Source organism: Epinephelus lanceolatus, chromosome 6, assembly GCF_041903045.1.
Source record: "Epinephelus lanceolatus isolate andai-2023 chromosome 6, ASM4190304v1, whole genome shotgun sequence".
Lineage (NCBI taxonomy): Eukaryota > Metazoa > Chordata > Actinopteri > Perciformes > Serranidae > Epinephelus > Epinephelus lanceolatus.
Genome location: NC_135739.1, coordinates 5,820,251 through 5,877,277, shown reverse-complemented (window position 1 = coordinate 5,877,277; position 57,027 = coordinate 5,820,251). Strand labels below are relative to the sequence as shown.

At 40.6% G+C, this 57,027-nt stretch overlaps 4 protein-coding genes across 8 annotated transcripts; 2 read left to right on the top strand and 2 right to left on the bottom strand.

The window, feature by feature from the left end:
- Window positions 1–1,054: 1,054 nt before the first annotated feature.
- dcun1d4 (DCN1, defective in cullin neddylation 1, domain containing 4 (S. cerevisiae)) lies at window positions 1,055–9,608 on the top strand. 4 transcript variants are annotated; one of them, XM_033622470.2, is made up of 11 exons: window positions 1,055–1,137; window positions 2,453–2,523; window positions 2,639–2,678; window positions 2,891–2,978; window positions 3,212–3,300; window positions 3,780–3,850; window positions 4,227–4,318; window positions 4,489–4,597; window positions 5,070–5,174; window positions 7,276–7,378; window positions 7,475–9,608. In XM_033622470.2, exons 1-11 carry the CDS (start codon window positions 1,119–1,121, stop codon window positions 7,528–7,530), a joined length of 843 nt encoding a protein of 280 aa, XP_033478361.1. In that variant the 5' UTR covers window positions 1,055–1,118; the 3' UTR covers window positions 7,531–9,608. The 4 variants fall into 4 exon arrangements, with proteins under 4 accessions (XP_033478361.1, XP_033478362.1, XP_078024651.1 ...); XM_033622469.2 differs by lacking the exon at window positions 1,055–1,137 and adding an exon at window positions 1,944–2,129; XM_033622471.2 differs by lacking the exon at window positions 2,453–2,523 and having other exon boundaries at window positions 1,091–1,137.
- Window positions 7,680–23,221, bottom strand: lrrc66 (leucine rich repeat containing 66). The gene is made up of 5 exons (XM_033622282.2): window positions 23,095–23,221; window positions 22,438–22,866; window positions 18,362–18,531; window positions 17,854–18,187; window positions 7,680–17,760 (listed from the first exon to the last, which is right to left on the bottom strand). Exons 2-5 carry the CDS (start codon window positions 22,853–22,855, stop codon window positions 10,067–10,069), a joined length of 8,616 nt encoding a protein of 2,871 aa, XP_033478173.2. The 5' UTR covers window positions 22,856–22,866; window positions 23,095–23,221; the 3' UTR covers window positions 7,680–10,066.
- A 253-nt stretch (window positions 23,222–23,474) lies between these two features.
- Window positions 23,475–31,864, bottom strand: sgcb (sarcoglycan, beta (dystrophin-associated glycoprotein)). Its single transcript, XM_033620853.2, has 6 exons — window positions 31,813–31,864; window positions 29,033–29,242; window positions 28,697–28,882; window positions 28,389–28,580; window positions 26,817–26,948; window positions 23,475–24,774 (listed from the first exon to the last, which is right to left on the bottom strand). Exons 1-6 carry the CDS (start codon window positions 31,825–31,827, stop codon window positions 24,574–24,576), a joined length of 936 nt encoding a protein of 311 aa, XP_033476744.1. The 5' UTR covers window positions 31,828–31,864; the 3' UTR covers window positions 23,475–24,573.
- A 1,871-nt stretch (window positions 31,865–33,735) lies between these two features.
- spata18 (spermatogenesis associated 18) lies at window positions 33,736–42,394 on the top strand. 2 transcript variants are annotated; one of them, XM_078168524.1, is made up of 12 exons: window positions 33,736–33,896; window positions 36,364–36,469; window positions 36,570–36,685; window positions 37,424–37,542; window positions 37,761–37,856; window positions 37,957–38,094; window positions 38,875–39,106; window positions 39,218–39,370; window positions 39,481–39,656; window positions 40,064–40,187; window positions 40,966–41,034; window positions 41,298–42,394. In XM_078168524.1, exons 1-12 carry the CDS (start codon window positions 33,810–33,812, stop codon window positions 41,352–41,354), a joined length of 1,473 nt encoding a protein of 490 aa, XP_078024650.1. In that variant the 5' UTR covers window positions 33,736–33,809; the 3' UTR covers window positions 41,355–42,394. The 2 variants fall into 2 exon arrangements, with proteins under 2 accessions (XP_078024650.1, XP_033478357.2); XM_033622466.2 differs by having other exon boundaries at window positions 39,218–39,376.
- Window positions 42,395–57,027: the final 14,633 nt, after the last annotated feature.

Sequence of the window (57,027 nt, the reverse complement as noted above, 5' to 3'; positions counted from 1 at the left end):
TGCTTTGTTTTTTAATGTTTATTTGTAAGTGTTAAGGTCACAGTGTTGCATGAATAACAAGTCATGGTAGCTTTACACACATACAAACAATTTGTATAAAGGGTAAATCCAAAATAGTGATGTCACTGTCAAAGCAGAGTGATATGGCGCAACCTTGTGGAATATTTACAATGAATCCAGATCAGACTTTAAAATCTAGTCCACACATGTCAAATGAGGTTATAATCAATATTTCAGAATAATTCAAACTCAGATATTGGTGGGATATCTAATTTTGTATTATTTTGTTCCAAATCTCACCCCATCATACCTCCTAGTGATTATTTCCAAGATAAAATGAGTTACCACCAGGCTGGCTTCTTAAAACTTAATAAATATAAAAATCAGTCAAAGGAGCCAGTTTTTTGAACGGCTCTTTGAAAGGAACGGCTCACCAAGATCCAGCTCCCCTGAAAGAGCCATAAATCCCATCTCTAACATTAATGTTATTGATATTAACAAGAGCACAAGGTAGCTGCAGTTCAATGTATCAGCTCGTTTTAACTAATAACTCGGATTCTCAGTCACCTGACAAACAGTGCTCTCGGCTGCTAAACTTTACACACTAACTGGAGAATCGTCCGGGATTTCAACCGACTTGTGACAGCACGAGGACAGAGAAATGAGCCCGTATCGTCGTGAAATGAGACGTAAACGCACCATTACCAACGTCCGCTCGGCTGAGTTGACATTAAACGAACCCAAACAGCAGCTACACCGAGGGGAGGTCAACTTATGACCGGATCAACCAATCAGATTCCATCGTGGGCTGGCTTCAGGCTTGCACGAGGAAATTCTGATGATTGACGTGCTCATAAAAAACCTCTCAACCAATCAGTTACAGCGGTAGCGGAGCCTGTTTGGGAACTGTGTCCAATCACATTTGTGCGTGGGCGGGATCTATTTCGTGTCCCGCCCCCTTGTGACACGACACCTCGATTGGCCAATGAGCAGCGGCCCAAGGCGGAGACCGAACAGCCCCACTTTCAATCACGGTCCGCGGGCGTGGTTTACGTTGACAAGGCCCGCCTATTGGCCGGTCTCCGGACTTCCCACAGACAGTTGTATGTTTCATAAAAATGCACTCTGATGCGGCAAGTAAGTAGTAACGTTATAGAGGCTTTTCTGCATCAAATGACGAATCTTCACGGATGCTGCAGAGTTTATCGGAGAGACGCAAACAGACGCTTTGTGTTTCTACATCTACTTTTAGCCCGTGTTTCTGTAGGATTAGATGGGAACGTATGAATTCCGTGCTATTTGGTGGTCCCTTTGTATTTGCCTGTGCTGTCTTGGGCGACAACAAAGGAAAGATAGCTAGTGTAATTTCAGTTGTTTGGACCTGCAGGAGGTTTGATCCGACTCGACAGCCTCTGTGGAGTTCATTTTTTGTGTAGCGTTAGCAGTGCTCAGCTGAATGCAGCCGACGTTAGTTAAATCCAGAAGGTTTTCGATGGTAATCGGTGCGTTGTGATGTTTATATCCATCATTACTGAGGATGCACAATGGGTTTCAACTCAAACTTAGGGTGAACGTAATGCCAGTGTAAATAGGTCAATTTTCTGGTCAACTGCGGACTATTACAGAGAATGAAAATTGTGACGCAGTTGTGTAAAACATCTTTGACTGCCTGCTGCAGCAGTGCTGTTGGGCTTTGCGGCACATACATCAGCTGCTGCAAAACGTCTGCGCAATGGTTATGTGCCAGTAGGCAAACGATGTTAGATTTTTTTAAGACAATGTAAAATGCATTCAATCAGTAGGGGTAAATGTTGGGGGGTAGAGGGGTCTGAGAGAAATAGTTGTTTTGTTAAGCCTTGGGAATTGTAGTTTAGTTTCCCAACCAGCGCTGAGTTGTAAATGGCCTCTTTAAAGGAAATGGACTACAACACCCATACGCCCAACTCTCTAGATACTTTGTAAACTCTGTGCAAGTTGCGCGTCTGCACTGCTATTTTAGGTATGCAGCTAATGCTATCTGGTCGGCAGTGTGTTTTTTTGTCTGGTTTGGCCGATTGAAATCAATTAAAAGCAACGGGATTTGATGACAGCCTTTAAACGGAGATGCACAGATGACATTTGGAGACAAGGTAGCATGCATTATCAGATTTGATCGAGTTTGCATGTCTGTAGAGGAATGCAGAGAATCACTCCCTCGTCCGTGTGAGATATTATTCTGTCGTTCTCTCAAAGTTTAACCCTTAAAATAGAAATCTAACGAAAGTCAGCTGATCATTGTGGAGACTTAGTGATTACTAGCAAAAGACTACAAATCATAGCTTCCTGTTGGTGCTACGGTGATGTCACCTTCTTGTACCCTTGTACCAAGCTAATAAGTTTAATTAGGAGCAGAAGGCTGTGTGTTATGCTTTAGTTTAATTTCTGCTGTTATCTTTATTCTCTGTGGAAATAGATTTACAGCTGAATTCCCACTTGACTACACTGGCCAGCATCCATAAGATCCACCACACCTTGCACAGGCTGGTAAATACATATTGGCAGCTTGTGCATTTTGTGTATTTTAGGTTTGTTTATGTGTGTGTATGTGTGTGTGTGTGTATGTGTGCACTGTACAAGCTTGTGGTATCTGTTTTGATAGAACCTGACAGAAGACGTTGGACAGGATAGCCACCCCTCAGGTAATAACTCAGCTGGTTCTTGTGTGTTTTGTAGATGGCATAAAACACTGTCACGGCTGTCATGACAAGGATAGTTGTGCATTAAGCCAGTGCCAAAACAACGTGTCGTTCTGCTGGATCTTTGAGAGCTCATGCATGTTTAGCAAGTAAAATAATCTGTGTGTTGCTTATCTGTAGCCGTCTCTCATTCTGCCCTGCACTTGCTTCCCTAGCTTGTTGCTCGAGAGCCATGCCTCCTAGGAAAAAGAGGAGACCCTCTGCTGGAGATGACATGTCAGCCAAGAAAAGTCGGCAGGACAGGTGTGACATCCATTTCTTAAATATTCCAAAAATTGGTCACTTCAGTCTGTGTCAGTTATGCAGGAGAAATTGATTATTGTGGCTTATTAAAGAGGAATGCGGCATCAAGTTTTGAGTTTGCAGCCGTAATAAGAAAAGCCTTTTTTAAATCACATCGACCACTTTTGAAATTCTCTACTTTACAAGCAGTGCGACTGCTGAGCTTGTGACCACAACTCTCTTTTCATCGGCAGTGTTTTCAGAAAACATGAAACGTCACAAATCCGTGAGGAGGAGACATTTTCCAGTAAAAGATGCCTGGAGTGGTTCTATGAATATGCAGGTGACATTTTATGGCTTAAAGCAGTGGTTCCCAACTGGTCCAGCCATGCAGTCCAGATTTCTCCTTAGTCATTAGTTCATGGTCCACACAGCTTAATTTATTCAGTGTCATACTTACGTTTGGCCATGTCATCGAGCTGGTTTGTTGTCTCTTTTCAAGTAGCTGTCTGTTATTCGTGTCACTCATTCTACAGCAGGAAACAGCACTTAAAACTAAAATCTCTGCGCTGGAAATTCCCTGTTCTTCAAAATGAAGTGTGCTTTTTGCTAAATTGACACATTCGTGAGTCACTTGCGGTCCATTCAGGAAGGACCTGAGACCCACTTTTGGACCACAACCCACCAGTTGGGAACCGCTATTTTAAAGCATTGTGCCAGCAAATCACTCCCCTCACATCATCATGACACATTCTCAGTTTATTAGCATTTTACTACCGATCAGAACACGCAGCTTCACACTTGTCTGTCTGTCCAAAATAGGCTGTGATGACGTGGTGGGTCCGGAGGGCATGGAGAAGTTCTGTGAGGACATTGGAGTGGAGCCAGAGAACGTAAGCAGAATTCCCTAGTTACGTCTGTTTGGTCTCAGTTTGCTCGCTTGAGGCGGCTAGTCAAACTAAGCAAGCAATGTGGACACGTTTTTGGCTGTGGTAACGTGATGGGCATTTCTCATAATTCTTTAAGTGATATATAAAAATGAACAGTTTGCATAAATTAGTTAGTAACACAAAAATATGAAGACCTAGCTTCACTTCAAGGTCATTACTTATTTATGCTCATTCTTTGTTTCAGGGGTTATTGAGGTCAGTTGTTTTCTGTGTTTTGATGTAATAGACTTGTCATTTCAGTTAACAGATTGATAATATGCATTGACACACGTTTTGTTTAAGGACGTCTGTAGCTATAAAGGTTTTTGTCTGTGCCCAGGTGGTGATGCTGGTTCTTGCTTGGAAGCTGGATGCCCAGAGTATGGGATATTTCACTCTTCAGGAGTGGCTGAGAGGCATGGGCTCGCTGCAGTACGTCAGTTACCTACTTTTTGTCTTTTCCAATGCTGTTTTCAAGATTGATTGTTGCCTTGCTGTGTTTTCTCTGTCTCTAGTCATGTCTTTATCGAGTGCCCTTGGTACCCAGTTGAGCAGGTAGTGAAGTGTAGAGTATGTCTAAGGCATTTTTCTGCTGTTGTCAGGTGCGACTCCACAGAGAGGCTGAGGAACTCGCTCGACTACCTGAGATCTGTCCTAAATGACAGCACCAGTTTTAAGCTCATTTATAGATATGCCTTTGATTTTGCTCGGGTGAGTAAAGCAAAGTCTTTCTTTCTGAAACAAACTGAATTCAGTTAATTTGAATGATAAAATCCCCATCAGAAACAGTTGTTTTTTAAACACACCTGATTAAAATTCTTATGAGGTCTCACTCAAGCCAATGTTCAGAACAACCTCGATGTTTTAAGGAGGTCAAGATAATTTTCCAGTTTGACTTTGAGTGGGAAAACACTTATCAATGCCTATTTCCATAGCCTGACTTTTCTCTCACGTAGACATTAAACAATGACTTAAGCAAAGCAACCCACTCTGTTGCAGAGAATGAAAACGTGACTCAGCTACAGTGTTCTAACAGTAACAGCGACAGGTCAAAGAATTCAGCCTTTTCTGTGTTTTGGGCTAATACTGATGATAATAACATTACCAGTCTGACCCTCTGTTTAAAGTGTGGTTGACACTTTGCATTGATTTCATGAAGCTTTTGGTTGTTTTGATTGGACAGGAAAAGGATCAGAGGAGTTTGGACTTGAACACAGCCAAGTGTATGCTGGGGCTTCTTCTGGGAAAGACGTGGCCGCTGTTTCCTGTGTTTAATCAGTTTCTAGAGGTAAGCGTCATGCTCACATATGTCCTCTACAACATTTTACCAAATTGGAGTTGTCTCATACTGTAGTTAAATATATGACTGTTTGAATTCCTGTTTGACTTGACTAAAAGCCCAGACACACAATTGACATTAAGAAACTAGTGGTGACGAAGGCTGACTGTTGCACTGTGTCGCCTTTGTGACTTTTTTGTCCACAAAGTTGCACCTGAACACACCGCAAATGACTGTCCATAGCAGGTGGTGACAGTAGTCTGTATTCGTCATTAAAAAAGGGACACCAACAGGTCAGATTCAAGACGCTAGTTAGCCAGTTAGCTTTTAAGAACCACAACCTGTTGTTGAAAGAACAAATAATATATACCCAAGGAGGTCAAAAAAGGGAGAAGTCACAGCGTCATATCACACATCATATCAATGGGGTACAACGTATGGTCATTGAAATCTGGTCTGCAGTTGCTGAAAGGCTCAATAGCTGGCACACTGTCATAGAACATGGGGGCAATTGATTGGTTTCACTGAGGCGTCTGCAGTCGGACTTGAATCGTAATATTTTTGTATGAAAAATAAGGATTTGGGTGAGAATCAAGTTCTGCAGCCATTGAAAAACTCTGTGATAAAAGACCATAAACAAATGCTTTCTATGTGAAAACCTTCTATTGTACATCAGACATGTACAATAGAATGGACATTCTATTGACTGTACCCAAAAGCATGTAGCTACAAAAGACTGGGGTCAGAGACTACAGTATGTTCCATCCTTCACTGAATAGCCTTGTATTTACTGTGCACTAGCCAACAGTAACAAACAGTTCCACACCATTGCTGCTAAAGAGCTGAATGGCCGAAAATGCTAAGCTAGAGGCTTCAAAATGGGAGTCCACAAACCAAGGGGTGACGTCACGGTAGCTAAGTCCATTATTTTTACAGTCTATCGCTAAAACAGAACATCTCAGACAGAGGATGAATAGGGATGTACCAGCTCAGACAGTATGAAGAAAAGAAAATGTTTTTAAAGCATGAAAAAATGTTCTAGTAGAAACCAGAAATATAAGTATGAACCTAAAAATATGCATAATATGCCCTTTTAACTTACTGTAACTAGAGAACATACTCCTTTACTAAATATTATCATTCACGTGATGACATGTAGCTGAGGATAAAATTAATTCAGACTGTTTACAGGACTTCTTTAACATTTTGAGGAATACACTTTGCTTCCTTGCTTATAGGAGACGCAGATTGCTACCTTTCACATGTCTGTACATTAAATATGAAGCTAGAGCCAGCAACTGGTTAACGTGAAAGCTGAAACCATGTGCAGAAAATAAAACTCTACCATCTTAAAATGGGATTACTCCAGCCATGATAGAGCAATCCACAATTTAAGGCCCAGACACACCAAGCCAACACCAAACTATTGGCGACGAAGGGCAATTGTCGTGTCGCCTAATGTCGCCTATGTCTCGGCCAAAAAGGAACACATGAACACACACTAAAGTCTACAGCCAACGGCCAACCAGCATGTACGTTCTGCACCTACATGCAAGGAAATAACTCTCTATACCAGTGGATGCAGTAGTCTGTATTCATCATTAAAAAAGAGAAACCAGAACTGGTCAGGTAGGATTCAAGATGCTAGTTAGCCAGTTAGCACCTTAACAACACAACCAGATGCTGAGAGAACAGAGGAAATGTACTGTGAGCTAGCGAAAAATTAACACAATTATGAACTGTTTCTGCTGAAGATCTCAGTGGCTAAAAACATAATCGTTCCTAATATGACACAATTGTTTCGAATTGAGGCCCTTTTGATTTTAGCTGTTTGTTTACTTTCCTCACTTCCGTTTCTCTTCTCGTGCACTGAGCTAAACTGCCAATCAGAGTGATTTCATTCACCGGTGGACCACGCTGTCTCCAACACTGATTCAACATGCTGAATTGGCTGATAAAAAGCCGACTGGTGCCAGTGGTGCGGAACACACAGCAAAAACTAGGGCAACAGATGCTCACCGTTTGAGCTAAGGCTGACCGCTGGTTTGGTGTGTTACAGCCCTAAATGCAGCACTGCATTAATTGAATGTATTTGTTTACTCTTCCTCAGCAATCCAAGTACAAAGTCATCAACAAAGACCAATGGTGCAATGTTTTAGAGTTCAGCAGGACAATCAACCTGGACCTCAGTAACTATGACGAGGATGGTGCCTGTGAGTGAACACATATGAACGTGACAGTGACATTCATGTGAGTGTTACGTAAATTGTTTTTCTAATCTCTTCTACTCTGTCTTTTCTTTTTTTCAGGGCCAGTTTTGTTGGACGAGTTTGTGGAATGGTACAAGGAAAGACAGATGTCATAGGCGCAGAGCAGAAAGGAAAATGGAAAAAATACAACTGTGACAACAACGACTATGAGAATCAACAACCAATAAGTAAACAATACAAAAATGGTAAAGCAGTGACTGTGGGTGCTTCCTGGTAGAGGAGGGGTTCGGGCTGTGGGTGGGCTAGGGTGGGGGCGCTGGGTTTGCAGCCTGGGTGCATGCTGCCCAGAGCGTGGAGGCGGAGGGCTGCCATTGTGGAGTTATGTTCCCGACTGAAGTTGCATAGTGGGCAAGCTTGCAGCAATCCCCGGTGGCATTGCTCTCTCTCACTGTGACATGTCATATTGCTGTCTGTGTTAGGATAACATGGTATCATACGTGGACGATGGAAGCAAAATGGTATTGTGTGGGAGAACCACTCCTCACCCCTTGTCTTCAGCACAGAGAAACCAACAGTGACCATTCATGCATTGTGTCTGAGTCTTAAACAGGGTCACTCTGACCTGGGCACATCTAAATATTATATATCTGTGCAATGAACTTGAACTTGAGCTTTTCTGGACAGATGGCACTAACTATTGTTTGTCATATTTTGAGTTAGATAGGAGTTCCTCAAGAAGCACACTGTGTCAAAAGGTTGATCGCAGGTCTCTGGTACCTGTGCTGTTTACTATTGATTTGTGCCAGTGATTTTTTTCCCTTTCTTTTTCCCCTCCATTTTTTGTTCCCTCCTGCTGTTTTGCTCCAGCTAATGCTAACAGTTTGCTAACTCCCTGCAAAGGCTTCAGACCTCATAGCACCAAACAAATCAGCATTGCTGCTTACTAACTCTTATTACAGTACAGCGGTGAGCCACTAGTGCTCTGATCAGCATTTATTGGTCCGACGACCGATTTATGTATCTACGTTCTGTAGGTAAGAGTATTATTGTGCCTCAAAACATGGAAGTCACTTTGTGTGTCCCACACACATACCAACAAACCCAAATGTATATACACGTGTGAGAACACATACAACACATGCACACACAGACACACTGAGTGGTCAGGGATTACTTCAGGATGAATTCAGACTGTTTGGGCTGTGTTATAAGTTGACATAGAGCTTGTTGGTGTCCATTTTGTCTTGATGTGTGGCATCTGTTTTGTCCTCCTTAGTCCACTGATAGTTTCAGGTCTCCTCTTACTAGTAGCATCTCTCCCAACACTGACAGTGTTAATATAACTACAGTGGAAGACCAGTGACCCTCTCAGGACGAGGTCCTTAAGGCTTGAGTAGAAAGGTAGGTTTGCTGAAAGCATTGCTTTGTACCACCCGTAGGATCTAATCAAAACAGTGGACACTGACAGTTTGGAACTGTGTGATGATGCTATGCTGTTCTTTTCGCCTAGTATAATGTTCTTGTAACACATGTATAAATTTTTGTCTTTGGCTGTGGTGTGATGCTGAATCGTCAGATTTAATATTTGCATGCATGCTCCAACAGAGCCTTTTGTGAATGGATGAGATTTTTTGAAAACATTTTTCAAACACGTTTTTGTTTTGTACAGAAATTTGTGCAAGTGTTTTGTGCTTAATTTGATATTCACGATCATGTTATCTTAATTCTGATAAACAACATGATTGTGTCTATTAAGACCTGGAACACACCTGTAACCTCACGGTGGAGCAGGAGTTCCCTCCTGCATTAACCCCATCTTAGACATCCGTACACGTGCTGTAAGCTCCACAGAGCTGCAGCCAGTATACAGGATGGAGTTTTATTTATTTACACTGTCATGATACCCAGGAAACACACATTGAAATTTGTTGTGAAGATAAAATACATCAGCTCTCATGTCATTGAAATCCACCACAGCTGAAACTATACGAAAGCCTCTAATGTCATTACAATGCATCCACCATCAGCATAACATCTAAGATTGAGGTAGTTGTTGGATTGCTTACCAAATACTGTGTAGAGATCAATGTTTTAGTATTCTCCCATGACAATGCAGGAGGATGAACACCCTTGTCCCAACTGTATATATGTATGTAAACTATGTAAGTGTCTATATGTCTGTTTTCACTATAACCTATGTCTATATACATAAATAAAAGGGTTTATTAACTTACTGGCTTATTTTTGGGCTCTTAAGTTAACAGCTTGTCCTTAAAAAAACTGTAAAACAGTAATACTGTCACGCTGTTGTCATTATTTAGATCTATCTACAAGTGAAAGCTCAGCCTTATATTGTTCATCGATAAGATTTTATTAAGGTCTCTTTATATGTGTATTAATTATACATGACAAGATGATATGGATTGTTGTTGCAAAATTAATTACAGACAAATGTCTTTGTTATGGATGATTTACAGAAATAGGGCAAATCTGAAAGACAAATATAGTGCCCTCTATTCCTCTCTACAACAGTTACACACAATAAATTATTAGTATTTACATTTCATTTCAAGCTTAATACTTGAAAATATAATTTACAACATCTTATTCACTGGCTGCCTAAGATCAACACAGTGCCAATCATTTGCTTGTTTTGTCAGTGTTAAGGATGCGGGGACTCTTTAAAAAAAATCAGACTTCACTAATGTTCACGTTAGAGGAGTCGAAATAGACCGCCAGGTTTTGTGACGTAAGTGAAGAACTTGTTGATTCCTCTGTCTTTCTGCTCTGTTGCAGATAAGATCTGGTGCCTTCCAACCCTTGTGTCTTACTGCTCTGTGGAAACCTCCGTGACAGCCCTACTGCCTCATATGGTGGTGGTGGTGTTGCTGGAACAGGAGGTGGAGCCCTCTGTGGTGGTTCAGTATCTCCTATGTCATGCCTTCTGTAGCGAGGAATGTCGTACAGCAGATCTTTAGCTCTTCTCTCATCTACTGAAGTAGAGGAGAGACGTAATTGTGGTAGTGGCTGTTTGGCCAGGGGCTTGACGTCCTCCTCAGACCTGCGATAGTTAAAACTGGTGTCATCAAATGTAGGAGATGCTCCCTTATCTAAATTTCCGTCTACTGTGTCCCACTTTTGTCTCTCCGTTGACATGGCTTTTAGGGCACTGAGGCCTTTCCTTTTATTTGTGTCCTCAGATAAAGCCCTCAAAAGCTCACTTGTGCTGCTGGGTGGGCTGTCAAACTTGTCAAGAGCTCTGCTGGATGCAAGAGAAACACCACTGGCACTAAGAGATGAGTGTTTATGCGTCAGTGTCACATCTGCCTTCCCCTTGTCTTGTTTTATGTTATCATCACTTTCACTGCTGGAGGAGTCAGATGGGGGACATTCTGGCTTTGCAGGTGGAGGCTGCTGTGGAGATGATACGCCTACATCCAGATGTCTCCTTGGACCGGGAAGGGAATGGTCAGAAAGCTGACGGCCGACACCAGTCCACCTTATCTCAGGTGGAACGTCTAAATCTGTGGTGCTTCTGGACTGCTCAAGCCTTTTCTTTACTACATCATCAAAGCTCATACTGGGAACTCTCTTTGGGGAAAGAGATGCATCTCTGTCTCCCACACTATCAAATGGACCTCCTTGTGTAACAGTTACTATTTCAGTCCCTGTATATCTTTGTTTTGTGTGGTCTATAGTTTGATCCATGCCACTGGGGGTGAAAGAATTACCCAGCGGCAATGACGGTTTCATAATTAAACGCTTATATGTGATTAGATGGTCGTTGTCTATCATTCCTGACATGTTGGATGGATATCTGCTTTGGTTTACAGTGGTTTGTGTCACCTCATTTTCACTCTCACTGCTGGAGGAATTACTTGGCTCTGGTGATGGTGCCTTGATATCCAGACGCCTCTTTACACGTGGGACTCCGAGACTTAGGTCAGGAACACTATGGGCTACCGTCTCATCCTCACTACTGCTGCTGGAGGATGATTCCCTTTGTAACGGTGCTCTGATATCCAAAGTCCTCTTGACATGGGGGATATTAGTGAGACTCAAATGGGGGTGCACTGAAGGAGACTCCTCTGATGTTTGGCTTCTGAGCTCTGTCCCAGCCTTCCTCGGCACTTTGTTTTTGGTGGTTACAGATGATTCTGTGTGTATGATTCCTTGAATTCCAACTCCCTCTCTCTTTTGTCTTGTTTTGCTGCGTTTGCTCCCAGTCCCAGTTTCACTGCTGGAAGACGAGGGGGAGTCAGGTGGAGGTGATGAGGGCAGATTTGGTGGTTCACGTGTTTGCGATGTGATTTCAAGACGCTTTCTGAATCGGGAGATGCCAAGATCCATTGTTGCCCATCGTGACTGGAGTTCTGGGTTTATCTCTGGCGGTCTGCTGATGTTGTCACTTGTTTTTACCCCCACATCATCTGTAACAACTGTATACTTTTCTAATTTGATATTGTGGTCTGCCTTTGGGCGGTGAGAAATGTTTATCAGTGGGGTCTTTGGTGCTGTAATGAACTCCTTTTCCATGGTCTTTAATGGGGCAGATACTCCCAGTCCTGCTTTAGCTTGGTCTCTGCGCTCATCCTCACTGTTGCTTCTGGAAGAGTATGATTCAGATTGTTGAGAGCTTGGAGACACACTACTAAGAACCGGATCTGGTTGTGCTGATGGTGCTTTGATATTCAAACGCCTCTTGACAGGAGGGACGTTCACTTTCAAGTCCGGCATCTTTCCTTCTGGTCTATGACTTGTAATCCCCACATCCGTTTTAGGTGGGTTTGTAGTCCCACTTTCACTCTCATCACTGCTGGAAGATGACTCAGATGGAGGTGAACGTGCCCTGATATCCAGGCGCCTTTTGACATAGAGGTCACTGTTGAGATCCAGTGTAGGCCATCTTGAATCTGGTTTTACTGTTGGTGGGGGGTATCTTAAATTTTCAATACTCTTCTCTTGCTCATCTGAGCTGCCTGATGAGTGACCTGGACTAATTTTGATAGCTTCCTCTCTCTTTCCTTCCATTGTATGATTTGTACTTCCACCACTTAATAATGAATCAGGAGGTGGTGATGGGGCTTTAATGTCTAAACGCCTCTTGATGCGAGTAATATTACCGAGATCTACGGTTGGCCACTGTGTTTCTGGATCACAACTCACTGTTTGAGATTCTTGAAATGGAGGCCCTACAACTCCCACCACCCCTGGCCTCATTGTCTTTGTGGAGAGTGTTGTTTCATCCTCACTGTCACTACTAGAAGATGAATCAGAGACTGGTGATGGTGCTTTGATATCTAGACGCCTCTTGATGCGCAAATTATGCTCGAGATCAAGAGCAGGCCACTGTGATTCTGGATCCTGATTTATTGTTTGAGATTTTTGTAATGGAAGCTCAGCAAAGGCTACCTTCCCTGGCCTCTCTGTGTGGTGTGTTGTTTCATCCTCACTGTCACTACTTGAAGATGAGTCAGTGTCAGGTGATGGTGCTTTGACATCTAGACGCCTCTTGACATGTTTAGTATGCTCAAGATCTAGGAGAGGCCATTGTGTTTGTGGGTCATAACTTACAGTTTGAGATACTTCCATTGGAGGCCTTGCCATGTGTGTCTCTCCTTGCTCCCCTTTCTTAACTTGGTATGTTGTTTCATCCTCACTGTCACTACTTGAAGATGAATCAGAACTTGGTGGTGGTGCTTTGATATCTAGGCGCCTTTTGACATGCATAGTATGCTCAAGATCTACGACAGGCCACTGTGTGTCTGGATCACGACTTTCTGCTTGAGATCCTTGAGATGGATGTCTTGAAATGTGTACCTTCCTTTGTTCATGTTTCTCCACTATCTCACAACTAGAGGGTGGCTCAAGAGAGGGTGATGATGCTTTGATATCTAGACGCCTCTTAATACGAGGAATATGCTCAAGATCTATGGAAGGAAACATTGTGCCAGGGTCATGACTTCCTGTTTGAGATTTCTCAAATGAAGGCACTGCAAACTCCACCCCTGCTGGTGTCTGCTTTTTATTATGGCCTGATGTTTCATCCTCACTGTCACTACTGGAAGATGAGTCAGAGTCAGGTGATGGTGCTTTGATATCTAGACGTCTCTTGATGTGTTTAGTATGCTGAAGATCAAGGAGAGGCCACTGGGTTTGTGGGTTATAATGTGCAGTTTCAGGTACTTTACTTGGTAGCCATGCCATGTTCATCTGCCCTTGTTCCTGCATGTTTACATGGTTGATTGTTTCCTCCTCACTGTCACTACTAGAAGATGAGTTAGTTGGCGGTGGTGGTGCTTTGATATCCAGACGCCTTTTGATGTGCATTGTCTGCTCAAGATCAAGGGCAGGCCACCTTGTGTCTGGATCATGACTCTCTGTTCGAGATTCTTTTAATGGAAGTCCTGTAATCTCCACCTTTCCAGTCCTCTGTATGTGGTGTGTTGTTTCATCCTCACTGTCACTACTAGAAGACGAATCAGGTGGTGGTGTTGGTGCTTTGATATCTAGGCGCCTCCTAATGTGAGGAATATGCTCAAGATCTATGGAAGGAAACATCCCGCCTGGATCATGATTTCCTGTTTGAGATTCTTGCAATGGAAGTCCTGCAATCTCCACCTTCCCTGGCATCTCTGTGTGGTGTGTTGTTTCATCCTCACTGTCACTACTAGAAGATGAGTCAGAGTCAGGGGACGGTGCTTTGATATCTAGACGCCTCTTGATGTGTTTAGTATGCGCAAGATCAAGGAGAGGCCATTGTGTTTGTGGGTTATAACGTCCTGTGTGAGATACTTTACTTGGAGGCCTTGCCATGTTCATCTGTCCTTGCTTCTGCTTGTTCATATGGTTGATTGTTTCATCCTCACTGTCGCTACTAGAAGATGAATCAGGTGGTGGTGATGGTGCTTTGATATCTAGACGTCTCTTGATGCGAGGAATATGCTCCAGATCAAGGGCAGGCCACCTTGTGTCTGGATCATGACTTCCTGTTTGAGATTCTTGCAATGGAAGCCCTGCAATCTCCACCTTTCCTGGCATCTCTGTGTGGTGTGTCGTTTCCTCCTCACTGTCACTACTAGAAGATGAATCAGGTGGTGGTGATGGTGCTTTGATATCTAGACGCCTCTTGATGCGAGGAATATGCTCAAGATCAAGGGCAGGCCACCTTGTGTCTGGATCATGACTTCCTGTTTGAGATTCTTGCAATGGAAGCCCTGCAATCTCCACCTTTCCTGGCATCTCTGTGTGGTGTGTCGTTTCCTCCTCACTGTCACTACTAGAAGATGAATCAGGTGGTGGTGATGGTGCTTTGATATCTAGACGCCTCTTGATGCGAGGAATATGTTCAAGATCAAGGGCAGGCCACCTTGTGTCTGGATCACGACTCTCTGTTTGAGATTCTTTAAATTGAAGTCCTGTGATCCCCTTTCCAGGCCTCTGTATGTGGTGTGTTGTTTCATCCTCACTGTCACTACTAGAAGATGAGTCAGAGTCAGGTGATGGTACTTTGACATCTAGACGCCTCTTGATGTGTTTAGTATGCTGAAGATCAAGGAGAGGCCATTGTGTTTGTGGGTTATAACGTGCTGTGTCAGGTACTTTACTTGGAAGCCTTGCCATGTTCATCTGTACTTGCTCCTGCTTGGTGATATGGTTTACTGTTTCACCCTCACTGTCACTACTAGAAGATGAATCAGGTGGTGGTGGTGCTTTGATATCTAGACGCCTCTTGATGTGCATTGTCTGCTGAAGATCAAGGGCAGGCCACTTTGTGTCTGGATTATGACTCTTTGTTTGAGATTCTTGAAATGGAAGTCCTGTGATCTCCACCTTCCCAGGCCTCTGTGTGTGGTGTGTTGTTTCATCCTCACTGTCACTACTAGAAGACGAATCCGGTGGTGGTGTTGGTGCTTTGATATCTAGACGTCTCTTAATGTGGGGAATGTGCTCAAGATCTATGGAAGGAAACACTGTGCTTGGATCATGACTTCCTGTTTGAGATTCTTGCAATGGAAGTCCTGCAATCTCCACCTTCCCTGGCATCTCTGTGTGGTGTGTCGTTTCATCCTTACTGTCACTACTAGAAGATGAGTCAGAGTCAGGGGACGGTGCTTTGATATCTAGACGCCTCTTGATGTGTTTAGTATGCTGAAGATCAAGGAGAGGCCATTGTGTTTGTGGGTTATAACGTGCAGTTTCAGATACTTTACTTGGAGGCCTTGCCATGTTCATCTGCTCTTGCTCCTGCCTCTTAATATGTGTTGTTGTTTCATCCTCACTGTCGCTACTAGAAGATGAATCAGGTGATGGTGCTTTGATATCTAGACGCCTCTTGATGCGAGGAATATGCTCCAGATCTAGGGCAGGCCATTGTATGTCTGAATCACAACTTGCTGTTTGAGATACTTTAATAGGAAGCCTCATCATTTGCGTCTCTCCTTGCTTCTGCTTCTGCTCCATTGTTTTATTTGCACTCTCATCACTAGAAGAATCAATAGGTGGCAATGGGGCCCGCCTCTTAATGGTAGTAGCAGGGGCAGGATCTAGAGCAGGACATTGTGGCTTCATGGCATCATGGGTTACAGATTGCCCTGCCATGTTCACCTCTCCTTGTTCCTGCTTCTTTCTGTGATTTGTTGTTTCATCCGTACTCTCATCACTAGAGGATGAATCAGAAGCTGGTAGCGGAGTTTTGATAACTACACGCCTCTTAATTGGGGGGATACATATGCGATCCCGGTCAGTTGACAGTGTTTCTGCCTTGTTGATTTTGATGCCCTCATTCAATCTGCCAATACTGTGTTCCACCTTTAGGTCTTTGATTTCTGCTTCACTCTCACTGCTTGAAGAGGACGGATAAGCAGCAGAGGGTGAAGGTGCTCCAGTGTCCAGACTCTTACTGTGACTGGTAACAACCAAACTGGGTACTTGCCCTTTTTTAACTGTGTAGTCCTCCACATCACTGTCACTGGAATGAGAGGAAAAGGAATCCTCTGGTCTCACTACAGGCCTTTGCTTGTCGTAACTGTAATCATCCTGATTAAATCGCACTGTAGGCCTGATAGAGTCTACACTGTGGATCTGTTGTTCAAAACTAACACCCTGTTTAAGGCTAGCGTTAGTGACCTCAGGGTTATTGTGCTTCCTTTCTTTATCCTCCTCCTCCTCCTCTTGGTCTGAGTTCACAGTGTATTGTGTGGGCTCATCCTCACTGACATATGAGCTAGAGCTGGACGAATCATCTGTCCTCTGTTTATCAGAAGTGGGCACCAAAATCAGTTTTGAATCATTAAAAGAACCGTGCACACTGCTGGACCTTGCAGATGAACTATGAACAGAATCACTAAATTCAAATTGTTCTTCATTCTCCTGCCACAGTTCAGGGTCTGTAAGGTTGGTGTTATTTGTATGTGGTGACCAATCTGCAAAGGGCTCTGGAGAAAATCCAGGAAGTTTACTTGTGCCCTCTACAGAAATCTGTGACACCTCCACTCTGATATCTGTTGAGGAGTCCTCTGCCAGCTGATGAGACTTTGTTGTTGCTTTCTGGGTCATTTGGTCCTCATTGAAAACTTTGTCAGATTGTGAAGAATCCGAGCAGGAAGACAAGCTTCTCCTCTTCTCCTGTTCAACAGGGTCTGGGATGTGTTCAAACTCTATGCTGTGTGTGTGGCCTCCTGAGAGTACTGTGCCATCTCTCTGGTTATCCTCTGTTATACTCAGTCGTACGCTGTTTTCACTTCCTGAATCTCTAGCTGTATTTGTATTGCGTACTTCACATTCAATCACTGCTTCATTGTTGATGGTTTCCTGATTGTCACCAGCTACGGTATCATAATACTGTACATTTCTGTCTTCTCTATAGTCTACAGTGCTAAATGTGACTCTTCTTTCCCTGTGAGCTCCTATTTGTTGTGGTTCTTCACCATCGTAGTAGGCCTCATTGTCATATTGTCTTTGTTCTACAGATGAGACAGAGTGGGTCGCAGAGGTACTTTTCTTCTTGGTGATCCTTCCCCAAAGTACATCAATACAAGGTCTTGCTAGGACTCCTAGGATAAAGGCTATCAGAAATGTGATGAAAACAGACAGACACACAGCCAGAGCCAAGTTAGACTGTGTAGCTCTCAGATTCCTTTCTTGACCTATCCTGTCTGGGGTGTCCTGTGGGATGATCTCTTGGCTGGTTCTGGGTAAACTTCTAGTTTTTCTTCTTGCACCTCCTATTTTACTGATTTGAAGGTTAAAAACAGACATAACTTCGTGTTCTTCAGACACACACACATATAGTCCTGCGTCTCTCTCTGTGACGTCACTGATGAGCAGACCAGCCTGAGGTTGGCTCACGGATGCTTGACCACTGGGTGTCCACCATGTTGAATCTGTAACAGAGACATCATTAACATGCAGTTAGATTAACCTACATTTGAGATACTATATTCAAGTTATTTTGCACTTTTTTTGGACTGTGTTACCTTGTGTAGAGCAAGACAGCAGTATTTCTGAGCCACTATAGACAGTCACATCTCGGTGGACCTCTGGCCCGTCCTCAGCACTAAAACAGTTAAGGTCATGCTCCTCTACCTGTAGCAGGTCTCTGCCAGAGATGATGGAGGGGGTAGCACACACCACGCTCCAAGCCTGCAGGCCTCTGCTGCTGTCATATGCCATCCGCCTTCTTAAACTGCGCATACTGCAATCACACTGCCAGCTGTTCCCACCCAGCTGAACATCAGCTCCAATGTTACGGAGAGAGAAGTACGTCAAAGGATGGAGGCTGGTCAACATGTTGAAGCTCAGATCGAGAACCTTTGAGGGGGACACAGTATGGACATACATCACATGTTGAGACATGTAATGTGACTGCTAATACCATTTAAAGTTTCCAAATTAAAAGCTACATTATCTTTCACTCCTGAGTTTGCTGGAGTACTTAATACTCTGTGCATGCTTTTAACAAGTTAGATTCAAAATCAGTGTTACCTGGAGCTGGGCTAAATCCTGGAACATCTGTGGATGGAGACTTGTGATGAGGTTATGTTGTAGGTGTAGCTCTTTTAGCTGTCGAAGGTGGCTCAGGTCTCCTGGTCGTAGAGTTGAGATCCTGTTGAAGGAGAGCTGCAGAACCTGTAAGGACTCACTGCCCTCCAGTCCTGGATGACAGAAACAAGAGCTGTAATTAGAACTCAACAATAACCATGATGGTGTTGCACTAAAAAGGAGCAAGGAATGTTGTGTATATTATAGGTTTTTTAATAAAAGGCGAAGTCCCTCCCCTTTTGGTGGACAACCATGGTAACCTGATTTCAGAAAAAATAGTGGTAAACGGCAGGAGGCAAAACATTTTTTGATCCTGTTTGAATAGTGCCATGAATTACACATACGTTTGTCAATTTTAAAGATAATTTTGCGAGTCAAGAAAGTAACAGTTTGTTATAAAACTGCTGATTAGAAAGACTACACAAGCTCCATAAGTGACGTCATACCATCTTCTCTCAGTGAAGCTATGATGCCTGTCTTTTGTACTGGATATACTTAGGTGAACAATGGGTCTTGCTCGTTCTTTGGCGTCTGAGCTGACAAAACGACTGGGAGTCGCTCCATAAAACACATCAGGTAAGATAACGATATTTTTGTGCATGGACATAGCTAAGTTACCATGCTAGCTAGCTAGGTGACATATATCGTGGGAGACGAGAAATGTAGTTCACTGAATGTATTCCAGGCCTCTCAAACCAAGAAAAACGATTTAAATCTGTGATGTTACTACAGTGTGAAGTATATAGGGCAAGCGGGAACTCGCGGGAGGGGCCAGCAGGAGAAACGCTACTGTGCATATTCAGTGGGCCGCATACCACGGAAGTAAACCCAGAAGCTAGAAAACTTTTTTGGCACATGCGCCAGGCGAGCAACTCCATTGGAATGAAAAGGCGCCATCTTGGGGTCCGGTGTGTAGTTATTATAAAAATCTATGGTGTATTTACATACAACTATGACAAACCAACAACAAACTGCTATTTTCTTGACTTGCAAAATAACTTAAAATTGCAAAACACAAGTGTAATTCATAGCACAATTCAAACAGGATCAAAATATTCTTTGTCTCTTGCCATTTACTAGCGCACATACCATAAAACTTCAATTAAAAGCCTAGTCTGAAATTAAGCCCAGTCTCTTTTACTAGTCCAGTGTGGCTACACATTTTGACAAGTTGGTTTGTCCCTTCTTGTCTCAGTCCTGTACTACTTTACATTCTTCACTGTGATTTGCAAGGTCAAAAACTGTTAATTGTTAACTACAAGTTGATGTGTTTGCAGTACTGCACTCTTTTCAATGCTGAGATGAAATAATACCACCTAAAGGTATTTTGCGTGCTCTTGCTCTGGATATCTCGGTAGTGAATAGTGTAAAATGTCCAAATCGATGAACACTTCTTTCCTGGAGTATGGATCCAAATTCTTCTGGATTATTTTCACTGTGAAAACGCTCACAATATCCCTAATTAATGGCTAGGGTTTTTTTTTTTCCTGTCGTGCTCATTCCTTTCTGTCTCCTCCTTTTCACTAGCCTGAGACAATCTCCCTGAGACTGCTGGGCTGAAGTAAGGCACTGTGGGTCTGTGCTTCATTAGAGAGGCACTGAGGGTGCTGTGAGCTGAATACCAAACAGGAACCAAGTCTATGACTGTCAACACAGCTCTTGCTAAGTAAATGGGCTGTTCACACATGCCTTTAAAGGAACCATAGTGAACGCATTTCTCTGAGACACATATGTTCAGCTGAGCAGCAGGGTTTTTATAGAATAACATGATTGGGGGGGGGCTCAAAAGTTAAACTGCTTGTTTGCACCTAGCCACTGGAATGTCAGTAAAAGCTGTGACTGACTGAAGGGTGTACAGTGTCATTATCTTGGGAAGTTTAATAATTTCTGAGTGGAGCAAAGTACTAAAGATAAGGGCTATCAATGAGGGGGTTTGTTTATATGTGAGACTCAAATGAAAGGACAGTAAGTACAACGTGCACAGCTCATAGACTTATTTTCCCATATGGATAAATTAGCAGACCTCAGACTGGGGCTGGGTGATATGGAGACAATCAAAAATCACAATATTTTTGACCAAATATCTTAATTTCAATACTGCAATGATATGATATGGTTGACTATTGGTGCTTTCTTTAAGACATTTATTTACACAATGGATTCTTGATAAGCAATGATCCATCATGAGGTAAAGGCAGACTGGTAAATTACATCACTTCACTGTTACGCCTATACTCAAAATCTAAGACGATATCTCATTTCATATCATGATATCAATATATTGCCCGGCCCTACCTAGGTACACGTTTTTATACAGAATTTGGCAAACAATATGCCTATGAGTGGTGGCCCTACCTCTCAGGTCTGACTCATGGAAATTTCTCAACAACACTCCGGAGGGCAATTAGTGTCGACTTGGCAACTTCACTATCAGATGCATAGGCTTTCATCGCCAGAACACAAAAACATTTTTTTTCCATGTGTAATTTTCCTGATTAAATTCACAACATGGTAAATGGGACAGGAAAGAACCCTACAACATTCTGCTACACAGAATTAGAGTCATCTTCTTGCCCCTGATCTGTGATTTTACCTTTAAGGCCTGGGATGTTTAATCAGTTGAGTCAAAGACTCTAACCTCAGACACATCTGAGCGGTAAATGGATCATGTTTTAGTTGAAAGGGGTCACAAGACAAAAAAGCTTGTAGCCACTGAAAAACAAGGATAGAAGCCCACAGATATACTAAACCACTCACACTGCACTTCACACATCCTCTTCACATACACACAGCCAATATTTTCTAAGCATTTTGTAGTGATGTTCATCTTCATCAAGATTGAAATCTATTAAGTGTGTGTATGTCATTTTGTCTACCTCCTGTTTACACACTTTACTACCTTACATACTACAGCATGTACATCATGGGCACACACCCAGACAATGGACATTTCATGTAACCATTTGACTTCTGGACAAATGGGTGTGGTCTATAAATCATTACAAGATACTATGCATTACTGTGAACATAATAAGTTAAATTGAAGACTTTTTAAGAACTTTTTAATACCACCTTATATGAAATTCAAGACCAAACCTGCAATGGAAATACACAATATATATGTATGTGTGTGTGAGACACATGTGTAAGTACTCTCTCCAAGTAAACACACTGATGTCAGTTCAAAATGAACAGTAAGGAAACAAAATCTCATCCCTATAATAATAATGCTATTTATCATTGCAATATTCAGAGGAATACCCCGGGAAAAATTTATTTCTCTTAAGTCTGTCCAATGATTGTGAACAGTTATTAGGTCTGTCAGGCTGGAGAAAATTTCACAGTAATGTGACCCAAAATATAAGACCCATTGAATCTGAATATTTAAGACTTTCTAAGCCTTACATTGAGAAAACTTAATTTAAGTCATTTTAAGACTATCTAAGGACCTGTAGACACCCTGTGCTCATATCGGTTGGCATTTCTATTGATGTTGGTGGCTGATGATTTAAATTTTGTGATTATAATGTTTTGGATTACTCAGTTCTACAGCTTTTCTTACTGTACATATGTGTTGACACCAGTGTTGGAAAGAACATTTACTTAATTAATACTTTAAGTACAGCTGAGGTAATTGTACTTCACTCCAGTGCTTGTATTTGAGGCTCCATTACATTTCTACATCAGTTGAAAAGCCATTATCAGATCTTTTCATACAAAACATATGATCAGTTTATAAAATGACAAATTGTTATTGATTAAACTATCCAGCCATATCTTAAGTAATTAAAATACTCCCACTTTGACCAAACAAGGGCATTATTGTGCTGCGTATATGTGAACACATCGATAATGATCATGTAATAATATTAACAGGGACAATAATGCCCAATGAGTACTTTTACTTTTGCCAATACTGCTTTGTTGTGTTATATCTTTTCTTTATTAAATGTGCTGCTGTACGTGTGCTGTGACTGTGTTTTATATATGTGGTTTATTACCATATCACACTGACTCACCCTGTGGGAGTTGCTCAAGCTGATTCCTCTCAACAGATAGCAGCTGCAGGGTGGGGGCCCAAGATACACATCCCCATCTGCTCTGAGGTCTCAGGCGATGTACATGTCTACCTCTGATGCTTCTCTCCACGCAGAGAGACAAGTGTGTGATACTGTTGTTTCCCAGCCACACATTCCTGAGGCTGCGATGTGGTCGGTAGAGTGTTACAGAGTCAAGGAGGTTATGAGACAGGTCTAAATCGGTTACAGAGTCTTGGATTTGTTGGGGCACAAAGGAAAGGCCAGCGGAGGAACAGTTCAGCAGGGGAGTGCTCTGACAGGCGCAGGACTCCGGACAGGCAGGTAGGGGAGAGGAGCAGTGGAGCCAAGAGACGAGGAGGAGCACAGCAGCCAAGAACGGGCCCTGGGCCACCGCCATCCCAACCTGACCTGAGAGTGCAGTTAAATCATGAATGACAGTTCAGAGGCTCACTCCAAAAGACAAAATAAGATCCATTTTTACCAGTAGGACTAAGTCTCTGTATAAGCTTTACTAAAATCACTAAATCCAATGCTACAAGACCAAATGCAAAACTTGTACCACTCTTCATCACAGTAATGTAGATTAAAAGAAGTCCATAATATAAACAGCTAATTAATTAAAAACATCAAACTCACCTGTGTATTCACTCTTTGCCGAGCTGACAGGAAACTTGTGACTGTCTTTACACACCCGGATGCTTCCAGCGTATCAACTCCGACTGTCTCCGGCAGTTCTGATCAAAGTCTGAACAGTATTTTGCTGTGTCGCACTTAACATGCACCTTCCCTAAAGATGCCATTCTGTGATTCATTCAATCATTTACATGTCTGGTTAATGTCTTACTGTGATTCTTTTCCTCTACATGTATGATAGACAACTTAACAGTTTATGGCGAGGAGAACCATGCCCTGGCTGCACATTCTATTAGATAATAAACCAGCGTAATGAGACACAGTATTCTTTTATGGTTTTAAATGACCATGTAAAGACTTGAGACATTTCCTGAGACCAACGATAAGAAGTTTCACATAGCAACATGTTTCTTTATTGAAACAAACATAGCAATGAAATGTTGGACATTTTTTCAAATAAGGCTGATTGACATTTTTTTTTTTTTTTTTTATTTAGCTGATCAAAAACACAACAGACAACATCTGTGATTCTCTGAGAGCGACTACTTCATGACGTTTCTCAACATTATAAAACAGACAAGACAATCCAAAGCAAAAATGAGTGTCAAATCTTTTATACTATATATATTGCACAAAATTCAAACCACTCAATATAGGCTTCAAACCACGCTACTGATTTAAGCTTTCCTGACATTCATCAACATTTAAAGAGATTTGCATTAATCTGTAGCATAACTTAGTGCACACACTCTCCTTCTGTTTGTCAATATTGTATTATTTTGTCGTAAAAAAATGTTTTGCAACAAAATTAGAATATTACATAAATATTATATTCTATATCATCCCTTGTAAATCCATTGGCACGTGCATTATGGACAGTCCAACAAAGAGACCTACTCAGTTTTACTGGATGGCTTAAAATATACCTTGTGTTTTTCAGTTTATCTCAAATTTAATATTACATAAATCATTATAATAATCATGTAGTGTCTCACGCCTGTCAGTGAATATAATAAAACAAAAATATCAAACAAAGCTGCCAGAACAATGAGCAAATAAGATCCTACACAACCCCTTTGCAAGGTCTGTATAGTGGTAATACTGGACGGTAAGGCAAAAAGTAAATACTGTAGTTTCTTTTAATCAGTAGGCAGTGTAAAAGACAGTATGTTAAAGTGTTACGCACTGATATGGCATTATTTCATTTTAGATAAAGTTGGCACACCTGCAGAACAATAAAAATACTTCAGCACTTGCATGTGTGTTTGTATCTTTGGCCAAGTGGCAATGATCTGTAACACAATTCCTGTTTGGCAAACAAAATAAGGAATACAGAATTTATCAGGTCTCCTGCAGAGGTATCATAATGTGCAAGTCATGATGAATGTCCTATAGAATTTTCTATATATATGCAAATTTGTAATCTGACTTCAGTGGTGACAGACTGTAGGGAGATGTAAGAGCAGACTCCAGTCAAGTCTCCTAGTGAGCTTTTTTACACGGGTTATCTGAAGTCTGGCAGCCCATGTTGGGATATTTCACCTGCACACGGAACAGAGTCCCATCTGCACACATGCAGAGCTTATACCTCTCCATGCCTTCATCGAAATACACATCTCCCGCGGAGTTAGGGATGCGTGTAGCATTGAACATGACCGATCCATTGAGGACGATGCTGTTCTCCTGCAAAGAGAAAATAACCCATTCATTCCCACGTTTATGTTCATCAGCTCTAAAGTACATTCATACCAGAAGAGTCTGCAAAACCTTTATTTAAAACACATCACAATCTGCACTTTGAGTTGTATTAACAAGAATACACTCCGTTCTTTCACCTGTGGTGACGTCATCCTGACTTAACTGCCACTGTGTTGGAGGTGCAAACAAACAGGGTATCGGCTTTGGGATCGCCAGGATTAACTGTTTATCACTCTGAAATATTGCTATTTTCTTCAGTGTCAGTGCATAACTATGGTGATGTGGTGTAGTGCAGGGACCTGCAAGAACCATTACCTCATGAAAATGAAGACGGGAGCTCCAAATATTCCTTAAATTCCAGAGCCATGAAAAGGAGCCTGAGAAAAGAGCACTTTGGGCAAAGGGTTGTGCTAGAAACACAACGGATTATAAAACCCATTGGTTTATTAGTCAGATTAATGATTTTTCTCACAAGTAGTCATCTGCACAATGAGTCCGTTAGTTATAGTTATAGTTTGTTACAGCTTGCGATAAATGGAAATTTGGGTTGAAAACAGGTCTAACTATAATGTAGTACTGACAATGTGTTGTACAACGTATTTTTCAGGTCTGTTCCCTGATAGTCGACCAGAAAGGTCATTAGTTGGCAAGACTTCATTGGTTGCTTGGTTGCAGTAAACAAAAACAAAAAAAGCAAATCTCTATTAGGAGCTGTACCTTGTCAAAATAAATCAAAACTTATATGAATGGACCATGTGTGACTTTATTTTGAAAGGACAGACACAGGAAGTGTCCACGCTCAGCAGTCAGACAGGAGTCAGGTTAATTTCAAGGGCTGGTACCTGCGGTTATTCCACAGGCTAGTTAATAACATGTCGGGCAGGAAATCCAAAGTGTGGGATCATTTTGAGAAGGTGAAGGACGAACCCAAGGTGATATGTAAACTCATCTTCACTGGTCGACTACAAACATGACGTATCATCTGAAACATGGAAGTAGCTACATGCCCATTAGCCCACAGCGTCATTAACAGGCGGCTCGCTCAGTGTGTGACGTGCACTTGTAGATAAAATATGGGCCTATATTAATGAAGGTTCATTAGTACGGTTTTGTATTTCTCTGTAATGTAGCACAGTGTTAACAATGTTACTGATATGGCCGACTGGGGAAATTCTTAGTCAGGTGCAGCCCTAATATTTTTATAGATCATTAGAATCTTTTTTGTTTGTTTGTTTCAGGCTTTTGATTTCCACTCTGGTTTTTAAATGGAGCTTCTAACAAACAGAGAGATTGTTTCTGACATTAAACAAAGGATGATGATTCTAGCTGCATTTTAATTGTGCAAAGTTTATTTTATCCCTGTCTGGCTGACAGTGTGGCTGATTTTACACCCTGATTCCAGCACTGCAGCTCAGAATAACACGAGACATCTGTGTGACGATAACTGGAAATAAAAACCAAAGAAAAACAATACTTTTGGCTCCCATGATGATAACTGATCATAAATGATAATAAATGCAACACTACGGTCATATAGACCTCATCTGTCATCAACTAGTTTCCCACTCTTTGCTTCGAAAACAGAAACAGTCTGACTTTAAGTGTTTTAAAGTGACATATTCAGAGTAGTTTCTCCATCGTCCAACTACATAACTTGCTTCGTAGCGCAGGCATTACAAGTGTCTATCAGGTTAACGTAAATGTTTCTGGAGTCTACCAGTGGCCTTTCATTAATTCATTCATCAGTCAACCAAACATCACCAGGCAATCTATAGGGACAATCATTCAGGCAACAAAGCCCCAACTTGAGGTAATACCGTGCAACTGCACTTGGCTCAAGTTGAGAATTGTAATCGGATGACATTTATAAAAAGAGACTATGATTAAAATATGCGTATCATATTCATATTAAAGGGTACGGTTGGTGGTTTGTACCTCCGCCTCCAGTGTTTGCACCTCCAACAAATTGGCAGCTTGGTCGCCGCCCCCCCCAGTGCCCATTTGTATGTGTGTGAAAGAATACTCACAGCCCTGAGCTCGATGCCTCCGCCCATCTTGAACTCTACAGTGCGGCCCATGATGTTGACGCCCTCATTTCCACGAATGATGGCCTTGCTGTCGCCTTTAATGTTCAGGTCAGACGCTGCACTACTGGTGATCTAACGTCAGAGACAAAACATGAGATTTGTAAACCCTTATGGAGTGTGAATGTAACAATACATCAAGCTCACAAATCATAAATGATGGAAAAAAGTCACATTAAGTGTACTAACACTGCTCTGCAAAGTTGGAGTCTGACATCGCAGGCCTTAAAACGACAAACAACATTTATAGAGGCTTTGGCTTTGCCGTCACACAGAATGTCCTCAAATCACACTGTGAGCAAGTTTTGAAAATCATTTTTCCCCGTTTATTAAAGATGCAAAGCTAAAATATTTTCTCTGTGTTTATTTTTGGCCTTCAGTTTGTAGCATTGTAAGAACACTGCTGCTGCTGGGGAACACAGCTTTGAGTCTTCTTATCAGCTTCGCACACCTGCGTTTCATTCAGATTCTCTCAGACTCTGTCTGTAATGGTGAACTGCAAACTTCACGTCTCCCTGGATTTTTACATTTGTAATCTGGGCTTTGGTTTGGCAACACAGGAACATTCAGGTACTTATTCTGCAGATATTCCAGAATTTTCAGGGTCGGTACGTTCAGTCCTTGCCATGTTAAAAACTGAATTTCTACTCGAGTCTAAACTGATGAAATTGAGTGTGTTCCTGAGGACCTTTTAATGCTTTATCAGGATGTCTGCAGGTATCACACACTTATATTTAATGCTTTTCAAGTCCTTTTTAAGATAATTTATCAACAAATTTAAATCTAATTTTAATTTTTCATATTCAAGCATTGCAGGTAAGTATAAAGGTAAGTAGTACATATGTGTGGTCCTGTGCAGAGGTATGTTTTAGGTAGGAATATGGTTATTAAAGTGAGTTAGATTAATCTACATTTCACCACCTGGTAAGTGCAATTATAAAGTACAACATTAGGTTCATCAGCAATCAGCAATGTGGATGTTCATTGATGCTGAATAACTTCTTGTTTTTCTTTCCCAACTCTGATCATTTCTGATCCATTTGTGAGTTTATAAACATATGTTTGTACGTCACTTAGGTTTAGTTTTATTACATCCTCTCTGTATATATATTAAAGTAATAGTATTGTTATAGTTAATGTTTTTTTTGTTCTTTCCTTCATTTCTTTAGAAAAACAAATCTCCGCACAAAAAAAGCAAATATGGACTTTCACCCAGAAAAGCTTGACTCATTTTGAGAAAAGGAAATTAAAAGATGGATAAATTAAATTGGATCAAATGATTGCTGCAAATAAGCCCTCACACGTTGAATTTTTTTCAATTTCAAGACTTTTTGTGGACCTGCAGACACCCTGTTTCTTCATTAATTTTCAGAAATTCTAAAAATGACATTCACCTTTATGGGTTATCGCGTACTGTGAGTACTTTGAGCACAGGTTGTGAAACACTAACATTATAACTGATGCTATAAATATTATTTTGTTACATCTATTAGATGTTATTAGCGTTATACACACCCTTTCTGTGGAGGCCTTTTTGACACTGAGAACTTTGACTCCTTTGGGCAAATGGAACTCGTGGTTTTCAAAGTCTGTGCTGAAGAATGTGGTCTGCGTGCGAGGGTCTGTGAAGGATATGCCAACATCACTGACGACTGAGGTCTTGTCCTTCTCTACACTCAGCTTAGTAGTGCCTTGCTGGAACACAACCTGGAACAACATACATAGAACAAAGAGAAGAGTTTGAGGAGCATGCTCACAGCGTGTCATTTTCCATGTATATAAAATGATCAATGTTGACTGTAAGTGTACTCTGTGTTTCTCACCGGATTATTGTTGCCAACAAGAACCAGGTCCTGGTCTTTGCGGCCTCCTACTGTGCTCTTGTGCAGTGGGTGAACAATGCCCATGTCTGCCTTCTGTTTGAAGCGTAGCAGGCCGGTCTCATGGAACTCCATACTGTCGCACCCATTTGGACCAATACGTATCACTGTCCATATTACCAGAGTGATCTGAGGGACAGTGGAGTTGTTGCAGATTATAAAGGATCATTATTCAGGCAACAACATAATGACCAGTTTGTCTGTGTCAACTCTTTGCCATCATTTTCAGGAAAGTATATGAGGATCTATTAGATGGATGAGTACATTTATGGAACTCACAATGAGGTTGATTAAGGCGAGGAGGAAGAGGAGGACAACAACGCAGACAGCCATGTTTCCCTTGCGTCCTCTCAGCCCTGTCTTATGAAGACGCTCCTCTTCTATGGGTACATAGCCTGCTTTGAAGTTACTGTTGTGTTCCTTGTTGATACCACGTCTTTCTATCGCCTTCTCTCGCATGGACTTCTTCACGGGCCCATTGGAGCTCTCCTGGAAGGCAAAACAATCTCTGAAGCAGGACACTAAAATCACTAAGGAAAGCACTAAGAAATCAGTAAATAATTATGTTGTTAAACTGCATATAATAGTAACTACTTATTTGTTTGGTTTCATACTAAGACTTGAATTCAAAATCAAATTTAAGATAATATACAGGTAAGTATAGATAGTGACAAAAATATAGAGGCACATAGGGTTGCAACGGTATGAGATTTTCAGGGTACAATAACAGTCTCAGAAAAGATTGCGGTTTCACGGTATTACAGAGTTTATATTATCATCAGTCAGAGTGACCCTTAAAGGAATGAAAACAGAAGGGTTATTTGTTGTTGTACAAACGTTTTATTACTCTAATTAAAACTTGAAACCATTTTGTTAACGGATGTTTGTGTAAAATGTCTCCCATTTGAAAATAACAAAAACAAAGGGGAGATTCTCCGTCCAGTTGCATTTTTTTTTCAATATCATGGATAAGCAAATGTGCACCGTATGATAACTGTCAACTTTTATATCACTGTGTGCCTTGAAACCGATATATCACTGCAACCCTAGAGGCTCACAAGAATACATTAAAGCTATAGTGCGTAACTTCTACAGGTCCGTAAATGTCCACTTCACCCAAGCCACTACTAGAGGAGATGACACAATGCTGATTAAGCCGATTGGCTCCTCTAACATCTCGCGGTATTTTTCAATATATATCATTTTTAGTATGCGTGTCGACCGGCGACATTCCCGCGCTGGCGCACAGGAAATGCTTCCTCACAACATGAAGAGAGGGGGAGGAAGAGCGGAGAGTGTCACAGCAAGAGGTAGAGCACAGGTAGAAAGAGAAAGCAACATGGCGGAGAAGCGGCCGAGACACGGTTCAGAAGTGGATCCTACCACAAAGGCAAGTGTTACTCTGTGTACGGTGTGTGGCGACTGGCGAGTGTTACTCTGTGTACACGGTGTGAAGCAAGTGTTACTCTGTGTACAAGGTGTGTGGTGACTGGCGAGTGTTACTCTGTGTACACGGTGTGTGGCGAGTGTTACTCTGTGTACATGGAAGGGCCGCCCGCTTATTAGTTGTAATAACGCATTATCCGCTGGGAGGCGACACAAGTTACACACTATAGCTTTAAAAACAAAAACTATACAAGAGCATTTGATGATACAATGACATCAAGTCTATTTTATGTACATGTAGTGGAATTAACATCATATTATCCATGCGTACTCTCATCGTGACAGTCCACCAGCAGATGGAGACATGAAATACAATATCTCTTTTACAATACAATGTATGTAACATTCATTCATTGTGCTAAATAAGACAAAGCATGTTGGTCGATTTTGATATTTCATTTTAAAGCCGATATCGGCCGATATTGAGGACTAGGGCTGGGCAATATGTCCTGAAAATTACATCATAATATTTCTGGACTAAATCTCCATAGTCGATATATATCGTGATATTTTTAAATCTCCTCAAGAGCACTTCATCAATGCTACGACTCGTAAACAAAAACAAACATACTAATATTTCTGACCAAATACTCTCTCTGATGTGACTATGTTGTAGGGATGACTTTTTGTTGACTGTTTGTTTTTTCAGAAAATATTAACACAATGAGATTTTTGATCAATAATCATCAATAATGTGGCTATGTAATGACTAATTGGGTTAAGGCAAGTGCTAAAACAAACATAAGTCTTGTAAGTTGATATATTTATATTGCTTTACTGTAATGCAGCTTTTAAAATTAGGGAAAAAGACCATTTATGTCTTATAACGATACGATATCCAAAATCAAAATGGTGTATAGTCTCATATCTCGATAACGATATATCTTTACATTGCCGAGGACATAGTAATGTGCATCCCTATAATATACACATTATAGTTTTTGTTTATTGCACTCTTTGTATGTGCACACTTACAACTTTGCATTACAACTGCTGTAAAGCTATTTCCCTCAGTATAGATAAAGCTCTATCTTATCTTATCTTACATACCTTGAAATCCCAGTGCAGTTACACACATAGAGGTAATAAACTGTTTCCAGGCTAATTCTAGCTCAGAGTTGTAAACCATGGCCTTCTCTGTGTATGACATTCTCCACAAATGTACATTTACTATACATATCCATATCAAACTTTAGGCTCCTGCTTATTTCCAATGTGTCTTGTGCTCTGCGTTGGAATGCATCTCAGTTAAAATCCCCTCGACAGCCTGTCTGTGGCAGAACTAAAAATAAACTGCACTCATTTTAGCATCAAAATAGAGACACACTCGATTGTCTCGGTATCATACAGCTTCTCTGCTCTTTATATTAGCAAAATGGCATTGCTGTTTGACAGCAGATCTGCTACAATAATTTTATATCCATATAACGCTAGCTATAATAACGGCAGCGGAGGTCGCTATTTATTACACGTATGACCGACAACAGAGCCCAGTACATTTATAATTATGACATTTAGTCACTCGGGGACATACATTACTACCCTATTATAAAACGCATTAGCAAAAACGGGGTAAAATGCAAGAAAAACAACAAATATTAAACATAACGGACCTGTTCAGACGCCATGTTGACCCTCCCTCTCCTGCTCGCACAGTGACAGGGCCGTACCACTTGTCACCGTCGAGGGTGACGACACAGGTTATTGTTTTAATGTAACTTACCGAGTACACAACATTTATTCAAGAATAAAAAGGGAATGATAATACGAAGGAGAACAAACTCCCGGGTTTTTGTAGTTTACGCTAAATGCCCTAACAAAAAAAAAGACGTTTCTATGTTAATAAAAAATGGTTCATCCCAAGTTCATCAAGCCAATGACAGAAGGATCCTAAAATAGAAAAACATGTCCATTCATATTTTCCATAGGTAAACTGCCAACGAGCCATAATACTCAATGCCTCATCCAAGATCTCTTTATTCATTAACAATAAAATCTAAGCAGCAATGAAAAACATTTAACAGGAACAGTTTTACAGTAAACTCTGGATTTAATTAAAACACTTTGCTGCAAAGCAAAAGGCAATGATGTCAATGTTATGCCCCAACTCTGACCATTTTTAAGTCAAAGCTACAAACATTTGTCTTTAACATTGCCTTCTCCACCCTGTAATAACTGCAACCTTATTTATAAACTTATTTTAAATAATGTTTTTATCTTTGCACCTACTGTCTGCACCTTTGCTATTTTGAATTGTGATTTTTTTTAAATTGTAAATCACTTACTAGGCTATTTAATTTTACCCCATAGAGCTTTTTTCTCTTTACTATTTCATGTATTATTTATGTTTTATATTGTATTGCTCTGCAACACACTTTGAATTGCCCTTGTGAATCAAAGTCAAAGTCAAAGTCAGCTTTATTGTCAATTTCTCCACATGTACCAGACATACAGAGGAATCGAGGAGACGTTTCTCTCTATCCCACGGTGACAGGATAAAATGCACGAGCACAACAGTTAAAGACAAGACATTTCCTAACACTAAAGTAACAATAAAATGCACAACACATAAAGACATTTACTAATACTAAAAGTAAGAAACAATAAAATAAAATATAAAATCTATAAAAACTAAAATCTAAATATGTATAGTAGTGTACTATATATACTGTATATGTATGAAATGTGCTTTACAAATAAAGCTGCCTTGCCCTATGTACAACACCAAAATGAAATCTTCAGTACCAAAGAAGATATGAAGAGCAATATAGGTAAGAAAAATTAATTAAAATTAAAATTAATGCGAGACTGCTGCATCAGATCAGGAAAGGGTATGGACTGAAATGATAAAATACAGATATTCATGTATTTTATTTTGTTATTTTGGCCCTTATTTATACAGTCTATGTTTTGGTCTTATCCTTTTTAAAATGTTGCAAATAGTATGCTATTAATATAACAATTGAGTGATTTTGTTGAACTCTGTCATTATAGATATTATTATATTAAAATTTGCATTAGTATTGCATGCCTCTTATGTGCAGTAGTCTGCTCCTGGTTTCAGTCTTAAATCACACGTGATCATGTAATTCTGGCTACTTGCTATGGTTTTAAATGTGCTGATGATTTGACAGCCCGCCCTGCACGTGTAATTCAGTTCAGTATGGCCTGCTGTATATTATAATCGGATTTAATCTAACACAGCCACTTAATACGGAAACATCAGCATAGGATGTGTGTGTTACCGAGCCTCAGGGTTGACTCTGCGGGCCTTTGGTGTCGTTTGACAGTATGACATTACAATCGTATTTACATGAGGGGAGAGCAGAACGTGCAGAGGACTGACTGACACAAAGAGCCGAGCTTCTAGTTTATCCGTCCCGAGGTATTTAGATTCAAAACACTGTGTGGTTTACGGTGTCGACTCGTCCCGCTCGGTTGTCACAACTGAGGCGGTGCTTGGCATCTGTGTCGTAGGTGGAGAAAGCTGCCAGGACAGGAATTTTTACTGCACCGCACTCCCCTTGAAGATCACACCCCCGGCGGCTGCTGTCCTCCTCCTGAGGCGTTTTAACCCTCCGCGCATTGGTTAGGCCTACTGAGGACTGACATGGCCGACACGTTGAGGAGACTGACTAATACATCTTCCTTCAGCGTCTTACAGGACAAGCTTGAGAGCTGGCACAAAGACTACCATGTAAGTTCATCAATTAGTAATGAGCGACCTAAATCTGACCAGAGCACTTCATCGGTGCCCTCGGTCAGCATCGATATCTGCTGTTGTGGAGGCATAAAATTACATTTGTGTAAACTTGAAATTTAAGTTTCAGTCAAAGCGTTGCAGATAACATAACCTCCTCCTCTAGACAGTATAACTGTCTCTGTTTACCGCTGTCGACTGCTGATTGTTTCACTATCTCCTATAAAATTTATATTCTTTTACCCATTGTTATTTCAATAATGGCTGGCGCAGTTGTTGCACAGTAGTTTGTATGATGCATGAAATAATTCACAGCACTACAGCAGAGGAATGCACTTGTTTAGATGACATTGATTTCTCGGTAGAGTTTGGTTGCTATGGACGCCAGTCGCCATGGCTACGGTTGGACTTTTCCAAAGATCTTTTACTTCCAGATGGTTCACATCCTGTGACTTCCTGTAGAAATCCGCTGGGTGGCGACGCAGACCGGAACAACTAACAGAGGGACGCTGGTTGGATGAAGTTTGCCTTCAGGGCTTCTGCCATAAACAACTTTATTGGTTAGGTTATTATTATTATTATTATTATTTTTAAATATTATGGTTTGGGTTAAAATGAAAAACCCTGAAGACAAACTTCTCTCATGTGCCAGAGGAACTGTTTTAAACTTTAAATATAGGCAGGTTATTCTATAAATGCATTGGGTTTCTACCACAAATAACAAAAAAGACATATGCAAGTTATTTTAGAGTGATGTTGTCTCTTATCCTTATGTAGTTACTTACTGGAACAGCCTTACAAAAGACCTTTATCGGAAAAATATCTGGAATTTACCCCTTTCTTATGAGTTGCTTGAGCACAATGATAATTTAAGATCGTGAAAATTAAAAAAAAACAACAACAATGTATTATTACAAATGCACATACGTTAATTTCAAAAGGAAAAACTTAGTAAGTGAAGGAGTAATAAAAATAAAAAGGCAGAGTCTGATCTGTGATTAGATGAACTAGGCCTATATATTGTTGTGTTGGTTGTCTCTTCGGCTGGAACATGCATTGGCATGTCTTGCTGCATCTATGGCCCAACACTATTTTCTCCAAGAAGATGTTGCATTTTAGTCTGGTAGAGAGTGTATGAAAATCTTGGAGTTTAGACATTACAAAGCTAATTATTATCTTGTCAAGTTGAAAGGAATATCAATGTAAATTCGTCTATCTTGGCATTGTGCCCTTACTAAGAAGCCAAGGAAGGACTTGAGTAGTTTATTATTGATAATACTGACTCTGATTTCCCTTTGTGCCTACAAAACGTTTTGTTTGGTTTCAATAAATGTCCTGGCAATAAAATCAAAGAATATTATCCTAATCATTCTTTTAGCAAAACCTCATATCCACAAAATAATCATTTCAATTGAAAATGAACCAGGCAATATATGAAATCTAAATCTCTCCCCAAAAATAATATGGTTATTAGGACAATGAATTTGTGCATCTTTTTAAATGCATTTGTATGAATGAATTATGTCTTCTGGCTTTGTATATGTAGCTATATATTGTCTCCTGGCATTCTGTTTCTGTTTGCTTGTTTTATTGCGATTGATTGGTATCACTTGTGTGTGTGTGGGTTTTTTTTTTTGTTTTTTTTTTTTTAAATTAGATTCTGGTTAATTAAGATCTTTAAAAAATCTATTAAAGAACACAACTGTCAATGTATGGCACTAAACACTTGTGTCATAAAGTTTCTCATTGAAAACAGAGCTGGCAACATCAATACCTGTTGCTTTTTTGGATAGCCTTTGAAACCTTTTTTGGTCTGAGTGAGAAATGTGCCCTCATCTGTCTGTTAAAACAATTCTGCCTTTGGGCATTAAAAATGTTACTGGTGGGTTTTTTTAAAAGAAATATTAACAGTCGTAATGACTACAATTATACAATACCAACATTATATATTCATCCATCACAGAAAATATATCAGTACAACAGAAAAAAGCAAACCGACAGGATAAAGTCTGTAATATTTTACAGTTTCAAATGCTTTTATGGTTTGGATTTGACTTCATTTTCAGAATAAATTAGACATTTGTCATGTAACCAAACAACAAAACCGTACTACAAACGCGACAAATCACATATCAAACGATGGTGCAGTGCAACAAATTAATCATTCCTTTTGTGTTCAGTGTTGGGTTTAGGTACCCTGAGGCTAATTAGGAGCCATACTCTGATTTTATAGGTTGACAGACTGAGGAACAAAAGAGTTCCTCAACCTGTTTAATGAAACCTGTGGGACTCTCAATCTTCTGTGTGGTGTCAAAAGCTGATAAGCTGAATGTAAATATTGACTGACTAAGTGGAACATTCGTCTCCCTGTCACCATGTGTCTGAAATTAATTTGTCTGTGGCCGTACACAGCAAAGGTCTGTCTGGTTCATTAGCCTGTTGTTTGTCATATTTGCCCTCCCAGGTTATTTCCTGTGACCAGAATCTAAACAGATGTTGTGAGCTGATCGAACTAACCGCCAAGATCCAGGGCCAATTGTTTGCCATCCTCAACCTCACAGCTGCTGAAGGTAAGCATATGCATTTACACTTTCACTTCCAAAGCATTAAACAGGTTTTAATCCCTCATGAAGTTCTCAACACACGCTCTGTTTTTAATTCATGAAAAAGGTGGACACTATGCTGGAGTGGACACCCTCAAAACACGCCTGCTGCCGTGGCTTGGGACCTGTTTTTCAATGGCGAGGCCCTCTGTCACTGACGACACCAGTCTACAGCTCATCCAGGTGACATCTTGTCTTCATGACACTGAATATTTCACTAATCCACCAAAATTAATTTGATCTACGCCACAGACAAAAATACAAAAGTGTATCAGAGCCACACTATGAAAAAAATCTTTGATTTTGAGAAAAAAGTCATTATTAAAACAAGAATAAAGTCGTACTACTTCAAGAAAAAAGTCCTAATATTAAACAAATAAAGGCATCATTTTTACAGGGCAAAAAATGATGTAACATTAAATAAATAAAGTCACAATTTCATGAGAAAAAAGTAGTAATAACTGTGAATAAACTCTTAATTTTACAGGGGAAAATGTTGTAATATTACAAGAAGGTTAGTAAAGTAATTCAATAAGAATAAAGTCATACTATTTCAAGAATAAAAGCCATGATATTATGCAAATAAACTTTTAAGTCTATGGGGCAAAAATAACGTAACATTACATGAATAAAGTCATAATTCTATGTGAAAAAGTAGCAATAATACAGGAATTAACTCTTAATTTTACAGGGGAAAATGTCGTAATATTATTAGAACAAAGTCATTTAAAAAGAATAAAGTCATATGATTTTAAGAAAAAAAGTCTTAATATTAGGTGAATAAAGGTGAAACTTCTGCACTACATTTATCGTAGAAAAAAACAAACAAACAATATTTTCAGCCAATTTAAATAATTTTCTTCTATTATGGCCATCTGGTGTTGTGGTTACTGTTTGTACTGTATCATCATCTGTTATCAGGATTCAGCGGAGAAGGACATGAGGATCAGGGAGCTCTCTGCCTCCCATGAGAGTGACATGCTGCAGATGGACACTCGGCTGTCCTCCACTCGCCTGCAGTTGGACTCTGTCAGAGCAGAGTGAGTATAAGAGATATAAGATGATGGACTGCAGCCAGTTCATGTTTAGATGTAGTTTGGATAAATGAAAAATTCTACAATATGGATACAACTCCATGGATGAGGGAATGTATAGAAATGTCTATTATATCTATTAATACCCTCTCACGTTGCAGTCTGAATTATATGCACTGTAATACATGAAACCCACTATTAAAATAGCTGATTTTTGTTTTCAGATTGGTCAATGCTCAGAAGGAACTGGACGAGACAAAGAGCAAATCAGCAACCACTCTGCTGGCCACTGAAGATGAAATACTGCAGCTGAAAGCAGAGTGGGTTACACAGTCAACTAGTGCTGGAATATATATTCATCCGCAAAAGCAATGCACAGTATGTTGTTCCCTGTTGATGTGAAGTGTGTCTGTGTTTCAGTTTGCGATCTGCACATGAGCAGGTGGAGATGTATAAGAGGAAGCTGGAGACTTTTGACTACGACTATGAGCGGCAGATTCGCTTGCTGAGAGATGAAGTGTCCACTCTGAGCACAGAGAAGGCCATGCTGCAGGAGAGGTAAACCAGCACCCATAATACACACAAATATCATATAGAGACTGAATCACTGTGATGTAGCACTAATAAATACAATCACTTCCAGGTACACATCTATCAATTTCAATTGCAGAGATATGTAAAATTGACAACCTTGTTACCTCTGCTAAGGAGATTATGTTTTCGCCGGCGCTTGTCTGTTTGTCTGCAAAATAACTCGAAAAGTTCTGAACGGATTTTGATGAAAGGTTGATAATGGGACAAGGAACAGATGATACAATTTTGGTGGTGATCGGTTGAAGCGAAGTGGATAAAATAATAAAATGGCAGGAAATCCGAGGTGCTTGGCAGAGGTCTTTGCTCTCCAAGTGCTCTAGTTAATTTCTGTTGTCATTTTCAGCTGTAACTGTAAAATTTAAAGATGCATAGTTAAACACGGTGGTCCAACTTATCTGGCGGTTCTGCTATGCCGTTTTTGTGTTGCTGTGTTGCTTTGCTAGTGTCTTTGATGAACCAAATCTACCAGCACGGAAGCCAAACAACGTACTGCTGACAGGGGTCGCCGCAAAACATACTTAAGCCACCTAAAAAGACCCACCTAACAAAATCAATATCAGTCTAAAGCCAAAAACTAACCAGTTGAGGCAACGTGTGCTCAGTGCCATTTAATTTTATGTACGTGACACAGAGATTTTCTACCTGGAAGTTTTTGTAAACAAACATTGTGATTTGGTCCATACACACAGGTTTTGCTCCACAGAACGATGTCTCAAATTATGTCTCTCTCTCCGTCTCTTTCAGGTTGGTGAGGAGTCGCTCTCCCAGCCCCTTGTCAAGGCCCAGTTGCTCGTCTAGCCCCATGAGAAGCGAGTCGCCCACCAGAGCTCAGCTCACTAACTCCTCCCGCTACGCACGTCTTGTATCGCGCTTCAGTGATCTGTACGCTGTGGAGCGGCTGGAAGCCCAGACCATGCTTCGACGCCACATTGTTGACTTAGAGATGGTCCAGAAAATCATCTTCATTGCTGTGGCGGTATGACTCCAGCAGTACCCTAGTTGATTGATTTAATCAGGGCTATATAGTCCGCTGGCACGTGAAGCGATTGACTTTAAAATGTCTTGTTTTCATGTTCTCATGTCTCAGGAATCCTTCAAGACAGCGAAACTGGCTTACCGTCAGTTCAAGCTGCGTGTGAGAAAGACGTTGTCTTCATCCCACTTTGGACCAGAAAGTCTGGAGGATGCAGCTGTGGATTACATTGTCAGAAACCTGGACCTCTATGACGTTCGGGCCAGCGTCAGTGTAGGATTAAATTATTCTCTCCTGTGTCCTCTGCAGGATTTACAAACACATTAGTTTGATACTGATAAGGGCAGTGCATCTGTCTGTGTGTTTCCTCTCCACAGGATGTGATCAACGCCATGAATGTGAACCCTCGGATCTCGTTCCCACCAGAGGTGGACTTTGCTCTTATCTCTACCTTGATCAGGGAGACGTGCAGGGTGGCCTTTGCCATGCAGACACTGGACCCCCCGCTTGACTTGGCCTTTGCCAGTGATGGAGAACTTTACAACAACAGCAAGTCAGTCCTCTGTACAGTCCTTTGTCTGAATTCTGTGTTTTTCCTGTTTGTTGTGATACAGATTACAGCACTGATCCCCAGCATCCACGGCCATATGTGGGTTTATATGTAGCAACGACATTATGCAGAAATCCATGTTTTTCGGATTTGAATACACCAAGAACACGACTGCAAAACTAAAGAATGACATAAAAACCTCAAATAAATAAATAGATAATGGGGCTGCCCTTTACTGTATGATGCTAGTACATTTCCAAACAATTACTGTAAAACATCACTCTATGAAGCACTGCAGTTCAACTTTTCTGCTGTCTCTACCAGCAGATGTCACCCTCAACACTTAGATGTCACCCTCACACACATTCTCACAGCTCTTCCTCACGCTTTCCTCTGCCTCTGTCTGACAGGTATCGTCGCAGCTATGATTCAGACTTCACTGCTCCTCTGGTGATGTACCACGTATGGCCGGCCTTGGTGGAAGGAGATGCTGTGGTAGTGAAGGGCGAGGCTGTGACCAGGAGGGGTGCTCTGGTACTGACTGTATAGTATTTCAAACACGTCAATTAATCTAAGTGTACTCTGGAGCAATGGTTCCCAACATGAAGACTCTTGACTAAGTGACATATTTTATGGATATATCATATTATATCCAATGCATAACAATAAGAGTACAGACGACTGATAACCTTTACAATTAACCCAAATAATGAACACAATAACTGCAGGAAGTTTGTGTAAAATGAGCGATTTGGAGCAGATTATTACACATATTGCATCAAACATGACTTTTCCTGATAGTCTTTGGAATTTTTAAACAATTTTCTGTCTGTATTATGTTTTTTTAAACAATCATACATACTTAAGAGGCTTCTTTTTGGAGAAATTCAGTGTTTTATTCTCCCTGACACTTGGCCATTGTTCTATTAGCTCCAGTTGCTTTATGTGTACACTATTCTCATGCAGATTGAGGCTGTTAAGCAGAGTGGGCAGGCTCTGTGAATTTAGCTTGTGTTCAGGTCTTCACTGTGCCCTTTTCCTGTGAACTGTTTTTTTTTTAAAGTTCATATCCTGAATAATAATCTCAACTTTAAAAATTTAGTATTCTTTGCAGAAATTAAGGAAATCTTGAGATATATGTACGCAGCCTCTATACAAAAACTGTACACCCCTTAAAATCAAGAGAGCCTCGCAACCACCTGTGAAGCTTTGACATCTCCGAGTAGAGGCCAAGAGGTTGGGACCCAGTGCTCTGGAGAATAATGCAAGTCCATGGAAAGGCTCATGTGTTTGCTGGTGTCTGTTTTTACAGTGGAGCAGAAGCCGGAGCAGAAGTGCCAGCCCCGTGCGCTCTCGCTCTCTCAGCCCAACTCGCACTCTTGTAAGTCTCTATAATATTTGACAGTGCAACCAAACACACAGAGAGACAAGCACCATTTGTTGAGCTTAACCTTGCTCAGCTACTCATGTAATTCAGATTAATTTCAAACTCAGATGTATCGCTCTTTCCACTTAACATGCATGCACACCCATGGCCTTAAGGGTATGTGCTCAAAAAACTCGGCTTTATTTATCTGGATTTGTTTTAATCTTACACAATAGTTGCAAATATCTTTAACAATAATGTATCTTTTTTTTTTTTAGGCATTTAACAGCAATAGAAGTCGGTCTCCTGAACGTCTTACAGCAAGCCACCTGTGATCTCTGGCCTTACACCGATCCTGGATGTCAGTGAAATTAAATTTCAGTTGACTTCATCTGTGATGTTACTCTTATGCTTCCACCAAATAAAGCAATAAAATCCTGAGATACTGCACCACCCAAAGGCTGCTCCAAGTTTACATGATTGGAGGGCAGTTTGATGGGACATTGGCAGGAACTAGAGGTCAGTATATTTTAGATAAAGCATAAATAGCCTGGCAGCTAACTAGACAGTTGTCTTAGTTTACTATATTTACTCTGAGATAGATAATACTAACAGTGTTTTAGTGATCATCGGAAACTTTTAAGTGCTTTATTCAGGGGACAATTAGACCTGCGCAGTAGCACTTTCTCAGTCTGACAAGAAAACATATTCAACTTTACTCCTCTCTCTACTTTTTACCCAAAGTCAGCAGAACTCTTTCGGTGTATTGTAGGACATACAATATGGTGCTAATGATCAGTGCTAATTTAAACTCCTCCAGTACTTGAGTGACTGATATTGGTCAGTGTGTTTTTAGTGTCCGTGGTTGCTGTGTTTTTGTAATTTCATTTTTTATTTTCTATTTTTTGGTGCTGTTGTTTTATATTTTGGGCATTTCTTTGAGATAAAGTAACGTTTAAGAACATTTCACATGACAAAACATGTTTAAGACCTGAATAAGTGCTTGCTTGCTTTTTAAGTCTGAAATATGTTTTAAGTGAGATTTTTCCAAATAGTAGTGTACTTACTGTGCATTGCAGAAGGACCAGTTGCTAGTAATTTTGGGAGAGAAATGTCTGTATGAATTCAACATGACAATTCTATTTATTATATATTTTTTCAGCTACAACCTGTGTACTGTATATCACAGCTTACATAATCATATCTGGTTCTACTGTACTTAATTTGCCCTTTAATGGCTTGAATTTATGAGATATAGTCGATACTGTAGGATGAATTTATGTTGATTTCCCTATGATTTTATTTGTGTTGTGTGATGAATATATTTGTGGACTGTGCCTTTTACGATTGCCTTTTTAAAAGAATAAATGATAAATTGTTTTACGATTTTTTATTGACTATATATGACTTTTTAATTTTTTTTCTTTGAGACACTGTTAGGAATGGCTGGTGTCATTACCAAACAATTAAGCCATAAATCCCTGTCACCCAAATTAAAGTCTAAAGATATGAACTGATGTATATCTAATGTTTATAGACCAATTTAAAGTGAATGCATGCAGGGGAACAATTAAAGCAAGCTCCTTTTATTTATTTATTTTTTAATATTGACTACTGTTCTCGCTTGTATTTTGGGATCTAAAAGGATTCCACTGTGGTTATTTTTCTCAATAATTCCCCTAATTTCCATCTTCTGACATCACAGTGTTACTAGTACCCTGTTTCAACAATAGGTGGTGCTGCTACTCCATCATGAAAGTGAGCCAAGAGTTGAAAACAGTGCAGTGGTTGCAGGACAGTGTCTTTGTTAGAAATAGTTTTTCAAACATTTCACCCATTCAACATGTTGCTGCATACAAACCATCAAAAATATAACAAGACATCATCAGCAACACAAACCAAAAGATAAACATCTTTTACAGCATTAGAGGTATTTCTGTACACTTTCAAATGACAAATATTTATGTGCAAAATGTCAAATAAATTGTAAAGTAAAAATAAATGCTACATGCCTAAAGTTTATCATGATGGAGGACTTTTAAAAATATGTGAATAGCCATCTTAGTCACTGTACATCAACCATGTGTGAGATTTACATTTGAATCAAATCCTCGAGGGACTCCCAACAGCAACATCCCAGTCGTGATGCCTTCATACATTGTTTTAGTATTCTCAGCCATCTAATTAGGTCTCTAGGCCTTGCCTAGTCCTGCACCCGCCTGCCTCACCAGGCAAGCCAATTATACTGCCAACTCTTCCAACCGTATCTAATATCTAAAATCAGACATTTGCTCCGCAGAGCAGAAACTGAGCTCCAGCAAACCTCCGTGACCTCGAGGTCCTTGAGAACAGCCTTAAAGGATTCATTTGCTGACCACTTCTGTCATCAGTAAAAGAGGCACAGGTCTTGTCTTGTTAATTTACTGCAGTCCATGGTCATTACGTAGAGAAGACGTTAAATGATTTAGTGGATTCGATGGAAATTGTACTCATCCACTTGTGATGATACTCAGTTGAATTATAAATTGTCTGGGCTGAGACTGATTTAAGATTACATGGCGGGTTTTGAGCATAACAGGATGCTGCACCAACTGTGATTTTGTGTCATGAACAAGTATCCTAAATGCTAACAACTGAATAGCTTTTAATCTTGTGCTTATACCCACAGTCTGAAAAATATGTGATGTGATTTCAGTGTCATTGCAGCGTAAACTCAAACCCCAAACTAACTTATGTGCCATTTCTCCTGAGGCAGACATCTAAATTTAAGCGTATCCTCACAAAAATACAAAATAACCCTTTGTTAAGCTGTGCATTAGCAATGCTGAGAGACTTGGAGAACATATTCGGAAAAGAAACGTGTAGAATATGCAGAAACCCATGTCATGGAAACTTCCGCCATGCCTCCTCATCACATTCCCACACAATGAGCTTCTTGTCTGATCTGCAGCGGTTCAGAGAGGTCCTGGCTCCTGGGACACAGGCCAGGTCCTGCTACCATGATACAACTGGGAGGGAGCCTGTAGACTGTGTCTCAGCTCAGTTTGTCCTTCTGTGAGCCTGGTGGGGGGTTATTTATTCAGGTGTGTTGTGGTCAACTGTGGTCACGGACAGAGTGACCACAGACTCAAGAAGGGTCCTGTTCTGTGTTTTCTACGGACAGTTGTGCAATAAATAGGGCTGCACGATATGCAAAAAAAAAAAGATATTGCAATTATTTGGTGGATATTGCGATTTAAATATTGCACTAATATTTTGATTCATTCTGCAGCTCGAGCACAAAAGCCACGTCATGACACTTACACTCACCACAGACAAAGTATTTTCAGTTGATAGAGACATCCAGATTTAGCTGTCTTCTTGTAGCAAAAGGATGAAACCACCAAGGTATCAGCAGGTGCCAGAACTTAAATCTAAATCCATGGCCCAAAGCAGAGAGACAGCAGTAGCTGGAACTCACCCTAAACAGACTCAAGAGCTGCAAATCCACCTAAAGTTTCCAGATTTGGTGGCAAAAGCCTGATTCAACGCTACTGGACCGTGTGATGTTTCCTCTGGACGCTGTTAATGTGCTCAGTGCTGGCAAGAGTTGAGTTTCTGGAGCTTGAGCGTGATGAGTACCCACCCTGATCCCACAGCCAGACCATAGGGGGAATATTAATGGGGCTGTATATCACAGCACATGATGACATGGTTATGGGTGACCAAGCTGCAGTGCATAAATCAAAGGCAATATTAAAATAGAGAGGGAATGGAGAAAATCAAGGCAGATGGCACAAAAACACAGATGGGGCAGTTGAGAATGCACTCAGTGTCATTCTTTGCAAACAACCCCTTTACATGAATGCTTGTTATCAGTCACCCTCGGCTGTGATTGTCGATCTTTCCTCTGATGGAGTCACAATTCAACAGAGGAGTCAATGAGCCACTGCAGGTCGACAAGGCCTCTGTATCTCCAAGAGAGGCAGTGCAGCCTGTGGCCCAGAGAGGCCGTTAAACACATCTGGAATGGAGCAGGATGCAGGTTTTGCACAGGAGGACCTCACGATTTATGACAGGAGGGACAAAACAGGGGTAGGGAGAAGACAGTGCACTCATGACTGTGGCTTCATACATCAGCACAATGTTGTGTGTGACTGATTGTAAGTGCACCACACGGACAACCCGACCCCACCCTCTATATTCCCATTCTCAGCCGTGCAGGAACACCCAAAGGCGATTTCCTTGGCACCGACGAGCATGTGAGGTCATGTGGCTGCAGGCATCAGCCCAATGGGTGCCGGGGAGCAAACAGGCGTGACTGCTGATCTTCTCGTTTCCAGTGAGATCAGACATCAAGTGACCAAATCCTCTGCCAGAGATACCACGGATAAATACTTACTTCCCTTCTCTATGACGACTATCATATCAAATAAAGAAAAACGACGTCGAATTTGGATTCTCTTTTTCCCAGTGCAGACATTAGTCCAGACCGTTTCCTCTTCCTGCTCTGTCATCAGTTGCACATCTGGGCTATCACAGGCAACGGCCGATTAAGAATATTCATAAGTCTAATGATTTGATGCGCTCTCTTCAGAATGACCAGTTTCTTGAAATGGTGGAAGCATGTGTTAAAGGGACAGTTCACCCTAAAATCAAAAATACATATTTTCCCTCTGGCCTGTAGTGCTATTTATCAATCTAGATTGTTTTTCAAAATAGATCTTGAGTTGCAGAGTGTTAACGATATCGGCCATCAAGATGTCTGCCTTCTCTCCAATATAATGGAACTAGATGGCACTCGGCCTGTGGTGCTCAAAGAACCAAAAACATGCATTTGAGAAACTCAACAGCAATGTCTCTTTCCAAAAATTATGACCAGTTACTCAAGACATCCACGGAGCTTGTGGTGAGCAGTCTTATATAGGAATGGATGCATACATCTACTTGGTGATTGGAGGCTTCTGTAAGCATAAATGGCGTCCCTCTCGTCTGAGCTGTAGTGTTTGCTAGCTCAGTGGTACTAGGTGAGCTAGCTGTAGTGGCTGTTTTAACATGCCCAAGTTCCTAGGTCACTTAGTCAGCAAGGTACCCCAGTTTAAACTTGTTTCGATTCCTTTTTGGTAAGACCTGAGGTACTCACATGAGGTGGGAAAAAACTTGAACATAGTTCATTAAGATTCAAAAACAGCAGGTAAAGTCCTTCTAAATGAGATCTTGTATTTTTATTATTATCTCGTATATTACACGTAACTACACCACAGTCTCATGACTTGACACTGCCACCACAACAAGGCTGTAAAGCCGTGTTCAGCCTGATGTCTTTACGTAGTCTCATTTAGCCACTTGTTAGTAACCACCTTTTTTATGACACGAGCTTCAACTATTCACGAGTGGGGTATTTATTGACGTATTTTATGTCGAAGAACAAAACGTGAAAGTCTCCAAAGCTTGTGTTTAGGGATGCTGCGATCCAACTTTTTCACTTTCGATCCGATACCGATACCACAGCCCTAGTACCGATCCGATACCAGCGCATAATTCTATCTCTCTGTTCTGACCAATAGGTTAATTTTTTTTAATACTTATTTTGTAATGTGGAATAATAGAAAAGGCTTGATCAAGTGCTATTACTTAAAATGAAAATAACCTACTGTTGTGGACTATTCATCTCAGGAAGTACGTTATTATGACAAAACTTGAGCCATTTATTAGATATTTAAATTTTTACACGTTTATACATGTAATACACGTTTTGCACTCGGCCGTTCCGTCTTTTCAGAAGGAAGTACTGCCACACCACTGACATTTTTTTCAACTATCCACACTGTTTTTCACCCGGTTGTTGTTATCACGTGACCTTCCCCTCCCGCTCTCCTCTCTTCTTCGTGTGTTACAATGAAGTGCTGGATGGAAAAGCTAGAGTGGATTTGTGGAATGGAGTGCTTGTATCGCAGTGCTAGTATCACACTTTTCCCCTGCAGTGCGATCCGATCCACATTTTTTGGCTGGATCGCAGCATATTTTCAGAAACTACATAAAATGTCAACCAACTCAGACATTTTTACCAAAAATAACTATGTGTAAAAGTGGCTCTTACACTAGTAGTAGATTGGTGGTTGGTGGGTGTAGGTCAGCAGAAAGAAAATAGTTCGTACATAAAACTGCTCACAACAACATCTGTGGATTATCTTGAGTGATTGGGTCATGATTTCTGGAAAGAGACATTGCTGTTGAGTTTTTCAAATGTATTTTTTGATGCTTTGAGCACCACAACTGCCATTCAGTTTCATTATATCGGAAAGAAGGCAGACATTGCTACAGCCGATACCTCCAACACCTGCAACTCACATCAAAACAATCTAGACTGATACTAGCACTACAGGTAAGACAAAAAATAAGTATTTCTTTAATTTGGGGGTGAACTGTCCCTTTAATGAGCTTGTGATGTCCTGACATCAACAGACGCTGGGAGACTAAATGATAACTTGAAGTGTAAGAAAACATCCAACTCTGTTCACATGGTAAAATTTTACTCATTAAATCAGCAGAGGTGTTGTCTAACGAGCAGCCCAGACCTGGCTGGTAATCATGTGCCCTGCCTTTCATGATTTTAAAAGAGCAGCGACACAAAAGCAGATCTCAGGGTGAGGTGATTTGGTTCATGATTTTCCACAGAATTGTTTTTAACACATCATTAAAGCCTCAGAGGCAGTCATGACCTTTTGTCTTTTTTGTCAAGGAGGGGGCGAGATCAACTAGATGTCAATGGGATTTGAAGGCTGCGCTCTGCTCAGCGGAGAGAAATCTAGTTACATTTCAGATGGAAACATCTTACAGCTGCTAAGTAGAGACGTCAATCTGTGCTTTAATTACACCTTTTGCTTTGTCAGGAGGCGCACTGCAGTGAACTTGTCCTCAAAACGGAGCCCTGCATGGATGCTGGAATGCTCCATGTAAAAACACATCTGGATGATGTGATTAATGTGAATAACAGCCATCCATTTACATTACAGAGTAGCACTGGCAGGGCAGAGTGCCGTGGATGCAGGTGTGAGTTTCGAAGGTTACTGCTCCGCTGGGGCTTGTTACACTTAGCTTAGATTTGATACTCTCACGGAAACAGGCGCGCAAACCTGGCGCCAATCTCGTGTGTGACTGGCCTCGGCACTGAACACCCCCACCCTGAACAGAGATGGTGGAAAGGAACATTAGAGAGGGAAAGACAGAAAAAAAGAAAGATCTGGTAGATTCGAGAGCTGGAATAACAACAGCCTTACAGAGAACATGTCCAACTATTAAATATGTGGAAACTTTCTTGTGGTTGTGGTTTGACCTCCGCGGGCGCTGAGTCTTTACAACTTGACTCACACTGACTGAACATGCCGCCATGTCTTTGGATGTGTCTGTCTCTGTTCGCCTTTTTCTGCCTCTCATGGACATATGCGAGGAGGTGAAACTGTCGTTCAGTGAAAGCAGACAAAGAAGAATACTATTCTGCAAACACATTTTCAAGAACAGAAAAACTGAAGAGGTTGTTTAAATGGGACAGACCAAAGAATGTGACAACATTTTGATTGAAAATTATTTGTTTGCGCTTAATTATGGATGATCAAATGTGTATAGGGTTTACATCTAACTTTTTTACCTTAGGACTTGCAGAAATGTGTCTACTAACATATTTCTTATCAACAGTGATGTTGTTTCACCACTAGATGGCAGTTCAACACTGTAATTTACTTCAGTGTCTCCAAGGTCCACACATAGTAGAATACACAGTGGTGGACGAAGCACTTAAAATCTTTTCTTAAGCAACAGTAACAAATATATTTCATTATGAATGAAAGCATTGCATTCAAGGTTTTAAAATAAACGCACACAAATTCTATCAATGACATAAAATATAAAAACTAAAACTATTTGCAGAATTACCTCATTTAGATACATATTATTGGATTAACCTCACAGATGCATTAACATGTAACCATGTAAATACTTTATATAGTGTTCAGGATACTCCACCTGCTTTGCCTGGGGGCCTCTTGTGCAAAGTGACAGGGAGCCAGGGGCCAGTTAATAAACAAATATGAATGATATTTATCAGTATATATGATAAATTAATTTATTCATTTATCTGTGAACACTTGCTTTGTACCCTGTTAAGGGTTGCAGGGGGGCTGGAGCCTATCCCAGCTGACACTGGGCAAGAGGTGGGTCGCACCCTGGACAGGTTGCCAGACAATCACAGGGCTGACACATAAAGACAGATAACCATTAATGCTCACATTCACACCTGCGGGCAATTTAGAGTCAACAATTAACCTAACGTGCATGTCTTTGGACTGTGGGAGGACGCTGGAGCACCTGGAGAAAACCCACACTGACACAAGGAGAACATGCAAACTCCTCCAGAAGGGCCCCAGCCAGCATCCGGGTTTGAACCCAGAACCCTCTTGATGTGAGTCTATAGTGCCAACAAGCTCTATTTTGATGCTTTTTTATGCACTCTGGCACCTTATTTACATTGAGTACCAAAAAAAAACCCAATGTGAATCAATTTATTTTTATTCTGAATTACAAAATGGTTGCTGGGCCACTCAGAAGGGATGCCTGATATTGGATTTTTTGCCCGATGTCTGATATGCTGATTTGACTGATAACATTCATTTTTTTCCCTACCTAATTTTAGTCATCATCATCATATCATGCATGCATACTCTTTATCATGATGGCCCACCAGCAGATGGAGACATAAAATACAATATTTTTCAATGCAGGTAATATCTACTCATTGTGCAAAATAAGAAAAAGCATGTTGGCCGATTCTAATATTTAATTTTAAAGCCGATATTGGCCGATACCAATGACATACCAATATTTTTGTGCATCCCTATCACCCAGCACCCTATTGCTGGCCAGATTTAGCCTGTTAGGCCGTATGTTAAGTATCACTTCTCTTTAGTGACCAGTAACTACAGCTGTCAGATGAATGTAGCGTAGTAAAAAGTACAATATATGACTCTGAAATGTAACGAAGTAGACGTAAAAGTGCCTTAAATTGCATTCAAGTACAATGCTTGGGTATTTTCCACCACTGGAAATGCAATGTTTACAGTGAGCACCATTTGTTGAAAAAGCATGTCTTCTCACTTTTTATGGCAAACGTCTCAGTTATTGTGAACTTGCTAGTTGTACTGGTGGCACAAACATTTCCCTGCTGATCTCCTGTGATATATGCTTCTATACTAACATATGCTTTTCCATATTGCCAAACAGTCAATTCCCAAGAGGGGGCACATAGATAAAAAAAATTTTTTCTAGGACAGAGGTGTAAAAAACAAAGGAGATGCAGAGAGAACGAGGCAAGGCTGTGGTAGCTCCTCCAAACCAAAAGTTATGTTCATCAGTAGCCAAAGCTGATTTAGTTGTATAGGAAAGTAATGGGAAATATTCAAGGGGAAAATACTGTGAAAAAAAATTAGTATTAGGCAGTTGAAGGTCAGTTAATTTCCATGTCTTGTCTTCATGTTTCTAAATCTAAAAGTCAAGAGCTTAAGAAGTAAGACAATATTTCAGAATCAGGAAAAACACCACACTCTCTGACCCAGTATGTAGCTAACATATGTTTTTGAGTTTTGGGCTGTAAAGACAAAGTGACAATATACAATGTGGACTTTGTTTTGTGTCCTCAGGAGTCTGAACACAAAAATTGTGTGTGTGGGGAAAAGAAATGCTTAAAATGAGTCATAACTGGAATGATTAAGGTCTTATTCTGTGAAAACACCTGAGCAAAAATCATTCAAAACATTCTCTCATCTCCACTCTGAGCAATCCTCTGATTGTCTCTCTTTTGTTTTCAAAAGGCACTCAATCTTGTGCAGTGGGAGATGAACAAATGTGACAATAAGGACACTGACTTGTGTCAGTACAAACTAACACGTGTTGCCAGCCAGAGAAAATGCTTTGCAACAGTAAACAGCATCACCATGACACACCCCTGTCTCTCTTTACTTGTCATTATCAAAAGCAGTCACCTCTCTAATAAAGAACGCTTTCAATGTCTCAGCTAGTTGGCTGCTCTCAGATCATTCAATGTCTTCAATATGTCTATTACAGCTTGTATGATCTGAATACATCTGTTAAAAATTATCACTAAGTTAGATTTTGTTTTATAAACCAAGGAGCTTCAGTCGATGGTTTCTACCTTTACAGCTGACATAGTTTCAGCTCTGGAAATGATACAAAATACCGCATGAAAGGTGCAAGATTTCTTTGTCGATGGTATGGAACTGTAAATGACAAGTGACAATTTGAGGAACAACTCAATCAAGAATGTTCACATTAACAGTAAAAAGCAGTGGCCTCAGAATTGAACCTTGGGGACAGTCTGGGAAAGTCACGGTAACTGCAGTATTGCATTACAGCACTATTGACAAGCCAACCACAGGGGACGGTAGACAACTGTAACAACCACTATGTTCTAGTTTTTTCCTATTTCTCATGGGAGTGCTGGATATTTACACTTTGCTTCAAATGCCAGCAGCGTGACGAGGCATTGGGTGTCTACTCTGTGCCAAGAACGGATTGGTAAAATGCCGCGGCTGCTTGTTAATGCCACTTTTTATCCAGCCATCCAATCACAGTGGGGAAGAGGCACGACATATAGAACTAAGACCAACCATCGCATCGCTGAAAAACAACAATGGAGGAGTTATTAATACTGAATCCCCACAGACCAGCAGGCCTGTCCTCTCTGTCTACATGCTTCAGCCTTTCCTTCATCCTGAGCAGGTACTCTACATTCAACAGTTTTACTTCCACAGATATTCTGTATCATAGCAACCAGATGCAATCGCAGCATCTTTTTTTATAATTATAATAAATGAAGTAATTTGCAAAACAGCTAATCTTAAACTCCACATATATTGGAAAAACACAAGTAATTCAAAGGTAACTACATAAACAAACAATGTGTCAGAGCTGATGAGTAGATTCCCTGTTATGCTTATGTTTCTCATGGTACTGTAGAGCCAATATTCCCATAAGACCATACCACTGTTTTGGTCAACTAAATCTTAAGAGTCCCCTGCTTAGTTTCTCCCACAGAGCAACCCATCACTTTCCCTGCAAGTCTGACTCACTGACGTAACATACAGTAAAACTTAAGAGAGCTGAAGTTCTCAGGAAGGCCTTGTCTGTTTTTTACAGCGACTATTTCATAAGTCTAAAACTGAGTTAAGGACGTTGTTTATTGATGTTTGTTCAGTTCTTGACTCTGTGGATTCTTTTTGATGAAAACTGAGACTTCCCTGGTATCAGACGGCAGATTGCCAGAAAAATAAGACTGCTGGCACTTCATCCAGCTGTTCTGAGGCAAACTAGACAATAAGACTAAAGTATCTCACATGTTAATACATTTGAATTCCAAAAACTAATTACCCAAATGTCCCATATCATCCTACAGATGACCAAAACGATCAGACTATTGCACACAAACCTTGTGCATGGCTTGACATGACTTTAATGTGTATTATGTTGAAGCAAAGATGCTTGCATAAAGAGGACATTTGTCCCTGACACAAGACATCATCTTGTTTACCAACACAGTCCCCATTCTGAGCATCACGTCTCCTTCTTAGTATCACAGAGAAAAGTAGAAAGGGCTCTCAAATCTCAGCCTGCTGTTGACACACTTTCATCAACAAACAGTCAGTTAGGTGATGGTTTGAAAACTAGATCAAGGGAAACGGTGTTCAGTGCGTGTGTGGGTGAGGAGGGCATCTGGGAAATGTTCCAGTTATGACTACATGAAATCAGATACCTGCAAATCACAAGACATTCGTTTGAATATTGCACAACTGCTGCAGACTGAAGTTTTGGGGTAGCTTAAGTCTGAAATTTAAGATTACATCCGTTTAGTGTGTTTAACATCAGTGCTGATGTCATGAAATGTCTTTTGGTGATGTTTCTGAGGGCTTGTGGACAGAAAAGGGAATCACAGTGACACCAGTACAGACTGGTTGTCTACATTTGGCATGGAAGTCCAGAGGGACTAACTGGAAGTTACTGAGCCCTTCTCCCTGTGGGGCATTTGCAAAGGAATTTACATCAGAACTCTATTTTTAGAGCACTGCTTCAATAATTAGGGAGAAACAGCTGACTTATTTTGGTCTTTTTCCGATTCACACCAAAATAGCCGTGACTCAAGGACTGACAATGATGTTAAGTGGTTTTGTTTGGTAAAACATTGTATACACCCTAATTTCATTGGAGCTGAGTTGCAGATAAGGGTGGATACTGTAATCTCCTTTAACCGTTAAACTGTTTTATTTCAGAGTAAGCTATAAGATATGTCAGTCTGGTCCAGTTACTTACAAGACAAAGAATTATGATGATATGAAAGCAGAATTACCAACTCATGGTTCGCCTCAACAAACCAGTGAAGTTACAGTTTACATCCATGTCTGTCCGGACTCATCTGTAACCATGACAGCTGACAATACTTCAAATATGGATGTTGCTGCAAAGACACTACATGTTCTGAAACATGGATGCTTCACACACATATTCAACCCAGCAGCACAGAAGATACACAATCAGCACAGGTTCATGGTGGTCACGCAAGATTAGTGTCACCAATTCAGTATCAGAAATTACAGAGTTATGGTGTTGAATAATGGCCAGAAAGGTGTTTCTGCAGAACATTATGATGTCACAGTGACGTTAACCTTTGACCTTTTGGATACAAAAATGTCATCATTGTATTATCTGATCCTATTTGTCATTTCTGTAAAATTTGGTCAAAATTCTGACCAGCTGTTTCTTAAGTTCAAGTGGACATTTGTGCCAAATTTGAAGAACCTCCCTCAAGGCATTCTTGAGATATTGCGTTGATGAGAATGGGACATGCGTACGTACATACAGACGACCTGAAAACGGCTGTTGCAAGAGTGGAAGCATAAAAAATGATACAAACAACAAGACAACTGGAAATTAAACAATCCTAGATGCTGCACAAATTAAATAAACATAAACCTAGGGCTGCCCCCGACTAATAATTTTCCTAGCTGACCAATATTCAGGTCATTTAGGGCCATTAGTCGACTACTCGCCTGCATGTTTACAATAGTAATTCAATTATTAAATTATATATTTTGGGCGGGGCAACACAATGGTTTGACTTGAAGGTCTGAGAAAGAATAGTATCAGTAACATTGTTAACACTGTGCTACATTACAGAGAAATACAAAACCGTACTAATGAACCTTCATTAATATAGGCCTATATTTTATCTACAAGTGCACGTCACACACTGAGCGAGCCGCCTGTTAATGACGCTGTGGGCTAATGGGCATGTAGCTACTTCCATGTTTCAGATGATACGTCATGTTTGTAGTCGACCAATGAAGATGAGTTTACATATCACCTTGGGTTCGTCCTTCACCTTCTCAAAATGATCCCACACTTTGAATTTCCTGCCCGACATGTCATTAACTAGCCTGTGGAATAACCGCAGGTACCAGCCCTTGAAATTAACCTGACTCCTGTCTGACTGCTGAGCGTGGACACTTCCTGTGTCTATCCTTTTTCATGAAATTCCCACATGGTCCAGTCATATAGGTTTGGATTTATTTTGACAAGGAGCAGCTCCTAATTGAGTTTCAAGTTTTTTCCCTGCAACTAAGCAACCAATGAAATCTTGCCGACTCATGACCTTTCTGGTCAACTAACGTTTGGTCAACTATTAAGAGGCAGCCCTGGATAAAGTCATGATAAAACTACAGATTTGTAAAAGTGAAATTATGAAGCTGAGTTTTCAAACTGGGACTGAAAACTATATATATCAATACACTAAAAAGAGGCAACAGATTTCGCTGTGTAAAAGAGAAAGCTGAACACATGTCCACAGTATTAAAAGAAAGGTAAAAAGAGAGAGGAAGCAGCTTTATGAATTTAATAAAACACTGTAGCTCCTGGCTCATAAAAATGCAAATTGGCCTATTTTAAAGCAAAACTACTGGAGTATTAATGTGTCTGCAAATGTTTTTCTTCAGAGGACCTCTGTGTCCTCAGGGAAAGAACAACAATGAAGAGGTTGCACTGATTTGAAAAACTGATGGTTACTTTGTTTTCCAGAGATGCCCTTGTTCAAAAATAGAACTGACAACAAATTTAGACACTGTCTCATTGTTGTTCATAAAGTTTTATGTTGCATCACATCACTGACACGTATCATATCTATAGTTTCTGGGAAGAAGCTGAAGGTCTCCCAGAATGTTGTGATAACCATGACACTGTCATTATTTTGCTACAAATTGTGTGTGTCCCTGGGTGTGTTTGAGCGTGGGTGTGTGTTTATTCTTCTGAACAGCTCTCGGTGGGAGATGAAGTGTTTCTGAGAAGTGCCTAGGATCTTTCCATAGAAACAGAATGAGAGGTCAGTGTCATGTTCATGACCACCTGTGGGTTTTCCCTGTGATTTCATTTCTGAATCTTACCACAGGTAATTACAGGAAAACAGAAACAACCTCAGCCACCCCTCGCCTTGTGTCTCAGATCATACTCAACAATGGTTTGATAACCACACTGGGAAGCCCTGCGATCAGCTCAGTCCCACTCCAGCCACAAGTGTCTTCTTAATAATGTTAAACTATGATTGCCACTCATGCCTCACAGTGCTGGATGTAAGTGGCATCTACAGGCAAAATCTGAGAGGCTAAAATATACTGAACTCCCTAAGTCGCTGTACAGCAGCAGCCTATATTAGCATTATATTTATATCTATATTAATATACTGACTATCACATGCATACAGCCTCCTGAATATGCTTTTGGGGGCATATGATGTTGAATTATCTTTCAGGAAAGACTGAAACTCCTGTTATTGTAGAAAACAATTAGGGATACATCATGTTTCCACTATTCCTACCCAAATGTTTTGATATTCAATGACTTCATTTAAAAGGTCGTATGAGTCATATGAGGGTACAAAAGTGCACAACAATAGCACTACAGTAAATACCACGAGGAACTGAGCACTCCCAGTAATGATCCTGCTAACAAAAAAAGATATTGATAATCTAAATAAAATATGGAGATTTGCTTAAAATAAAGGAGTCGCAGCTTTACATATATTCTCACTGTACACGCTTCAAACATGTGTGAATCAGCTACAGACGAAAGCACAGAAGGTCACTTGTTACATCCCCAAAGTCCACATGTTCAGAAGTAATCTGACTGGATTTTGACTTTTGGATCAGATCAAATCTTGAAAATCGGGTGTTCAAAAGAAAAAAAGAATTCTGAAATCGGATGAGATCACATAATCCAGTCTTGGGTTTGATCTGGATCAAAGCTTTATTGTGTGTTGTCCGAAACGTTATAGTGGATTGGAATACATTTTATCCAAAAATCAGGATTATCCTGACCCCAGCACAACAGATTCAGGAACACAATGTAATACAACTTTTAAATTGGTGAAATATATATTCATCCATTCATTAATTTTCTGGAACTGCTTATCTTGGTACAGGGTTGCAGGCAGGCTGGAGCCTATCCCAGCTGTCATTGGGCAACAGGCCGGGTACACCCTGGACAGGTCGCCAAACTATTACAGGGCTCACACAGAGACAGACAACCATTTACACTCACATTCACACCTACAGGAAATTTACAGTCATCAATTAACCTGACGTGCATGTCTTTGGTTTGTAGGAGGAAGCCGGAGAACCCACATATAACCCATGCCCACAAAGGGAGAACATGCAAACTCCACACAGAAGGGCGTCAGCCAGGCAGTGGCTTTGAACCTGCAACTTTCTTGCTGTGTGGCAATAGTGTTTACTGTTAAAGTGATAGGGTAGACATTAGGGTACCAATTAAGCTTTTCAGTACAGTGAAGAAAAAAATAAAAAGTGATTCTGTCCCCATAAAATAATCTCTCAAATAGCTGTCATTGTCAAACAAAAAATTGTTAATTCTAGCTTTCATCCATCACTTTATAATAATTAAAATTACACAGTCAAAAAT

What these genes read in the sequence shown, in the direction of transcription:
- dcun1d4 (XM_033622469.2), top strand. Translation starts at nt 2,084, where the DNA reads ATGACAGCCTTTAAACGGAGATGCACAGATGACATTTGGAGACAAG. An exon ending in ATGCCTTTGATTTTGCTCGG is followed by an intron (nt 4,598 to 5,069) that starts GTGAGTAAAGCA and finishes TTGATTGGACAG; the next exon opens with GAAAAGGATCAGAGGAGTTT. An exon ending in CTATGACGAGGATGGTGCCT is followed by an intron (nt 7,379 to 7,474) that starts GTGAGTGAACAC and finishes TCTTTTTTTCAG; the next exon opens with GGCCAGTTTTGTTGGACGAG.
- lrrc66 (XM_033622282.2), bottom strand. Translation starts at nt 22,855, where the DNA reads ATGGCGGTGGCCCAGGGCCCGTTCTTGGCTGCTGTGCTCCTCCTCGTC. An exon ending in AGGATTTAGCCCAGCTCCAG is followed by an intron (nt 18,188 to 18,361) that starts GTAACACTGATT and finishes TCCCCCTCAAAG; the next exon opens with GTTCTCGATCTGAGCTTCAA. An exon ending in GCTGTCTTGCTCTACACAAG is followed by an intron (nt 17,761 to 17,853) that starts GTAACACAGTCC and finishes TCTCTGTTACAG; the next exon opens with ATTCAACATGGTGGACACCC.
- sgcb (XM_033620853.2), bottom strand. An exon ending in TTGTTGGCAACAATAATCCG is followed by an intron (nt 28,581 to 28,696) that starts GTGAGAAACACA and finishes ATGTTGTTCCAG; the next exon opens with GTTGTGTTCCAGCAAGGCAC. An exon ending in GAGGCATCGAGCTCAGGGCT is followed by an intron (nt 24,775 to 26,816) that starts GTGAGTATTCTT and finishes TTCTCTTTGCAG; the next exon opens with GAGAACAGCATCGTCCTCAA.
- spata18 (XM_033622466.2), top strand. Translation starts at nt 33,810, where the DNA reads ATGGCCGACACGTTGAGGAGACTGACTAATACATCTTCCTTCAGCGTC. An exon ending in GAACTTTACAACAACAGCAA is followed by an intron (nt 39,657 to 40,063) that starts GTCAGTCCTCTG and finishes TCTGTCTGACAG; the next exon opens with GTATCGTCGCAGCTATGATT. An exon ending in TGACCAGGAGGGGTGCTCTG is followed by an intron (nt 40,188 to 40,965) that starts GTACTGACTGTA and finishes CTGTTTTTACAG; the next exon opens with TGGAGCAGAAGCCGGAGCAG.